Source organism: Saimiri boliviensis, chromosome X (assembly GCF_048565385.1).
Source record: "Saimiri boliviensis isolate mSaiBol1 chromosome X, mSaiBol1.pri, whole genome shotgun sequence".
Taxonomy (NCBI): Eukaryota; Metazoa; Chordata; class Mammalia; order Primates; family Cebidae; genus Saimiri; species Saimiri boliviensis.
Genome location: NC_133470.1, coordinates 5,693,877 through 5,765,965, shown reverse-complemented (window position 1 = coordinate 5,765,965; position 72,089 = coordinate 5,693,877). Strand labels below are relative to the sequence as shown.

General features: G+C 39.7%; 1 pseudogene; it reads left to right on the top strand.

The window, feature by feature from the left end:
* Window positions 1-440: 440 nt before the first annotated feature.
* LOC101046770 (gem-associated protein 8 pseudogene) lies at window positions 441-1,201 on the top strand (annotated as a pseudogene).
* Window positions 1,202-72,089: the final 70,888 nt, after the last annotated feature.

The following is a 72,089-nucleotide window of genomic DNA, read 5'->3' as shown; positions in this document are numbered from 1 at the left end:
CTCAGCAAACGGACACAAGAGCAGAAAATCAAACACTGCATGTTCTCACTCATAGGTAGGTGTTGAACAATGAGAACACATGGACACAGGGAGGGGAGCACTACACACTGGGGTCAGTTGGGGGGAAATGGGGGAGGAACAGTGGGGGGTGATAGCATGGGGAGAAATGCCAGATATAGGTGAAGGGGAAGAAGGCAGCAAATCACACTGCCACGTGTGTACCTATGCAACAATCTTGCATGTTCTTCACATGTACCCCCAAACCAAAAATGCAATAAAAAAAGAAGTAAAATAAAATAATAATAATTAACATAGACCAGAAGCACACTTCCAGTCGCCCCGGCAACAGCTGCCCCCCTCCCCTACTCCCCCTCTGTCTCCAAGAAAAATTTGGCCCCTGCTTGGCCACTGCCCAGGATCTGCAAGCTGCATGCCCACGAGTTTCGGCACCCATTTGGATTTTCACAATCAGAGATGGCAGCGATGAAGGCATCAATGTTGAAAGCTACCAGGCCTTGGTATTCTCATCTGGCATATGCAAGATACTGGTAACATTATCATCAAGCAATGGCTTGGATGCACAGCCACCAGAATGCTTACAAGAAGGCCGTGGAATCCTGTTTCAGTGTTCCATGGTACTTCCCTCCTGTGCTTCTTCCCCAAAGGTCTTACAGTATCCAAGCTGCATATCCTGTCTTTCTATGACGATCATGTGGCCTGGAAGGACTCCCCCTGCAGTTCTTCATATTTCAGAGGGTTTGGACAGAATCCACATGACAGCAGTAGGATCCAGGCATCCACAAGAGAAGACCAAGCTTTGTCCAAAGAGGAAGAGATGGAGACCAAGTCAAATGCAGAGACAGAATGTGACCTGAGCAATATGGAAATCACCGAAGAGCTCCACCAGTACTTTGCAGAGACCAAGAGGCACAGAGAAGAATGATGGAGGCAGCAGCAGCTGGATGCAGAGTGCCTGGAGAGCTATGTGAACGCTGACCATGACCTGTACTGCAACATCCCCTGGTCAGTAGAGGCCCCAACTGAGAGGCCAGGTGAGCGGCGCCAGGCCGAGATGAAGCATTTGTATGGGGACAGCGCCGCCAAGATCCAGGCCATGGAGGCTGCGGTGCAGGTGAGCTTTGACAAGCACTGTGACCAAAAGCAGCCCAAGTACTGGCCGGTCATCCCCCCGAAGTTCTGAGCTCGGGACACAAGGTCCCCAGACTCTCCCTCTTCCTTTTGGGTACACGCTCTTCATCTCTCCTTGTGTACATTTCTCAGGGAAAGAGGACTTTGTGCTGAGGTACAAGCATGTCCACTACAGTCCCAGTGGGCCTGTCACGGGGTGGATGAACTATGCCAGCCACTGGGAGGTCGGCAGGATGCCTTCTGTTGCCAACATGATAAATCATGATAAATTTTCTCCTGACAAAATAATTTTGTATATATTATACTGGTTTTTTATGTTGTTGGTAACAGGTCAATTCATTAAAGCTCTTGCCTGGAAAAAAAAAATGATAATAATTAACATAAAAGAGAGAAAAAAAAAGAAAAGGTGCTTGCTTCGGCTTTGTCTTCTGCCGTGATGGTAAGTTTCCTGAGGCCTCCCCAGCCATGTGGAACTGTGAGTCAATTCAACCTCTGATGAGAGTGAAAATCACCTGATGACCATTGAACAGACCCTGGAGACAAGAAAAAAATCCTTATCTGAGGGATTTATAAGGAAGCAAAGACCACCTGATGACTGTCAAACAGATCATCCAGAGGTGAAACTCCTCTGAGGAATTTAGAAGGGAGCAAAGACCTCCTGGCGACCATCAACCAGGCCTGGAGGCAAAACTCCTTACTGAGAATTTAGAAGTAACTAAAGTTCCCTGGTATCTAAGTTGGCATCTGGTTCCAGGCCTCGTTCAACTTTTGTAAGTAACTAAAATTTCTATACCTCTCTGGAATGCCGCACTGAAACTCATTTGACAACCCTAAGCTCCTGCCTTAAGATCTATTGATATCACTAAGAAAAAATCCACCAAGGCATGCTCAGTCCTCTTGCTGAGGCACCCAATGCAGCATTCTTCCTTCTTAATAAACTTTCCTTTTTCAAACTTATACTTTTGTTGGTAAATTCTTTTTACCAACCCATGAGTTGACCACTTTCCAGTGCCAGGGCTCTGACACCTTGCCTGGCAACCTCCTTTGTTTATAAATTATCCAGCCTCAGTATCTTTTCAGCAGTGTGAAAATGAACTAATACAGTAAATCTGTTACAGGTAGTTAGGTATGAGTGGGGCAGGAGAGGGCTCTCCCCACACCTACGAGACGTGTCAGGTGATGGTTTGGCAATTATCTCATTGCCTCTCTTAAAATGATAATTCGGCAGTGCCAGGGAGAGACTATTTCCTGATGGTCCACACCTGTTAATATCAAAATGTTAATTGGATGCAGGCCCCAAAGAGAAGTAGCTTCCTGGGCATGCGTGTTAAGAGACAAAATGGCAAAGTATGATCTTCCAGGTATACTCCACTGGAAAAGCGAAGAAATCCTCAGATGGGCTTGCATACGACTCCTTAAACACACTCAGTGTGTGCACAGTTATGAAGGGTAAAGAAGACACTGTGCATGTGGGCTGCCCTAAGGGAATAATCATGGGAAATAGGTGAGCCTATAAAGTTCTAGGATCCATGTTATTGCCCTTTTTTGCTGTATTCTTTTGCTCTCTGTACTCTCTTGGATCTTCAGGTGCCGTTTGGGTCTCTTTCAAGTGAATTTTCCTTTCTTTCCTGTTCTAAAGCTTTTAAAATAAACTTCCACTCCTGCTCTGAAACTTACCTTGGTCTCTTTTTCTGCTTTATGCCCTCCAGTTGAATTCTTTCTTCTGAGGAGGCAAGGATTGAAGTTGCTGTGGATGTGTATGGATTCACTGCAGGTAACTCAGGGTAACTCGGATCTCTTCCAGTGGTAACAAATTGGTACTGCAGAGAGTAGGGTACTACTATAAAGATACTTGAAAATGTGGAAGTGACTTTCGAACTGAGTAATGGGCAGAGGTTGGAAGAATTTGCATGGCTCAGAAGAAGACAGGAAGATGTGGGAAAGTTTGGATCTTCCTAGAGACTTGTTGAATAGTTTTGGCCAAAATGCTGATTGTGATATGGACAGTGAAGTCTAGGGTTAGGCTTGGGTGGAGATGAGGAACTTATTGGGAACTGGAGCAAAGGTCACTCTTACTATGTTTTAGCAAAGAGACTGGCAGCATTTTGTCCCTGTCCTAGAGACTGTGGAACTTTGAACTTGGGAGAGATGACCTGAAGTTGCAACTTATGTTTAGAAAAGCAGAGCATAAAGATTTGGACAATTTTTAGCCGGCCATGAGGTACAAAAGAAAAATAGATTTTCTGGGGAGAAGTTCAAGCTGGCTACAGAAATGTCATAAGTAATAAGGAGTCAAGACTATGGGAAAACGTCTCCATGGCATGTGAGAGGTCTTTATGACAGCCTATCCTAGACTTGGAGGCCTAACAGGGAATAATGGTTCCTGGGCCAGGCCCAAGATCCGCACTGTTCTGTGCAGCCTTGGGACTTGGTATCCTGTGTCCCAGCTGCTCTGTCTCCAGCTGTGGCTAAATGGGGCCAAGGTACAGCTTGAGCGATTGTTTCAGATGGTGCAAGCCCCAAGCCTTGGTGGCTTCCACATGATTTGGGCTTAAGTGTGCACAGAAGTCAATAATTAAGATTTGGGAACCTAATTTGGGAGCCTAGATTTCAGAGGATGGATGGAAATGCTTGGATGTCCAGGAAGAAATCTGCTGCAGGTGCAGAACCCTCATGAAGAACATCTGCTAGAGCAATGTGGAAGGGAAATGTGGGATCGGAGTCCCCACACAGAGTCCCCACTGGGGCACTACCTAGTGGAGCTGTGAGAAGAGAGCCACCATCCTCCAAAACCCAGAATGGTAGATCCAGTGACAGTTTGCACCATGCATCTACAAAAAGTCACAGGCACTCAACACCAGCCCATGAAGGAGCTCCCCAAGACCATGGGAGTTCACCCCTTGTGTCGGCATGCCCGGATGTGAGAAATGGAGTCAAGGGAGATAATTTTGGAGCTTTAAGATTTGATGACTGCTGGATTTTGCACTTGTATGGGGACTGTAGCTCCTTTGTTTTAATTTCTCCTATTTGAAATGGGAGCATTTATCCAATGCCTGTACCCCCATTGTATCTTGAAAGTAACTAACTTGCTTTTGATTTTAATAGCTCCTAGGAAGAAGGGACTTGCCTTATCTCAGATGAGACTTCGGACTGTGGACTTTTTAGTTAATGCTGAAATGAGTTAAGACTTTGGGGGACTGTCGTTAGGAAGGCATGATTGGTTTGAAATGTGAAAAGACGTGAGATTTGAGAGGAGCCAGAGACAGAATGATATGGTTTTGGTCTGTGTCCCCACTGAAATCTCATCTCAAATTGTAATCCCATGTGTCAAGGGAGGGAGATAATTGGATCATGGGAGGAGTTTCCCTGCATGCTGTTCTCAGGATGGTGAGTGAGTTCTCATGAGATCTGATGGTTTTATAAGGGGTTCTTTACCTTTTGCTCTCTCTTCTCTCTTCTGCCACCCTGTGAAGAAGTGCCTTCTGCCATGATTGTAAGTTTCCTGAGGCCTCCCCAGCCATGTGGAAATGTGAATCAATTAAACCGCTTTATATATTACCCAATCTCACATATTTCTTTATAGCAGTGTGAAATGAACTAATACAATTGGTAATGTTGTGCATTTTTTAATATGCTTCTTGGCCACATACATATCTTCTTTTGAAAAGTGTTCATGTCCTTTGCCCACTTTTTAATGGGATTGTTTGTATTTGCTTGTTAATTTGTTCAAATTCCTTATAGATGCTTGGTAACAACCCTTTGTTGGATGCATAGTTTGCAAAAATTTTCTCCTATTCTGTAGATTTTCCCTTTACTCTGTTGATAGTTTCTTTTGCTGTGCAGAAGCTCTTTCATTTAATTAGATCCTATTCATCATTTTTTGTTTTTGTTGCCGTTGCTTTTGGCATCTTTGTCATGAAATCTTTGCCAGGGTCTACGTCTCTAACAGTATTTCCTAAGTTATCTTACAGGTTTTTTAGTGTTTTAGATTTTACAGTTAAGTCTTTAATTCATCTTGAGTTGATTTTTGCATATGGTGTATGGAAGGGGTCAAGTTTGAATCTTCATATGGCTAGCCAGTTATTCTAGCACCATTTATTGAATAGGAAATCCTTTTACCATTGCTTGTTTATGTCAGCTTTGTCAAAGACCAATATTTGTAGGTGGGTGAAATTATTTCTGGGCTCTCTATTCTGTTCCACTGGTCTACGTATCTGTTTTTGTACTAGTACCATGCTGTTTTAGTTACTGTAGCCTTGTAGGGTAATTTGAAGTCAACTAGCATGATGCCTCCAGCTTTGTTCTTTTTTATTAGGATTGCCTTGGCTATTCAGGCTCTCTTTTGGTTCCAAATGAATTTCAAAGTAATCTTTTCTAATTCTGTGAAGAATGTCACTGATAGTTTCATAGGAATAGTGTTGAATCTGTAATTTGCTTGGGACAGTATGGCCATTTTAACTATATTGATTCTTCCTATCCATGAGCATGGAATATTTTTCCATTTGTTTGTGTTATCTCTGATTTGAGTAGTGTTTTGTAATTCTCATTATAGATATCTTTCACCTTCCTATTTAGCTATATTCCTATGTATTTTATTCCTTTTGTGGCTATTGTGAATGGGATTGCATTCTTGATTTGGCTGGCAGCTTGGATATTGTTGATGTATAGAAATGTCACTTGTTTTTGTACATTGATTTTGTGTCTTGAAGCTTTGCTGAAGTTGTTCATCAGATCTAGGAGCTTTTGGGCAGAGACTATGGAGTTTTCTAGGTATAGAATTATATCATCTAAAAACATGTATTCTTACTTCCTATCTTTCTATTTACATGCCTTTTATTTCTTTCACTTGCCCAATTGCTCTGGCCAGGAATTTCAGTACTATGTTGAATAGTATGTCTTTTTCTGGTTCTCAAAGGGAATACTTCCCACCTTTTGTCTATTCAGTATGATGTTGGCTGTCGGTTTGTATAGACCAGGCGTCCCCAAACTATGGCCCATGGATGCGGCCTCCTGAGGCCATTTATCCGGCCCCCCGCCGCACTTCAGGAAGGGGCACCTCTTTCATTGGTGGTCAGTGAGAGGAGCACAGTATGTGGCTGCCCTCCAACGGTCTGAGGGACAGTGAACTGGGTCCTTGTGTAAAAAGTTTGGGGACGCCTGGTGTAGAGGGCTTTTATTATTTTGAAATATGTTCCTTCACTGCTTGAGGGGTTTTAACATGAAGGGATGTCGAATTTTATTGAAAGCCTTTTCTGCATCTATTTAGATGGTCATGTGGTTTTTGTTTTTAGTTCTGTTTATATGATGAATCACATTTATTGATTTGCATATGTTGAACCAACCTCCTTGCATCCCAGAAATAAAGACTACTTGATTGTGGTGGATTAGTTTTATCATGTGCTGCTGGAGTTGGTGTAGTAGTATTTTGTTGAAGATTTTTACATGTATGTTCATCAAGGATACCCAATAAATAATTTTTAAAGCCCTCACCCCCTTCCTCCCTTTCTCCATTTTGGAGTTCCCAGTATCTATTGTTTCCATCTTTATGTCCATGTGTACCCATTGTTTAGCTCCTAGTTATAAATAGGAACATGAGGTATTTGACTTTCTGAGCTGTTTCATGTAGTAGGACAATAGCCTCCAACTCTATCCATGTTACTGCAAAGGACATGATTTCATTCTTTTTTGTGGCTGCGTAACATTCCATGGTGTATATGTACCACATATTCTTTATCCAGCCATCATTGATGGACACTTAGGTTGATTCTATTACTTTGATGTTGTGAATAGTGCTGTGATAAGCATGTGAGTGTGGCTGGGCTTTTTGGACATAAAATTTCTTTTCTTTTGAATGGAACCTAGAAGTGAATTTGCTGGGTCCCACTAATATCTGATCAGCTACCATCTTGAAGTCTCTCTCTGAAGCATTGGCCTTTTAAAGAACTATAAAATATATTTTTTAATCAAGAACAAAATAAAATGAGTGTACTATGGTGGGAAACAAGAGCAGCTCATTTCTGTGGTCAGCCGCCTCAAATTTCATCTCCAAGAAAGGTCAAAAGACTTACGGGGTTGAGTATTTAATATTGTTACACATTCTAACATCTTAGAGGCTCCAAATGCCAGGGTGGCATTGGCATTTTGATCATCACTTTTCACTTAGTAAAATTTCCAGCTGCAGACAGGATTTCTCATTCTTGGGGCATGAGATGACAGCAATTATTTGACTTTGAGAAATTTCAAAATGGCTTTTCTCTCCTTTGTGTGTTTTTCTTGGACTCAATTAAGAGTAGGCTTTCCTGGTTGCTTAGATACTCATCTGTCACCTCTAAAGGTCCCTTCTTATCCTTTGATTACCTACTTTTGACTTTTATTTCATTGCCACTGACTTTGTTAAACTTTACCCAAGTCCTAGTATCCTTGGAAACAGTAATAATAAAGAGATTCCTCCACTCTTGGAGTTCTGGAAATAGCTTACTGCAAACAACTACCTGTCCCTCTATGACTTACATAGTACTCATGGATGCCTCCTTGTTTACCAAGGACAAGACCAGACTTGGTCTTAGTAGATAGAATGTTGAATAATCAGGGCTACCGAGCTGGGAGTCTGTAATTGAATGTGTGTGTGTGTGTGTGTGTGTGTGTGTGTGTGTGTGTGTATACATGTGTATACACACCCACACAGATATGTACATATTTCACACTGTGCACTCCTTAAAACAGGGTTCCTTTCCAAGATCCTTGGTGATTTTGAGATTTTGCCCCATTAGCTACATCTGTTCACTTGCAACCCATTTGCATAGTAAACCACAGGCCACAAAGGGGAAGTGTTCCATGCCAAAGGGCTCAATCTGGACATTATTACCACTGAAATAAAAACAGGGCTTGGAAAAAGTTCTTTTGGCTCAAGAAAATAATCAACTGAATAAACCAAATCTACCACCAAAGGCAAAGTTCATGGGGATTTAGTATAGTCAACGAGAATTTCTTACCTTTCCATTCTAGTCTTAGCATAGCAGTTTTGAGTCCTGTAGAGAAAGATCTGCATAAATAGTTTAGGAGGCTGGAAAGCCCCAAGCCACTGTGTCCATGTGATTCTCTTATTGGCAGACTAAACCAAAATTAAATCTGAGGGTACATGGTTCACATTACTGTTTTAAGGGGGTCTTTTTTGAACTGTTAAATAAGACAGAAACAAAGGGGCTACATTATTTCACTTAGACTTTTTTTTGGTTCGTAAACGTACCTATTTATTTTTTTTTTATGCAGTCCTTCTTCTGGCTATTTCCCAAGGTTTTCAGGACTCTAATTTGAATGGAAACTTACTGCTGGAGAGAGCACATCACAATGCCTTATAAAGATCCATTTGTCCTTTCTGTAGGATACCATTCCACTCTTCAAAATGAGGCATGAATTCAAGGGGAAGTTGCAGAAAGTGGTTCAAGTCTTACTGTTCTTAAAAGACACTGTCAGGTAGAAAAGAAATCTGCGCTTAGCAAGAAGAGATTTTATTTTATAGGATAATTGTGAGGGAGGGGGGATTGCAGTTAGGGGAGGGGAACTACTTGCAGTAGGGAGATTGCTTATAGGCACATATCTCAAGAGTTAGGCAAAAAGGGTTTTGCTTTTATAAGAAGTAAACAAAAGTGAGAATCAGGTGTTGGGAAGTCAGATGCAGGATGGTATTATAGAACAGTAAGAGAATGTCTTACCCTTAGCCCAGCCTGTTCTTAGGCGATGTGGTCTGCTGGTGCAAGCTGAGGGTGGGGTCCAAGTTCAGGTACCCATGGGAAAAGGAGAAGCTTACACAAAGTTTGGTTCAAAAGCATTTTGTTCCATTGGTCAATAGGGAAGCAGTTCAACTTTATGACGCAAAAAAAAAAAAAAAAAAAAAAATTTGGGTGGCACACCTTTCAAGGTATCATCTTGGAAACAAAGACAAGACCTCACCAGACACTGACTGCCTAACCTCCAGAACTATGAGAAACAGATTTCTGTTCTTCATAAATTACTCAGGCTATGGTATGTTGTTACTGCAGCACAAACAGGCTAAGTTACAGTACATCTGTCAAAAAAATAATTTAACATTGCTACAACACTGTTAACGATATTAGAGACTGTATTTGGATTTTCCAAGTTTTTCCACTAATCACCTCTCTCTGTTCCAGGATCAAATCCAGATCCCACACTGCATTTAGTCATCATCATATCCTCTAGTCCCCTCTGATCTGTGACAATTTATTGTACTTTCCTTGTCTTTTATGACCTTGACAGTGTTAAGGACTCCTTGTCTGGTGTTTTATAGAAAGTCACTCAATTTGATTCTGTCTGATGTTTGTCACAATTAGACTGGGGTTTTGGGATTTGAGGAAGGACATGACCGAGGAGAGGTGCGCTTCTCCTTACCATATGCGAGGCTACATGATAGCCACATGGCTTTGCTCTGGTTATGCTGACCTTGATCACTTGGTTCAGGTGGTACTTGCCAGGTTTCTTCCCTGTAAACTTTTTCTTTTCTCTTTTCAGTGCAGGGTGATTCTTTCAGAATATAAGTTAGTTCATGGCCACCCTATCCTCAAAACATTCTAACAGCTTCCCACCTCATTTAGTGCACTCAGAAATGTTTTTATGATTCTTGCTAATGTGTCCATGGCTGGCTCCTGCTGCTGCTGGGCTCTTTGCTCCAGCAAGTCCCCCTTTCTACCCCATCCCCATCTCACCCACATTGGCCTCTTGCTGGTCCAAAAGCACCTGAAGCCCTCTCTGATCCCAGAGCCCATGCCAGTGCCTTGTGCTCTGCAGAAGCATTCTCCCCACAGCCTTGTATTTCTTTCAGTATCTGTGTTTCCTGCTCAACCTGCGTAAAATGTTGCTGTCACTCAGCACTCTGTCTCTCTTTCCTTGTACCATTCGCTTGCTTTTCCTTTGGATATCTGTGCTTTTAATGACAGCAGCTCTGATTCTGTTCACTGCACAATCCCCAGCAAGTACTATGGGTACAGCCCTGTGGTAGGAGCACAAACACATGCATGGCAAATGAATGAATGAATAAAGGGAAGGTGATAAATAGCAATCTCTGCATTTGGTTTTACGTGAAGATTGGGAAAATGGGATATTTTCTGCTCCAGTGGTATATGAAGAAGAAATGCTTTGATTGCAAACTAGGAAACCACAGTGGAACTTTCATCTACTAAAAGTTTATATCCTATGTGCCAAAGTTTAGGGTTACTATAAGCTCTGTGACATTGAACTGAATTTAAATATCATATTAAACCAATAAGTGAAAAATTTGAGGATTTCCTAAGAAATGAAATTAGGCAACTGTTTAATCAAATATTTATGTGCATAAACACCTCAGAGAATCACCCATTATGAGGTGAAAGAACTTTGGGGGGCACACTTAGAAGTAGCAGTTGTGATTCTGAAAGAGTTAACTTGGTTCACTTGAGTAAACCCTCTATATCCCAAGGAGTAGCATGCTTGTTATAGGATTAAGCAAGAATGAATCTCTTTCAGTATCTATTACCCAATAGAACAATAGGAACTCTCACTGGGGAACATCTGTTTAGACAAAAGAAAACTACTAAGGGCAATTTTAATTAATATAGTTTTACGTATTCATCTACCTAAGTTCCCATGGGTTTTTTTTCCCCTCTGTTCCTCTGCATCTCTGGACAGTGAGGTTAATGGCCATTCTCATCTAGATAAATATGGTCAATATGAAGGCATTTGCTCTTAATATTTTCTAAGGAACCAGTCTGTTTTCCTTTTTTCTTTCTATTTGTGAATAAATATTTGGAGGAGAATGATTCTGCATCCAGCAAGTCTATATCATCTAGTATTTATGGGCCAAAGGAATAGCCTGAAGACAGAGTAAGAGAAAGGTAGAAGCTACAAATATAAAATGCTTTGTGAGAGACTCTCCTCATCATTTATTGTAAGTGAGTATAATGATCAACAACCATCCCCAAAATGAGATCAGTAGAGGCACTCTGCAAAATTTTAGATAAACAATTATAGAACTAGTAGTGAATATTTTCATATATTATCCCAGCGGCTGTAAATAGAAATCTCTTGTTATTAGAAATGTTGCTTCTGCTAATGATATGTTTGGGAAAAATAAATAGTAACTATTGATGGTCCTTATTTCCCATTGTTGCTACAGACTCCAATTTTTATTTACCAACTTTGAAACTCAGTATTTCTATATTTACAGTTATGAGGTCATTTGAGGGAGAGGAAGAAAAAATTTTCTTACCATCTGTGAAAATAGTAGCTCACTCATCCTCACCAGCGTAAGTGTATAATATTATTTAAACACCAGCAAGCAAATTCCTATACTAATCCGGTCTGTGTTTACAGGGTTGTTTTCTAGTGATCTCCCCCCTCCTTTTTTCTTCAGAGACTGCAATATATATGCTGTAAAGAAATTTCTATATTCCTTTAAAAAATGGATAATACAGAACTACTATTGTTAGTAACAGTCTCAGGTAAAACACTAGGAAATGCTTTCTCTGGTCAGTAGAGTACTCATTATTTTTTGAAGATGAACATAAGATTACTTGAGTAGAACTTGAGGTCACAATTCTTCAGAAGAACCAAGAAAACCTTACTAATACGTGAACATTATTAATTTTGAAGAGTTATATTGCTCCTTTGGCAATCCAGTTGACATTACAATGATTTTTTTTCAATTAAAGAACATTGTATACAATGTTTGTTTTTCCTAAACTCTATTTTTAATGTAAAACTGTAACTCAAAAGCTTTCATATTGGTGACCAAATAGTTCAGAAACTAGTTTTTCAGTAAGTATAATCATTTTTTAAAATTATATTTTAAGTTCTCGGGTACATGTGCAGAACATGCAGGTTTGTTACATAGATATACATGTGCCAGGGTGGTTTGCTGCACGCATCAACCTGTCATCTATATTAGGTATTTCTTCTAATGTTATCCCTCCCCTAACCCCACCCCCATGGTGTGTAATGTTCCCCTCACTGTGTCCATGTGTTTTCATTGTTCAACTCCCACTTATGAGTGAGAACACATGATGTTTTGTTTTCTCTTCTTGTGTTCTGTTCTTTACTGAGAATGATGGTTTCCAGCTTCATCCATGTTCCTGCAAAGGACATGAACTCTTCCTTTGTTATGGCTGCATAGTATTCCATGGTGTATATGTGCCACATTTTCTTTATCCAGTCTATCATTGATGGGCCTTTGGAATGGCTCCAAGTCTTTGCTATTATGAATAGTACCACAATAAACATGTGTGCAGGTGTCTTTATAGTAGAATGATTTATAATACTTTGGGTATATGCCCAGTAACGGATTGCTGGGTCAAATGATATTTCTGGTTCTAGATCCTTGAGGAATTGCCACACTGTCTTCCAGAATGGTTAAACTTCTTTACAGTCCCACCAACAGTGTAAAAGTGCTCTTATTTCTCCACATCATCTCCAGCATCTGTTGTTTCCTGACTTTTTAATGATCACCATTCTAACTGGCCTGAGATGGTATCTCATTGTGATTTTGATTTGCATTTCTCTAATGACCAGTGATGATGAGCTTTTTCATTCACATGTTTGTTGGCTGCAGAAATATCTTCTTTTGAGAAGTGTCTATTCATATCTTTGACCCACTTTTTGATGAGGTTGTTTTTTTCTTGTAAATTTGTTTAAGTTCTTTGTAGATTCTGGACATTAGCTCTTGTCAGATGGATAGACTGCAAAACATTTCTCCCATTCTGTAGGTTGGCTGTTCACTTTGATGATAATTTCTTTTGCTGTACAGAAGCTCTTTAGTTTAATTAGATCCCAGTTGTCAATTCTGGCTTTTGTTGCCATTGCTTTTGATGTTTTAGACATGAAGTCTTTGTCTATGCTTATGTCCTGTATGGTATTGCCTAGGTTTTCTTCTAGGGTTTTTATGCTTTTAGGTCTTAAATTTCAGTCTTTAATCCATCTTGAGTTAATTTGTGCATAAGGTTTAAGGAAGGGATCCAGTTTCAGTTTTCTGTATATGGCTAGCCAGTTTGCCCAACACCATTTATTAAAAAGGTAATCCTTTCCCCATTGCTTGTTTTTGTCAGGTTTGTCAAAGATCAGATGAATGCAGATATGAGGTGTTATTTCTGAGGCCTCTGTTCCGTTCCATTGGTCTATATCTCTACTTGGGTACCAGTACCATGCTGTCTTGGTTACTGTAGTCTTGTAGTGTAGTTTGAAGCCAAGCAATGTGATGCCTCCAGCTTTGTTCTTTTTGCTTAGGATTGGCTTGGCTATATGGGTCCTTTTACGGTTCCATATTAAATTTAAAGTAGTTTTTTCTAATCTGTGAAGAAAGTCAATGGTAGCTTGATGGCAATAGCAATGAATCTATAAATTACTTTGGGCAGTATGGCCATTTTCAAGATATTCTTCCTATCCATGAACATGAAATATTTTTTCATTTGTTTATGTCCTCTCTTATTTTGTTGAGCAGTGGTTTGCAGTTCTCCTTGAAGAGGTCCTTCACATCCCTTGTTAGTTGTATCCCTAGGTATTTTATTGTATTTGTAGCAATTGTGAATGAGAGTTCACTCATGATTTGGCTCTCTGTTTGTCTATTATTGGTATATAGTAATGCTTGTGAATTTGCACATTGATTTTGTATCCTGAGACTTTGCTGAAGTTGCTTATCAGCTTAAGGAGATTTGGGGCTGAGACAATGGGGTTTTCTAAATATACTATCATCTGCAAACAGAGACAATTTGACTTCCTCTCTTCCTATTTGAATATCCTTTATTTCTTTCTGTTGCCTAATTGCCCTGGCCAGAACTTCCAATACTATGTTGAATAGGAGTGGTGAGAGAGGACATCCTTGTTTTGTGCCGGTTTTCAGAGGTAATGCTTTCAGGTTTTGCCCATTTAGTATGATATTGGCTGTGGGTTTGTCATAAATAGCTCTTATTATTTTGTGATACACTCTATCAATACCTAGTTTATTGAGAGATTTTAGCATGAAACGCTGTTGAATTTTATTGAAGGCCTTTTCTGCATCTATTGAGATAATTGTGATTTTTGTCATTGGTTCTGTTTTTGTGATTATGTTTATTAATTCGTGTATGTTGAACCAGCCTTGCATCCCGGTGATAAAGCCAATTTGATCGTGGTAGATAAGCTTTCTGATGTGCTGCTCCATTTAGTTTGCCAGTATTTTACTGAGGATTTTTACATCAATGTTCATCAGGGATATTGGCCTGAAATTTTGTTTTTTTGTTGTGCCTCTGGCAGATTTTGGTATCAGGATGATGCTGGCCTCATAGAATGTATTAGGGAGAGTCCCTTTTTTTCTGTCATTTGGAGTAGTTTGAGAAGGAATGGTACCAGCTCCTCTTTGTACCTCTGGTAGAATTCGACTGTGAATCCATCTGGTCCTGGACTTTTTTGGGTTGATATGCTATTAACTACTGCCTCAATTTCAGAACTTGTTATTGGTCCATTCAGGTATTTGACTTTTTCTGGTGTAGTCTTGGGAGGGTTTATGTGTCCAGGAATTTTTCCATTTCCTCTAGATTTTCTAGATTATTTGCATAGAGGTGAAGGAGAGTCACAGAAAACCCTTCCAAAAATCAATGAATCCAGGAGCTGGTTTTTTGAAAAAAATCAACAAAATAAATAGGCCGCTAGCCAGTCTAATAAAGAATTAAATAGATGCAATAAAAAATGATAAAGGGGATATCACCACTGATCCCACAGAAATACAATGACTTTTTAGCAAATTTTCCAAGGTCCCCTAAATCCTTCTCTCCCCCATTATTATTACTAATAATTCCTTGAATAGTACAAAATCTAATTCATGAAAAGACAGCTTAGAGGTACTCAACAAAATGTTTTAACACGATTTTACATTTTGTCATAGTTGCACTAGAACATTTTAAAAGAAACACAGTAGCCTAGAAATGGTTCTCCAGCTGCCGTTCCCTCCCTTTCTCCCATAGCCAGTCAATGCTGTTTACATGGTCTTTCTTAGGCCTTTATAACATAAGGCTTTTTCTAAATTTTTAAAAATTCACATAAATGATTTATTTTACCAAAGACTTTTCAGCTTCTTTGTTTCCACTCCACATAGTGTTTTCAAGTTGACCCATGTCAACACCAGCAACCCTAGTTTGTTTTAATTGCCATAGGGATTTCATTTTGTGAATGTATGAGCATCGATCCATTTCCTATTGCTGCATCTTAGGTTTTTGTTTGACTTGTTTTCTATACCAATCAGTGCTATAGAAAACATCTATGTGCTTTCCTCTCTGTGGGCACTTTGAGGAATATCAACTCTAGACAATCACAAGCTCCGTGAGATGGCTCAAAGTTGCCAAACTGGAGACCAAATTCAAAGCTAGGGCAAGCCCACATTCCTTAAGATTAAACATCTTTCTAATTGCACACTAGAAAACTAGGAAAGAATGCATAAGCACATAGGCTGTACTTTTGAACAAAATCAGAAAATTCCATCTTAAAGTTTTTTTTGTTTGTTTTTGGTTAGGGACGAGGTGTTTTTATATGAGCGCTCAGCAAACTTGCGTAATTTGAGATAATCAGCTATAATCAAGCTTATTGGACAACAATAAAGTAAGATGTCATTGCCAGCATTGGCTATATAAAAGAGACTAGCCAGGTGTGGTGGCTTATGCCTGTAATCCCAGCACTTAGGCAGACAAAGGTGGGAAGATTGCTTCAGGTCAAGACTAGCCTGGGCAACGTAGTCAGATCCAGGTCTCAAAAACAAGGAAAAAAAAAAAAAAAAAAACAAGTTTACAAAACAGACTGTGCCTTCTGGACTGATAGAGAAAAGTACTCACATCCTTAAAAAACAAAAGGCTGAACTAAAAGGGCTGCCTTTTGAAGCCATAAGATATAATTGCAGGGTTAAGAAGAAACCCTGTGGTTTGACCAATGGGAGGATTCTACACCAACTTGAACACCATACAGTAAATGTAAACAGGATGGAGCTCAATGGCTGTTGAAGGGAGCTGCCTGGTCTGAAACAGAGCTGGGTCTCTCAGTAAGTCTGTTGTGCCATGAAATGTGTCTTCTAGATGAGAGTTTTGCATCATTCGTTCCTGTCCTCACCACACAGTGAGAGGCCACAAAATGCCAGTCAGCCAAGGACTGTGATCTAGTTCTCATGAAATGGAGAAAAGAGGGAAGGAGAAGCCCATGGGCAGAGAATCAGGATGGCAACTGATGGATCTCAACAACATAAGAGCAACTGTGTTAATTTCTGTGCATTATCTCATCTGTGGAGCAGCTCTTGTAGTGGCATGTGTGGTCAGCTGAACCAGGCTGTCTTGCAGCTCTGCTGTTACTCTGTCTGGATGTGATTTGGAGCATGTTTCCTGAATTCTCATGAGTCTCCCATCTCCTCAGTTGTAAAGTGACAAGTGGTAGGCCCTTCAGAGAGTTAGATGAGCCTTGTATGTGACGCAGCCAACATACCTATCATTGGTTAGTTCTCTAACCATTGCATAATGTGTGCCTATTTGTATCTTGTGCAGATGCTGCTCCAAGAGAGCAGGGACTTTGGATTATTTAACATTGCATTAAAAACACCTAGACTTACTAGAACTGCATGCCTTACATCTACCCCATCATGGTCAGAACAAAGCAAATAAATAAATAAATAAATAAATAAGAAGCAGCTTTGCCTGGACTATAAGGCCAAGTGTTGCTCACACATTAGACATAAGCAAACTGCAATTAGGGAAGGGATGTCTGGAAAGTCACCTATGCTTATGGAGCTGTTGGGCATATTATCCATCCAATTCCCCAAGCGCTACATACCAAGTGATGGTCGTGAGCACAAATGGCAGATGTCCAATCAAACGCTTTTAAAAAGGAATCTGCGAAAAATACACAAAAGATGAACTAAGGGAAAATGAATGTGTGTCCTTTCTAGATGGAGAGGAGACCTCAACATCAGTGCCATGGAGTTTGCCGATGGGATTATCTACCACAAAGACAGCCTTTCTGCCTCTCCAAGCCAAGGTGGTGAGGGTGCCACAGTGTGGAGCCATAATATACCTCACCTATGCTGGCCTCTGCCACTGAGTCTTGTTGAAACAAAATATATCCAGCTGAGCCTCCATATATCTCCTACCAGGTCTTGTTTTTGGAAATGAACAGGAACAGGTGAGCATCCCCTAGCTGAAATGCAGCCTGGCTGTGGGACACCCTGCTGCAGAGACTGTTTGCACAGTTTGCACCTGGCGTGACCATGGTGCTGCCATCCACTATCCCCAGGTGCAGGAAGAAAGGATTTGCCTGCATTCATGCAGGATGTGTCCCCATGGAAACTCATAGTCACTGACATCTCAGGTCATGGTGCCCACAAGGGGAATCCTGACTGTGTTCTGTTCATCAAGGTAAGAAGCAGGCATTTTACCTTTCCCTGGTCAAAAGCAACACTGGGTGTAGTTTTCCTCTCTCCTTCCCTAGCTTTAGGAAAGGGCTTGAAAAATCCACATTGTCTAGGTGAGATGATTCACACTTGTAATCCCAGCACTTTGAGAGGCAGGAGGATTGCTTGAGGTCAGGAGTTTGAGACCAGCCTAGGCCACATAGTGAGACCCTGTCTCTACAAAAAATTAGCTGGGCATGTTGGTGCATATCTGTAGTCCCAGCTACTCAGGAGATTGAGACAGGAGGATTGCTTGAGCCCAGGAGTTCAAGACCAGCCTGGGAAACATAATGATACTCCATCTCTACAAATAAAAAATTTAAAAATTAGCCAGGTGTGGTGGGGTATGCCTGTGATCCCAGCTATTCAGGAGGCTGAGGTGGGAGGATCACTTCAGCCCAGGAGTGCGAGGCTGCAGTAAGCTTTGATCATGCCACTGCACTGTAGCCTGGGAGACAGAGGGAAACCCTTTCTCTAAAAAAATCACTAAAATAATAAAATAGAAAAATCTATATTGGGCACTTTTTTATCTGGTATTGCCCTACAACACACAATGAAATTCTATCAAAATGCCAAAGAGAATGCTGAGAGTTAAAGGAAATTGTAAAATGGCAGGCAAGACCACATTCTGCACGCCATTGCAAACTCATCTCCACTGGGTGCTTTTGAACTCTGCGTGAGGTTCTTAATTCAATTTCAGATAATTTTAGATACTGTGACAAGTGGGTCACCTTATCTTAAATTGAGTCTTTTGTGGGCTTTTATAGCAAAAACAAACAAAGAAACAAATAAAAGTTAAGAATAGAAATTATTAGCCTGGCTTTAAAATTAGCAAATTGATTCAATTTTTGTACCTTGTGATCAAGAAGTCTGGCTTGTTTGTGAATGTGTGTCATAGCTTCACAGGTAAGAAGTATACTGTTTTCTTCAAAACTATTAAGAAAAAAAATGCTCACCTTTGTTCTATATATTGATTTAGTTTCTTAAGATTTCTGAATGTCTTTTAAAGTCATTATCTTAATCATTCCCAATTCTGTTTTTTAAAGAGAAAGTATTTACATGTCTTGTTATGGGCCAAATTTTGGTCCTCTAAATTCAGACACTGGAGTCCTAACCCCCAGGACCTCAGTATGTGACTGTATTTGGAGATGGAGCCTTTAAAGAAATGATTAAGGTAAAATAAAGTCATTTGGGTGAGCTCTGATCCAACAAGACTGGTGTCCTTATAAGAAAAGGAGATTAGGACAGACACACAGAAGGACGATCACTTGAGAACGCAGGGAAAGAGGGCACCTCCAAGGCAAGGAGAGAGGTCTCAGAAGGAATCAGCCCTGCCCAGGCTTGGATCTCAGACTTCCAGCCTCCAGGATGGCAAGAGAACAATTTCTGTTAAGTCCCTCAAAGGCAGCCCAAGCAAACGGATGCACTGACCTGACATGATATTTAAAGTGTTTCAAAACTTATGAAAGGAATGGAAATTGAAGGGAGTAGTTTAGATGAGAAAGCTCTAAGTAAACCTGTAGTTTTAAAATGGTAAATATAGATCTTATCGACTTAAAGGAAAATCTGTTAATGTAATGTCAGGTTACACAGAGCAAAGCTATTGATGGATAAAAAGAATGAAGTTGGTTATTAACATGTCCTTAATTCCTCATCTTTGCTAATGGCGGAGTTTTCCAAATTGGGCACTACTGATATTCGGGTCAGCTAATTCTTTTTTACGGTGGGGGACATCCTGCTCTGTGGGCTGTTGAGTAGCAGCCCTGGCCTCTGCTTACTCTATGCCAGGAGCACCCCGCTTCCCAGCTGTGGTAATAAGCACATAATACCTCCAGACATCGCCGAATATCCCTGTGGCTACAAAATGATCCCTCTTCCCCAGTGGAGAACTACTGGTTTATGGGTATTGGGGGCGATCAGAAAAATGGAATACACACTGTCCCTTGCAGGTTTTTCTAAATCTGGCCTACAGATACCTCGTGATAGACAGAAGAATGCACAATCCTTTCTCCTGGAAAGATGCCCACAGCCCAGAACCTGTGAGTATGTTGCTTTAGACCACAAAAGGGATTTTTGCTGATGCAAGTAAGATTAGAGCCCCTGGGATGAGAGTATCCTGAATTATCTAGAGGGCCTGATATTATCTTAAAGTATGCTTAACATCAGAGAATCTGTCCAACTGAGGTTAGAAAGAAAGAGACAGATATGAGGAAGGAAGCGGGGTCCAAGAGATAAGGCTCCCTGCTTTGAAGTCAGATGAAGGGACCATCAGACAAGGAATGCAGGCAGCTCGAGAGCAGATTCTCCCCTCTAGAAGGAACACAGCTCTGCTGACATCTTGATCTTAATGCAGCAAGGCTCTTATCAGACTTCTGACCTCCCAAACTGTGAGATAATAAATTCATGATGTTGGAGGCCATTGGGTTTGTAGTAATTTGTTATAGTGACAATAGTAGACCAATTACACCACCTCCATCAGAATGCCCTGGAGTGGGCTACAAATACAGATTCTTAGGCTGTGCTCCAACCAAAAAGATTAGAATCTTCTGGAGGTGGAGCCCAGGAATCTGCATTTTAAACTGACATACAGAAGGGGATTTGGGGCTGTCTGAAATCTGAGAACCATTGTGTTGTATGTCTAAGGGCAGCTTTCCTGTGTGACTGTTACAAAGTAATCCTCCACCTCTGAAGCCAAAAGATTTCTGAAAAAATATTTCTAAAACTCTAAGCAATTTTTCCCCCTGAAATTAGGGGGAAAAAGAGGAAAAAGTTTTTGTCCAGCATTATAACCTCATTCAGTTTGTATGCAGTGGATTTGACTATTTTAGTGAAAGGAACTGACATTTCTTTATTCTCTTTGAAAGCATCTGGTTCCAAGCTGGGACCAGGGCAGCTGCGTCCTGTGGGAGTTCCAGACTTGATATTCCAGGTGTTAGCAAAGCTCTACTATCTACTGTCTAAGGCATAACCTGGTGCTCCTGAAACGTCTCAGAGCTCCAAACAAATTCAGATAGGTGTGCCAGCCTCCCCAGTACTCCTGCCATCATGCAGATCTGATGCCAAGATGAACTTAGGAGATGATGTTTATGAGAGCAATGCTGAGTTTCATGGAGCTGACATGTCAGTTTCGAGAAAAAACCAGACAGGCTGTATACTCCCAGTGCCACTCACCTCACCATTGGTATGGGTCCCCGACAGGGAGGCACGGCTGACATTGTGCTCTGGCCCCAGCTTTCAATAGGAATCAGGGCTTCTAAAATTCTGCACCTGTCTAACCAGATGATAAATAATTTCCTTCTTATTTGTGAGGCAGGAAGTACACAGTTATCCAGGGTGCTTTATTAGGCTTCATGAGGAAAAAGAAAGCAGCTTCAGGTGAGGATCTGACGGAGGTTATTTTAGTGCAGGTGTGGGCTAAAATAATGGAGGACTGATACAGAGTTTTGTCTGTCTCTCATCTCATCTTCCTGTGTGGGTGTGGCAGGGCTTTCATGCTCAAGAGGTTTTTCACACAATTATATCCTCCAAAATAGTAGTATAAAACTGACTACTTCGCCAGGAGAAGGAAGGTTGAACAAGATGTCTCAGAAACTCCAATTTCACAGGAATGAAGACACATCTATTGTTTTGCCGAATTATCAACAATGGCATAAGGAATCAGTATTGATTAGTCAGGAACTGAAAATTTGACTCTAAATCCGCCTTCCCTCAGGGGCTGGATATATCTTTAAAAGCTTTTCAGAAGGTTCTAGTGGAAATTCTTATAGGTTTGGTATCTTAAAATTACATAATAATTGAAATATAGGTCAAGGATTTCAACCTTTTATTTTGTATTATGGAACAAAAGGGTGAAGCTTATGTGGAAATGCTAAAAAAGCTAAACATAAAATCGCCATACAATCCCACAATCCTACTTGCAGGTATATACCTCAAAGAATTGAAAACTGGGACTCGGGTACTTATATGTCAATGTTCATAGCAGCATTATTCACAATAGCCAAAAGGTAGAAATAACTGAAATTTCAGTCAACAGATGAATGGATAAACAAATGTACTTGTATATGCAATGACCTCTTATTCAGCCTTAAACAGGAATGTTTTGATATATGGTACATGGATGAACCCTGAGGACATTGTGCTAAGTGAAATAAGCCAGACACAAAAGGACAATACCTGTGATTCCACTTTTATGAGGTTCTTAGGGTAGTTGAATTCATAAAAACAGAAAGTGGAATCCTGGTTGCCAGGGGCTGAGGGGAGGGGATCGGGAGTGATTATACCATGGGTGCAAAGTTTTAGCTTGGGATAATGAACAAGTTCCAGAGATGGGTGGTGGTGATGGCTGCACTGAACTGTACACTTAAAAATACTTACAGTGGCAATCTTTTAATGTTCCTGGTATTTCCCAAAAAAAAACATCTTAATAGAAAAAAGACATTGATGATTGGGGTGATGAAAATGTTGTGGAAATATATAGTGCTGATGACTGCACAATTGTGAAAATGTGAAGCTACTGAATTGTACAATTAAAATGGTTAAAATGGCATATTTTATATGTATCTTATCATAATAAGGAAAACAGTCTGTTTCTCCCTCTCTCTGTGTCTCTGTCTCTAAAAAAATAAATAAAATTAAAACTAAGCCAAAACCTCATATGGAATAAGATGGCCCATGGCTCATCATACAGAGCTATTCTTTTTTTTTTTTTTTTTTTTTGAGACGGAGTTCGCTCTTGTTACCCAGGCTAGAGTACAATGGCGTGATCTCGGCTCACCGCAACCTCCGCCTCCTGGGTTCAAGCAATTCTCCTGCCTCAGCCTCCCGAGTAGCTGGGATTATAGGAACACGCCACCATGCCCCGCTAATTTTTTGTATTTTTAGTAGAGACGGGGTTTCACCAGGTTGACCAGGATGGTCTTGATCTATTGACCTCGTGATCCACCCACCTCCGCCTCCCAAAGTGCTGGCATTATAGGCGTCAGCCACCACGCCCGGTCATCATACAGAGCTATTCTTTAGCACAGGGCCCTTGTCTGAAAACTGAGCTTAATTATACTGTCTCCTTGGAGAAATTACAAGTATAACCCAAATGCTGACAGTCTCTTAAGGCACAGAAGCCATGGCAGTATTTGCTGCCAGAGTACCAGGCACAGAAGGCAGAAGCTTCAGCCCTGGGCTGGGTGTATTGGTGGGACATCATGCATGGCCTGGCCATTTTGGGAAATCCCAGGGCTGTGTGGATGGTGCTGTCAACATCATAAGTACTCAGAGGTGCTCCTCATCTCTGGCCTGGGACTGCAGATTATGAAGGTGAGGAGTACAGCTTTGTCATGACTGCTGCTGGGGCTGCCCTGTCCCCAAACATCCTTGCTCGAGCCAAGCTGAGGTCTCCTGGTGCTCTTTCCCTCTGCCATCTGAAGAAGTAGAAGCCAAATGCACAGGAAGTTGTGGATACAACCATTGAGGTCAGATTCCTGGAGCATAAATAGGGTAAGAAAGGTAGAAAGGGGTACCAGATGTAATTAGTAAATAATTTAAATAATAAAAGTAATTTATTTTTTAAGAGACAGAGACACAGAGAGTCTCTGTTTGCCAGATGCAAACAGAAAATGTCCAACAGGGTAGCTTTCCAGTTCTCACTCCTTCCCAGTAGCCACGTGAGCAGAGACAGGAGCCACGCTTAGCATTGCTTCACAACCTCCCTGCAGCTGCCACCCTGCCCACGTGCTCTGCCTGTGCCTCACTGTGGACTCTGGATGGTCCCTTGCTTCAAAATCCCAAGCACTCGCTCACCAGCAGGTGCCAACAACTCCTATCCATTGTGCCTGGAGTTGGAAGCATTTCCCGTTATCTCTCATCCAGTGCCATCTGTTTGTTTTTCCTCATCTGGCTCTTGTCTCATGACCAATGAAGAAAGAAGACCCTAGCTTCCCATTGTTCCCTACTCTTCTCTGTGTTCCATATTCGCCAAAATAATCTGTTCCTGCTCCTCTCTGAGTAGAAAGACTCAAGTGCTGACATGTTTCATCTGCCCCTGTCTCATGAAGCTCCATACTTTTGAGCTATATCCAACTAAGTGAACCTCTAATTGGAGCTATGACTGGCTTCTGGACACTTCTTATCCTGATCTGGGGCTCCTTCATCAAATGTACCTGAGGGCTTGATGAGAGAAGCTCTCTATGGGGATAGTTTCTCCTGCTCTGCCAGGAGAGTTAGTATCTGAGGAGGGGGTTCAGTCAAGCATTGAGTATATAGTTATCATATCTCTTTGAATTTTCCATATCTTTTCATTTATATATTCCAATATCTTGCATACATTTTGCATCTGGCCAAACTAACAACTTTTTAAAAGCTAATTCATTTTTTAATCAATATATAAAAATTGCATTAATTCATGGTGCAAAAAGATGATGTTTGGAAATATGTATGCAACGTGGAACGGCTAAATTGAGCTAATTTTCATATGCATCACCTTGGATACTATTCTTTTGTGATGTGAACACAGAGTCTCTCTTAGCAATTTTTAAGTATACCATATAATGTTATGAACTACAGTCACCATGTTGTATGGTACATCCCTTGAACTCATTCCTCCTGTCTAACTGGCATTTCATATCCTGGGATCAACATCTTCCCAACCCTCCCTGCTGTCAACACTCTTGGTCAACATTCTACTACTCCACTTCTAGGAATTCAACTTTTTTAGATGTCACAACCAACAGCTTCTTAGGGTTATTTATCATTCACATTTTTTCCTGAGTACCTCTGAGTTTTAGCCCCTAAATTATTCCTGAGTTAAATTACACCATTGGCGGAATGCTGGGAAGATGGCCACCTAAGAACAGCTCAGGACTTCAGCTCCCAGTGAAAGTGCAGAGGGCGAGTGGACGCCGCATTTCCAGACGAACTCTTATTGCCCACAGACCAGGAGATACCCAGGCAGAGGGGTCGCCAGCGTCGCAGTCCCAGCCGGTGCGGCTGTTTTGACCCCCGTGGGGCTGATTCCGCCCGCGCGGCTGCTGTGACCACGCCCTGTTGCTGCGGTTCTCCGTAAAAAGCCACTGGTCTGGGAGCCCTCTTAGCTGGCGAGCAGAGCCCTGAGACGGCAGAGCTGCCGATTCAGCTGAAATAGCGAGTCAGGCCAGGAGATTCCTAGGCAAAAAATCCACCAGGAGCCGGCGCCACAGTTCGAGCCGACTCCGTGAGTCGCAGCACGGGAGATCCCGGCGCCTTTTCAACAAGCGACCGGAACGCGGGGTCCTTCAACTTAAAAGAAAAGACTCTGAGTCAGGGAGCCAGGTGATCAGGCTCGGTTGGTCCCACCCCTCCACCCCCGACAACAACGAAAACAAAAACAGTAATTGGAAACCCTCTGGGTTGAGCCCTCCAAACCAAGCACAGCTGAACCGGGACGGTCCGGCTCAGTGGGGGAGGGGCTTCTGCCATTACTGAGACTCTCCACCGCTACGGAGGCAGGCTGCCGTTGCCGAGGCAACCCGCTGTTGCCGAGGCAACCTGCCACAACAGAGAGAGTCCGCCATAACAGAGGCGGGGCCACCGTTGCCAGGACAGTTCTAACTATGCCCATATAAAAAGGACTACAGGGAAGAGCTCAGGGCAGCTGGGCGGAGCCCACAGCAGCTCAGCAAAGCCCCTGCGGGCAGGCAGTGGCTAGGCGGGCTGCTAGCTGGGCCGGTCAGACCTGAAAGAAAAATCAAAAAAGGCAGTAGTGCAACGGAAACTCATAAAGCTCCAACTCCCTGGGACAGAGACAGACAACAGGTGGATAAACCCACAAAAATGGGAAGAAACCAGCGCAAAAAGGATGAAAACTCCCGAAACCAGAACACCTCTCCTCCTAAAAGGGATCACAACTCCTCACCAGCAAGGGAACCAGACTGGATGGAAAAGGAGGGTGATGAAATGAAAGAATCAGACTTCAGAAGGTGGGTAGTAAGAAACTACAGTGAGCTAAAAGAACATGTTCTAACCGCACGCAAAGAAAATAGGAACCTTGAAAAAAGATTGGACGAACTGCTGACGAGAATGGACAGCATAGAGAGGAGTATAAGTGAATTGATGGAGCTGAAAAACGCAACACAAGAACTTCGTGAAGCATGCACAAGCTTCAACAGCCGAATTGACCAAGCAGAAGAAAGGATATCAGAGGTCGAAGATCAACTCAATGAAATAAAAAGAGAAGGCAAGAACAGAGAAAAAAGCGCAAAAAGGAATGAACAAAATCTTCAAGAAATGTGGGACTATGTGAAAAGACCTAATCTACGTCTGATAGGTGTACCTGAATGTGATGAAGAGAATGAATCCAAGCTGGAAAATACTCTTCAGGATATCATCCAGGAAAACTTCCCCAACCTAGCAAGGCAGACCAATATTCAAATACAGGAAATACAGAGAACACCACAAAGATATTCCTCAAGAAGAGCAACCCCAAGGCACATAATCGTCAGATTCGCCAGGGTTGAAATGAAAGAGAAAATGCTAAGGGCAGCCAGAGAGAAAGGTCGGGTTACCCACAAAGGGAAGCCCATTAGACTCACAGCAGATCTCTCAGCAGAAACCCTACAAGCCAGAAGAGATTGGGGGCCAATATTCAACATCCTTAAAGAAAAGAACTTTCAACCCAGAATCTCCTATCCAGCCAAACTAAGCTTCATAAGTGAAGGAAAAATAAAATCCTTTGTGAACAAGCAAGCACTCAGAGATTTCATCACCACCAAACCTGCTCTACAAGAACTCCTGAAAGAGGCTCTACACATATAAAGGAACAACCAGTACCAGCCACTCCAAAAACACACCAAATGGTAAAAGAGCATCAACACAATCAAGAATCTGCATCAACTAACCAACAAAACAGCCAGGTAGCATCAAAATGACAGCATCAAAATCACACATAACAATACTATCCCTAAATGTCAATGGACTAAATGCCCCAATCAAAAGACACAGACTGGCAAATTGGATAAAAAGCCAAAACCCATCAGTGTGCTGTATCCAGGAAACCCATCTTACATGCAAGGATACACAAAGGCTCAAAATAAAGGGATGGAGGAAGATCTACCAAGCAAATGGAGAGCAAAAAAAGGCAGGAGTTGCAATTCTCATCTCTGATAAAATAGACTTTAAAGCAACAAAGATCAAAAGAGACAAAGAAGGACATTACATAATGGTAAAAGGATCACTGCAACAAGAAGAGCTAACGATCCTAAATATATATGCACCCAATACAGGAGCACCCAGATACATAAGGCAAGTTCTTAATGACTTACAAAGAGACTTAGACTCCCACACAATAATAGTGGGAGACTTTAACACCCCATTGTCAATATTAGACAGATCATCCAGACAGAAAATCAACAAGGATATCCAGGACCTGAACTCAGACCTGGAATAAGCAAACCTAATAGACATTTACAGAACTCTCCACCCCAAATCCACAGAATATACATTCTTCTCAGCACCACATCACACCTACTCTAAAATTGACCACATAATTGGCAATAAAGCACTCCTCAGCAAATGCAAAAGAACAGAAATCATAACAAACAGTCTCTCAGACCACAGTGCAATCGAGTTAGAACTCAGAATGCAGAAACTAACTCAGAACCGCACAGCTTCATGGAAACTGAACAACTTGCTCTTGAATGTTGACTGGATAAACAATGAAATGAAGGCAGAAATAAAGATGTTCTTCGAAACCAATGAGAATGAAGACACAACATACCAGAATCTCTGGGACACATTTAAAGCAGTCTCTAAAGGAAAATATATAGCAATGAGTGCCCACATGAGAAGAAAGGAGAGATCGAAAATTGACACCCTATCATCAAAATTGAAAGAGCTAGAGGAGCAAGATCAAAAAAACTCAAAACCTAGCAGAAGACAGGAAATAACTAAGATCAGAGCAGAACTGAAGGAAATAGAGACACAAAAAACTCTTCAAAAAATCAATAAATCCAGGAGCTGGTTCTTTGAAAAGATCAACAAAATAGACAGACCACTAGCCAGATTAATAAAAAAGAAAAGAGAGAATAACCAAATTGATGCAATAAAAAACGATAAAGGGGATATCACCACAGATTCCACAGAAATCCAAACCATCATCAGAGATTATTACAAACAACTCTATGCACATAAACTAGTAAACCTGGAAGAAATGGATAAATTCCTGGACACCTGCATCCTCCCAAGCCTAAACCTGGAAGAAGCCGAAACCCTGAATAGACCAATAACATGGTCTGAAGTCGAGGCAGCAATAAAGAGCCTACCACCCAAAAAAAAGCCCAGGTCCAGATGGGTTCACAGCTGAATTCTACCAGACATACAAAGAGGAGCTGATACCATTCCTTCTGAAACTATTCCAGACAATCCAAAAAGAGGGAATCCTTCCCAAATCATTTTACGAGACAAACATCATCCTGATACCAAAACCCGGCAGAGACTCAACAAGAAAAGAAAATTTCAGGCCAATATCCATGATGAACATAGATGCAAAAATCTTCAATAAAATACTGGCAAACCGATTGCAACAGCATATCAAAAAGCTCATCCACCATGATCAAGTAGGATTCATCCCGAGGATGCAAGGCTGGTTCAACATACACAAGTCCATAAATGTAATTCACCACATAAACAGAACCAAAGACAAAAACCACATGATTATCTCAATTGATGCAGAGAAGGCTTTTGACAAAATTCAACAACCCTTTATGCTAAAAACCCTCAATAAACTAGGTATTGACGGAACGTATCTCAAAACAATAAAAGCTATTTACGACAAAGCAACAGCCAATATCATACTGAATGGGCAAAAACTGGAAGCATTCCCTTTGAAATCTGGCACTAGACAAGGATGCCCTCTCTCACCACTCCTATTCAGTATAGTACTGGAAGTTCTAGCCAGAGCAATCAGGCAAGAAAAAGAAATAAAGGGTATCCAAATTGGAAAGGAGGAAATCAAATTGTCTCTATTTGCAGATGACATGATTGTATATCTAGAAGACCCCATCATCTCAGCCCAAAATCTCCTGAAACTGATAAACAACTTCAGCAAAGTCTCAGGATACAAAATCAACGTGCAAAAATCACAAGCATTCCTATACACCAGTAATAGACTTCAAGAGAGCCAAATCAAGAACGAACTGCCATTCACAATTGCTACAAAGAGAATAAAGTACCTAGGAATACAACTGACAAGGAACGTAAAGGACCTCTTCAAGGAGAACTACAAGCCATTGCTCAACGAAATAAGAGAGGATACAAACAGATGGAGAAACATTCCATGTTCATGGTTAGGAAGAATCAACATCGTGAAAATGGCCATACTGCCCAAAGTAATTTACAGATTCAATGCTATTCCCATCAAGCTACCAATGACCTTCTTCACAGAACTGGAAAAAAAACACCTTAAACTTCATATGGAACCAAAAGAGAGCCCGCATAGCCAAGTCAATTCTAAGCAAAAAGAACAAAGCGGGAGGCATCACACTACCGGACTTCAAACTATACTACAAGGCTACAGTAATCAAAACAGCATGGTACTGGTACCAAAACAGAGATATAGACCAATGGAACAGAACAGAGGCCTCACAGGAAATACAACATACCCACAACCATCTGATCTTCGACAAACCTGACAAAAACAAGCAATGGGGAAAGGACTCCCTGTTTAATAAATGGTGTTGGGAAAACTGGCTAGCCATGTGCAGAAAGCAGAAACAGGACCCCTTCCTGACACCTTACACCAAAATTAACTCCAGATGGATTAAAGACTTAAACATCAGACCTAATACCATAAAAACCTTAGAAGAAAATCTAGGCAAAACCATTCAGGACATAGGTGTAGGCAAGGACTTCATGACCAAAACACCAAAAGCAATGGCAACAAAAGCCAAAATAGACAAATGGGACCTAATCAAACTCCACAGCTTCTGCACGGCAAAAGAAACAGTCAGTAGAGTGAATCGGCAACCAACAGAATGGGAAAAAATTTTTGCAGCCTACCCATCTGACAAGGGGCTGATATCCAGAATTTACAAAGAACTAAAGCAGATCTACAAGAAAAAAACAAACAAGCCCATTCAAAAATGGGCAAAGGATATGAACAGGTACTTTACAAAAGAAGACATACAGGAGGCCAACAAACATGAAAAAATGCTCATCATCACTGGTCATCAGAGAAATGCAAATCAAAACCACATTGAGATACCATCTCACACCAGTTAAAATGGCGATCATTAAAAAATCGGGAAACAACAGATGCTGGAGAGGATGTGGAGAAATAGGAACACTTCTACACTGTTGGTGGGAATGTAAATTAATTCAACCATTGTGGAAGACAGTGTGGCGATTCCTCAAGGACCTAAAAATAGAAATCCCATTTGACCCAGCAATCCCATTACTGGGTATATATCCAAAGGATTATAAATCATTCTACTACAAGGACACGTGCACACGAATGTTTATTGCAGCACTGTTTACAATAGCAAAGACCTGGAACCAACCCAAATGCCCAAGGATGATAGACTGGATAGGGAAAATGTGGTACATATACACCATGGAATATTACGCAGCCATCAAAAACGATGAGTTCACGTCCTTTGTAGGGACATGGATGAACCTGGAAACCATCATTCTCAGCAAACTGACACAAGAGCAGAAAATCAAACACTGTATATTCTCACTCATAGGCGGGGGTTGAACAATGAGAACACATGGACACAGGGAGGGGAGCACTACACACTGGGGTCCGTTGGGGGGAAATGGGTGAGGGGCAGGGGGGTGGGGAGGTGGGAAGAGATAGCATGGGGAGAAATGACAGATACAGGTGAGGGGATGGAAGGCAGCAAACCACACTGCCATGTGTGTACCTATGCAACAATCTTGCATGTTCATCACATGTACCCCGAAACCTAAAATGCAATAAAAAAAAATAAAAAAAATAAATTACACCATTGGCTCCATCACAGATATCCACGTTAGATAATGCTGTTTTTCATGTTCCTCCATAATCTTCATTGGTGAAATACGTTTGCATCAGGAAACTTTAGTAGCACTCTCCTGATCTTACCCCTAATATCATGAAAAAATTGACTTTGCAGCTTGCGTTTCGATTACATGCCCTGTTGAGCATAGTTCTGCTGGAAATTCTGTGAGTTCTGGTAGAGATGACTCAGTCTAAATGTTTACATTGAACACCTCGATTACATGTGGGCTTATAAGCCAGTGATTGGATCACATAATTTTCTCACGTTTCTTCTACCACCCTCCCTAGGTTTACAAAATTATTTTCTTTTATAGATAAGTCCATCGTGGAAAGGAAAAGAGAAAATGAAAATAGCATCATGACTAGGACAAGGGCGAAGCAAGTGATCAATTGTCTGAAGCACAAAATTTAAGGAGGCACCAAAAAAAAAAAAAAACCCTCAGTAATCAAGATATGTGACATTGGCATGCAATATTTTAAAAGATGAAGTTGGAAAATGATCGCCCACATGCCAGCTCCCTGTTTTTGTAAATAACATTTATCACAGGGCAAAAGTAGGGGAAGGTGAGGGAGCTGGGTTTGGCTAGTGGAAGTGGATCCTGTCTTTATTTAAAACTCTGGCACTTTCATTTTAATTTTTATGACATTGCATTGCACTGCAATATTAATTTTCTTGGTGATGGGGTATTTCAGCACCCTTTGTGCCAGAGACCAAGCATTGTTCTCACCTAGTCCTAACCTTGCAATCCATGTCACAAATCAGAAGCTAGAAAAAAAAAAGCTAGTGAATGACTTTAAAAAGGAAAAATAGACATAGAGAAGCTTTCAAAGGCTTTCTTGAATTTGCTTTGACCATTTATCCACAGGGGTAAACTTGATGGAGGGTAGAGTGGTAGCATTAGAAGGAGTAAGGAATATTTTGGTAGATTATAAAATGCTTGGAAATGGACTGTGGTGATGGCTGCACAATTCTGTGAATGCACTAAGACCCACTGAATTGTACACTTTAAATGGGTGAATTTTTTGGTATGTGAATTATATCTTAATAAAGATGTCGCAAACCCAAAACAAAGAATAAATGCAAATCAGATCAGATTAACATTCTCTCAAGAATTGCTCCATGCACTCTGAATACATTCTAAATGCATTAAAATTAAATGGCAAGCAGACTCAGTATTTATTTTTCCCTGCACACTTACCCCTCTGCCAGCCCTCCAGTTACCTGATTTACCTGAGAAACCTGGATCAGCTAGAGCTTGAGATGGATTTTTACTCCAGCTCTGGAACTTGCAAGAGAAGGGGAGGAGCAACTCAAAGCCCATCTCCAGCCTCTTCCCTAGGGCTGTTAATAAAAATGACAGGCAATGGAATTTCCCTAAAGAACATTCAACCTGGAAGGGGTCTTTGTGGTACATAGTGCCTATTTGCAGATGAGGAGACCACAGGTCTGAGAGTCCCAGAGTCGCATGGCTGGTTATGAAAATAGGGTGACCCATCTAAATGGAGTTACATGGTATTGCATTTCAGTTAGACAAGACTATTCTAGTCTGATTCAAGTCAATAGGCAATACTAGTTATTCCTTTTGTTAATTCATCTTCACCTTAGGTTAAATCTATAGCAATTCTTTAACACTGCTAAATGAAGTCTATTTCAGCTGAATTGATTTGAATGGATGACTAATATGCATTTAAATGTCTCGTTTTCAGTGCCTTTTAAATTTGCAAAGAAAAATCTTGTGGTGAAAAACATGGAAATGTTTGCTCTTTGTAATTTTGAGTATTGATGATAACTGTTTTAGGACCCTAGATATATGTGGGATTGTCAAGGGCACTTCAGAAAATCTTTAGATGTTAATGTTTTCTTGGGAAATTTGAAGTAAAAAATTATTAATGATTTATTTTAATTATGTACTTGCTTTCTTGACTTTGATATTATAAAGAATTACTCTTTTAAAGACAATTTTGTTTGAGGGGTTTACTTGTTTCTAATTCTTGACTAACTCAAGGCTGAGTGTCAATGAATATCCCTTTTAATAACGATGTTGCTGATGAGAATAGGTATTTGTGGAGTGCTTTCTATGTGTGGATTGAGGTTGGCCCCATTGACATTTGGGGCTGGATACTTCTCTGTTGTAGGGAGTTGTTGAGTACATTGTAGGATGTTTAGCATCATCGCTGGCCTCTCCCCTTGATGTGGGTGCATTGCTCTCCTCAAGTTGTGACAATGTAAAATGTCTACAGATACTGCCAAGTTCCCCTGGGAATAGAATTGGCCTGGCTGAGGACCACTCGTGCATCTATGCTGGCCTGAAAGCTTTGAGAGCATCACCTCCTTTGCTCTCATGAGACATATGAAATGAGAATCATCATTGCCTCCACATTTAAAACTAGGAAACAGTCTTAAAGCACTTAAAAAGCTTGAGCTCAACCAATACGTAGGGGAGTTTCACTGGATATGTGCTATCTCTTAATATGAGAAAAATAGTAAGTATAATGATTAGAAAATTTAAACTACATAAAACAGATTGGCGGTATTGTATAAAGTAAAATGTACACTTACCATAAGGCACAGCATTGCCATTTCTTTATATTTACTCTAGAGAACTGAAAACATACTCCAATGAAAACCTATACATGAATATTCAGAACTTTATTTGTGATAGCCAAAAGCTGCAAACAATGCAAAGTCCTCTAATGAGCAGATGGATTGCTAGTAGTAAAATGAAAGTAGTAAAAATTGCTACTTTATATAATCACCTATTATTCACCAATAAAAGGAAACAAACTATTAATCCATACAACAGGACCAGGAGCTCTGGCTCATGCCTGTAATCCTAGCACTTAGGGAGACTGAGGAGGAAAGATGGCTTGAGTCCTGGAGTTTGAGACCAGTATGGACAACACAGGGAGACCCTGTCTCTAAAAAAAAAATTTTAAAAATTAGTCAGGCATGGTGGTGCAAACCTGTAGTCCCAGCTACTCAGGAGGCTGAAGTGGGAGAATCGCTTGGGCTCAGGAATTTGGGGCTGCAGTGTGCTAGAATTGCACTACTGCACTTCAGCCTGGACAGCAAGTGAGACCCTATCTCTTTACGTGTGTGTGTGTGTGTGTGTGTTTAAAGATATATATATATATATATATATATATATATATATATATATATATCACATACATGTGTGTATATGTGTGTTTAAAGATATATATATATCACATACATGTGTGTATATATATACATACACACATATATGTATGTATGTATATATATACAGAACAGTTCTGTCACCCCTCAAAACTCTCTCATGCTATCATAATCATCCTTCAACCTTAACCCATGGCAACCACCAATCTGTTCTTCATTGCAGTGGCTTGTTTTTGAGAATGTCAAATAAACGGAACCATACACTTCTGATACTGGGTTAGAACAATGTTTTTCTTGTGGCCTTTCTCATGTCATTTCATCCCTTCTTTGTTTAAAAATAAAAAACAAAACACATTGACTCAAATTTAAAACACATTGAACACATGAGGTATAGACTTTTAGCACATACATGTATGTGTGTGTGTATATACATATGTATGTATATGTATATACACACACACAAATTGGATGAGTCTTAAAGACATGTTCCTACACGAGCAAGAAGCTAGTTTCAAAGAATTACATACCGTGTGCTTCTGTTTATTTGACATTCTCAAAAACAAACCACTGCAATGAAGAACAGATTGGTGGTTGCCATGGGTTAGGGTCAGGGAATGACCATGATAGCAGGAGAGAGTTTTGAGGGGTGACAGAACTGTCCTGTATCCTGATTATGATAGTGGTTATAAGACTTTAGGCCAGGCATGGTTACTCCCTCCTGTAAGCTCAGCAATCTAGGAAGCTGAGGCAAGAGGATCACTTGTGGCCAGGAATTCAAGATCAGTCTCACACAGTGAGACTCCATCTCTACAAAAAATAGTACATTAACCAGGCATGGTGGCATATGCCTGTAGTCCTAGCTACTTGAGAGGCTGAGGCAGGAGGATTGGTTAAGTCTGGGAGGTCAAGGCTGCAGTGAACTGGGATTGCAGCACTGTACTTCAGCCTGGGTGACAGAGCGAGACCCTGTCTCTTGGGAAAAACAAAAGACTATATGTGTTAAAATTTATGAAACTGTACACCAAAAGAATAATTATGTATATGAAAATTTTTAAAGATCTAAACAATCCATAGAGGAGATTGCCCGATGGAATTTTGGAAGCTAGAAGAGACTATTCTTCAGTCTCAAATGCTTCCTAGGGAGACATCTTGCTTCTGCTCCTGGTACCATCTTGTTTCTGGCCCGGAAAAAGTTTGCACCTTGGCCAAAAGTGATGCATTGCTTGCTCCCTGCCTAACTTTGTAAGAGGCCAAATTGCATGCATCAAAAAGTGAGTATTGGAGAGTACTGGTTTATTACAAATAGGTTATTGAAAATTCCATAACTAGTACAATTTTAAAACTTCAGTGATCAAGGTAAGTTTCCATCTTTCTTTGTTCGGATTCCTTCACTGGTAGTTGAATCACGTTTACTTTTTCTTCCACCTCATTCTTGACTTCCATCGTGAAGTGTTTTCACTTAGTCTTTTAATGTCCTTTCTTCCTCCTCCTTCAAGTTTTTCTGCCTTAATGAGGAGCCAACCTTCTTTTTGCTTTCCTACCCACTTGGATGGCAATCCCATGGTTTGAAGGAGCTGAGCAGCCATTTACCCTGCTGGTAATTCAGAATTCTGTGTTAGATCCATTCTGCTAATACCCTTGAGAGTTATGTCTTGGACTTCTGTTTTGAAACCTAGGATCCAGCCAGATTTTTAAAAGGCATGGGATAGCAGAATGCAGCAATGAACCCTGATGAAGAGAAAGTGCTGGCATATATATATAATGTGAATTTCCTCATCGCGTGGGTGGGCCTTGCTGGCAAGCAGGTGTCTACAATTTTAAGTTAGCTTTTATGACAAATGAAAATTGCTTCTGTCTTTGGTAGCTAATGAAAAATGCAGCTAAACTTAAATTTTATTTAAAGTGACTTTTTCTTAGATCCCTCATGCTGTGCACATGCATTTTAGTTTATTTTTCTCACTTCTATATCTGTATCTGTTTTGAGAAGGATAGATTTATACTATTCTGTATCAGGGGTCGGCAAACAACCACCAATGGACCAAATTTGGCCTGCTACATGTTTTTGTAAATACAGTTTTATTGGGACACAGCCACATTCATTCATGTATCTATAGTCTATGGCTGCTTTTGTGCTACAACAGCAGAGCAAAATATTTACTAACCAGGCCTTTAAACAAAAAGGGTTTTCACCCTTGGTCTATATAGTATATACAGTATACTGTACTATATAATAGTATACGGCAACCTTGACCTCCTGGACTCAACCAATCCTCACACCTTAGCTTCCCGACTAGCTAGGAGTACAGGTGCATGCCACCATGCCTGACTAATCTTTAATTTTTTTGTAGAGATAGGGTTTTCCTGTATTGCCCAGGCTGGTCTCAAACTCCAGAGCTCAAGCTATCCTCCTGCCTTGGCCTCAGAAAATGCTGAGATTACAGGTATGAGCCACTGTACCTGGCCTATATTCTTTCAATATGGTCAAAACAACACATTTGAATTGTTTACTAAAAGAAGATTTTAAAATAATAGTATGGCTTTACACCAAGTTCTGTACCTTGTATGCTCTGCATCCTCTCCAAATAATCAGTGTCCTCTCTCTCTCCTTTTCTTCATAGGTGTTATTTTTTTTTAAAATGCCTATACTCTTTGATATCATACAGGGTTTTTTTGCAACTACATAATTTGCAGCAACCACTATAAGGAGGTGATAGAATGTGTAAATCCATGTAATCTAAACGTGATCTTGAGACATGTCTCAACTCTTTTCACGCTATCCACAAATTGGGAAGAAAATCCTACATACAAAAGTGAATTACTTTAATTTCATAATTATCTTCTCATCAGGCTCATATCTGTCACAGTGTTTCATTTTGGGGGGAGATGAGTCAAATGCTTTCTAGTAGGAAGAAGAAAAATGGGATAAACTAGTGGCAGCAGTGACTGGTAACCAGATCAGTATTGTTTAGTATATGAGACTAGAGTTTATTGGCATTTGCACAGTATTTATGTTTTTGTTCTTGCATTCAAAATATCTTTTTTGTTATTCTTCTGAAAGAGCAGCAGGAGCAGCATTATTTACTTGTTTTATGTTTTGATTTCAATTTTTTGTTTGTCTCCATGGTGTGCAAACTTATTATTAAGTGTTTATGATTTCCCAGTATGCTAACGAATGCCAATTCTTTCTCTATAACCTTTATCAGTGAATATAGTATAGAAAAAGAAACAAAGACTATCCTTGTTTTTTTTTCCTGATGGCCTTAGAGTCCAGATAGAGTGTGGCCCTGCTACCTTGAAGGGCCAATTGCAGGTCACTTTCAAGCCAATGAGCAGAGTCTTAAATGGAAGCATTTTTCACTTCTGATATTGGATTAGAACAATGTTTTCCCTGCGATCTTTCTCCTGTCATTTAATCCCCTCTTTGTTTAAAAATAAAAGACAAAAAACATTGACTCAGATTTAAAGCACATTGAACACATGAGGTATAGACTTTTAGCATTAGAGATCTTGCACCTTTATAACCACAGGCATTAGAGACTAGGGAAATAACACAAACTGAGCACCAATCCCATACAAGACTTGGCACTAGGTTCCTTACACATGTAAGCTCAGTACCACAATTGTACATGTGTGGTAGATACATTTTAGAAAAGAGATAAGGGTTCGGAGAAGACAAGTGATTTGTACACTAAACTCTCAAGAATTTCATTAGGGGAAATGCTTTTGTGACAGGAAAAAGGGAAAGAGCCAGAGAAGGCCATCAGAGGGTTCTAATCCCACTAAAATCTGACCTGGAATGAAGAAGAAAGGGAAAGTTGGGTGGAAACTTTCCAGATTGCCTTGAACTCTCAGGAAGTTTCAGTCACATCATTGGGAGTCCTTGAACCAAAGTGTGCAGACAAAGACGTCCCATGTCTCCCAGAATGGGTCTGTGTCACTGCTGCCACTAAGTCTAATCATTAGTGAGAGCTGCTTACAGGAAGCATTACTTCACGGCAAACATAGGAATTCTAAAGTGGAGGTTCTTGGCCCCTTACACTCTCTGCCTTGAGACATGGGTGAGAAACACCATCAAGCTGCCATATAATGATCAAGTGCTTGGCTTCTACCGAGGGCAAAGCAGAGCCACTGTGAGATGTTAAGCAGTGACACAACCAGATGACTGCTTTACAAAGACCAGTCTGTAGCTGCGTTGAGGGTAAATTGGAAAGACAAAATCTAGAGGTCTTAGGAGTCAGCAGAATAGTTATTTACAATAATTCCATGAGGGTATAAAAAGGATCTTCCTTGTATGTGCTGAGGTGAATGATTCAAGAAATATGTTCGAGGAAAATTTGTGTGGCTTGTGATCCACTGGAGGAGAGCAGCAGACGAAGATGGTGGCAGGAGGTGCCTATTGGTGGGAGGTTGAGGAAATGACTCATGTAGTTTTAGGGAGCTGATGAGGAAAGAGGCTCCAGATGGAGACACCTAGGAAGATGCCAAAATATAGTTTGGAATCTAGAAGAGAAGGTGAGGCTGGAGGTTGAGACCTGGGAGGTAGGAACAAAGATGGGTATGATTGGGACACATGAGAGCAGATGAAGATGACTGAGGGCCAGGACCCCTGGAGAGCTGTGACCTTTCAGAGCAAGTGGAGGACAACTCACTGCAAGTTTGCATGGAGTTGTCATTTGGACTTGAATCAGAGAAAGTAAAGTAATAGTTGAATGAACAGCAGTTTTGCAGAGAAGGACTAACAAAAGCCATGAAAAAGCTAGAGAGGCAAAGATGGATAAGGACTGCAAAGATTTCATTATATTTAGCAAGTAGGAAGTCAATGGCACCCCAACAGAAATATCAACTTTGAGTTGAGCAGCTGTTACATGCGCCATAGTTTGAATGTGTGCACTTCTCCAAAATTTGTAAGTTGGAACCTAAACCCCAAGCTGATAGTATTAAGAGGTGGCATCTTTAGCAGGTGATTAGGTCATGAAGGCACTGCCATCATGAAGGGATTATGCCCTTGTAAGGGCTTCTTCCACCACTGAAGACGCAGCAAGAAGGTGCCACCTTGAAACAGGGGGCAGCCCTCACCAGACAGTGAATCTGCCAGTGCCTTGATCTTGGGCTTCATAGCTTCCAGAGCTGCAAGCAATAGACTTTTATTCATATAAATTACCCTGTCTAAGTTTTTTTTTGTTATAGCAACAGGAATGGAGTATGAAAACAAATTTTGGATAAATAAAAATGAGCATGTTTTATTTTTAGTGTTAGTTTTCAAAAATGTTTCTATTTATGTCTATTTATTTGTTAAAACCACAAATTCCCTAAAACTTATCTTATTATTTCCATATGATAAGCGAGAAAAGAAAGGCACAGGATAGTGACATGTAGTCAGAGAGTAATTACCAGTGGAACTACAAGCCTCAAAGCCAGGTACACTGGTTCTCCAGTTTTGCAGGAAGGACTGTTGCCAGTCATCTCCTACCTATCCCATACTGATGACTCAGCCTTTCTGGGACACCTTTGCTCCTTCAACATGATTGGAGTTAGGGATATCAAAAGGTTTTTAATCTGGTCTTATGTTTTGCTTCCCTGTAATATTTAATTACTTTAAAAGGAGCGAATTATATGCTGTTACACATGGGTTAGCTTCTGCTGTGCATGCAGCAAAGACTGTTTTATAGAATTATTTCTCTTTTGCGCTAATTGTCCAAAAGCGAGTGAGTCACTGATCTTTGAGAAGCTTCTATCTCTCATTACAGCTATTAAATTGATGTCTGTCTTGAATGGAAAAACACATAGTGGAAAATTTTAAGATATGCTTCTTGCATCTGCTTAGCCGGGAAAAACCCACAGTAGCATAAGGTGCTCCTTGTCTGTGCAAACCCACTGGATAATGGTGTGTTTCACTAGCCATTTACACATACCCTTACCTGAGTCATGCCTGCTCTTTCTTTTCCTTGTCACATCAGGGTGTGTGTATCTTTGATATTTTCATGTTACAAGCAAAGTCCACTGGGCTCTTTGAAAATTTAGCCTAAGGTACAGTTGGATTGTATATTTGTTTCCCATACCTAAAACATGCAGTTACATCATTTTCTAATTATTATGTTCATGTGGAGAATTAGTAATGGATGGATATTCACCCTACTTATGTTGGATCTGGAAATCTAATTTAGATGGAAAGAAGAACAAATATGTGGAGTCCTAATAAAATAAGTAAGCAACAATAAGGCCCCAGGTGGGGAAGAGCAATGAATAATTGTTCTGAGAAATAACCTGTGGGAACAACAACCTTGTTCCCCAGGCACAAGAACATTGTTCCATGGGCACAACAACCTTGTTCTGTGGGCACAATGACCTCATTCTGCAGACAGCCCCCTCCAGCATGACCTTATAAAACTTCCCTCCAGCCTCTGTCTCTTTGCAGACAGCACCTTCTCTGCTGTGCTGCCTTGCAGCATATTTTCATACTTTTTCTAATAAATCTGCCTTTCTTTACCTGTCTTGGTAAATTCCTTTACCACCTGCGCCACTGGCTGCAGATAGTCACTACCCATGACAAAATTTAGTAGTTGAAATCAAATGTGTTACTGGAGGTTTCACATTCAAATAAAAGGCACAACAATACTTGACGTTTTGCAAAGATGACCAGCCTAGTAGAGGAGTAACTTTCTCAGATAGCCATTGTCACCTACAGAGCTAGCCCCTGGAAAAGTGTGACATCAGTTATTTAACTTAGTCTTAGATTTTTCCATCTTCACTTCTGATCTATTTCTTTTTGCTCTTTCTTCAGTAAGTAGCCAGTCCTTTCTTGCTATTCCACAACTCTTTTGTCCCAGAAAAAAATCTTGTAAGCAAAATGTGCAAACCACAGTGCCTTATCTTTCTCAAAACAATCAGCATTTGGAGAACCCAGTGCTCAGTGGAAAAAAATATTTCTGTTCATGAAATTTCCAGCTTATGGTACAGCAAGAGAGGGATCAATTTCTGTATAGGGAGCCTCAAATCCTGCCATTGAACATAGAAAATATCCTATTCCTTGGAGGTGCTCCTGCTTTTACTGGGCAAGTCGATAATTGGAATGCAATCAATGCTTTGTGATTCAATGCCTGTTACAGGTCAGTGAAAAAACAAATGTAGGATTGGTGGAAGGCAAGATGGCTGAATAGGAATAGCCCCAGTCTCCAGCTCCCAGTGAGATCAATGCAGAAGGTGGGTGATTTCTGGTACCTGGCTCATCTCATTGGGACTGGTTAGACAGTGCATATAGACTATGGAAGGCGAGCCAAAGCAGGGTAGGGCATCACCTCACCAAGGAAGTACAAAAGGTCAAGGAACTCCCTGCCCTATCCTTGAGGGGCTATGCCATGAGGAACAGTGCATTCTGGCACAAATGCTATGCTTTTCCCATGGTCTTCACAACCCACAGACCAGAAGATTCCCTTGGTTGCCTATACCACCAGGGTCCATGGTCTAAAGCACACAACTGTGCAGCCATTTGGGCAGACACTGAGCTAGCTGCAGGAGTTTTCTTTTCATACCCCAGTGACCCCTGGAACACCAGCAAGACAGAACTGTTTACTCCCCTGTAAAGTGGGGGCTGAAGCCAGGAAGCCAAGTAGTCTAGCTTAGCAGATTCCTCCCCTATGGAGCCCAGCAAACTAAGATCCACTTGCTTGAAATTCTCGTTGCCAGCACAGCAGTCTGAAGTTGACCTGGGATGCTTGAGTTTGATTAGGGGGAGGAGCATCCACCATTACTGAGGCTTGAGTAGGTGGTTTTTGCCTCACAGTGTAAACAAAGCTACCAGGAAGTTTGAACTGGGCGGAGCACACCGCAGGTTGGCAAAGCTGCTGTAGCCAGACTGCCTCTCTAGATTTCTCCTCTCTGGGCAGGGCATCTCTGAAAGAAAGGCAGCAGTCCCAGTCAGGGGTTTAGAGATAAAACTCCCATTTCCCTGGGACAGAGCACCTGAGGGAAGGGGCGGCTATGAGCATAGCTTCAGCAGCCTTAATTATTCCTGACTGCTGGCTCTGAAGAGAATAGCAGATCTCCCAGCACAGTGCTCAAGCTCTGCTAAGGGACAGAATGCCTCCTCAAGTGGGTCCCTGACCCCCACGCCTCCTGATTGAGAGATATCTCCCAGCAGGGAAGCTCTAGCTCACATCTGGTGGGTGCCCTTCTGGGACAAAGCTTCCAGAGGAAGCAATGAGTAACAATTTTTGCTGTTCTTCAGCCTCCAATGGTGATACCCAGGCAAACAGGGTCTGGAGTGGACCTTCAGCAAACTCCAGCAGACCTGCAGCAGAGGGTCTGACTGTTAGAAGGAAAACTAACAAACAGATAGCAGTAGCATCAACATCAACAAAAAGGACAACCACGCAAAAGCCCCATCCGAATGTCACCAACAGCAAAGAACAGAGGTAGATAAATCCACGAAAATGATGAAAAACCAGTGCAAAAAGGCTGAAAATTCCAAAAAACAGAACGCCTCTTCTCCAAAGGATCACAACTCCTTGCCAGCAAGGAAACAAAACTTGACAGAGAATTAATTTGATGAATTAACAGAAGTAGGCTTCAAAAGGTGAGTAATAACAAACTCTTCTGAGCTAAAGGGTCATGTTCTAACACAATGCAAGGAAGCTAAGAACATTGAAAAAAGGTTAGAGAAATTGCTAACTAGAATAACCAGTTTATAGAAGAATATAAATGACCTGGTGGAGCTGAAAAACACAGCATAGGAACTTCATGAAGCATACACGAGTATCAATAGCCAAATTGATCAAGTGGAGGAAAGGACATCAGAGATTGAAAATAAACTTAATGAAATAAAGCATGAAGACAAAATTAGGGAAAAAAGAATGAAAAGGAAGGAACAAAGCCTCCAAGAAATATGGGACTATGTGAAAAGACCAAACCTACGTTTGACTGGTGCACCTGAAAGTGAGGGGAAGAATGCAACCAAGTTGGAAAACACACTTCAGAAAATTATCTAGGAGAACTTCACCAACCTAGCAAGACAGGCCAACATTCAAATTCAGGAAATACAGAGAATACCACAAAGATACTCCTCAGGAAGAGCAACCCCAAGACACATAATTGTCAGATTCACCAAGGTTGAAATGAAGGAAAAAATGTGACAGGCAGCCAGAGAGAAAGATCGAGTTACCCACAAAGGGAAACCCATCAGACTAATAGCAGATCTCTCTGCAGAAACCCTAAAAGCCAGAAGAGAGTGGAGACCAATATTCAACATTCTTAAAAGAATTTTCAACCCAAAATTTCATATCCAGCCAAACTAAGCTTCAAAGTAAAGGATAAATAAAATCCTTTACAGACAAGCAAATGCTGAGAGATTTTGTCACCACTAAGCCTGCCTTACAAGAGCTCCTGAAGGAAGTACTACATATGGAAAGGAAAAACTAGTACCAGCCATTGCAAAAACATACCAAATTGTAGAGACCATTGACACTGTGAAGAAACTGCATCAACTAACAGGCAAAATAATCAGCTAGCATCATAATGACAGGATCAAATTCACACACAACAATATTAACCTTAAATGTAAATAGGCTAAATGCCCCAATTAGAAGACGCAGACTGACAAATTGGACAACGAATCAAGACTCATCAGTGTGCAGTATTCAGGTGAGCTGTCTTATGTGCAAAGACACACATGGGCTCAAAATAAGGGGATGGAGGAATATTTACCAAGCAAATGGAAAGCAAAAAAAAAAAAGCAGGAGTTGCAATCCTGATCTCTGAAAAGAGAGACTTTAAACTAACAAAGATCACAAAAAAAAAAAAAAAAAAAAAAAAAAACCAAAAACAAAGAAGGGCATTACATAATCGCAAAGGGGTCAATGCAACAAGTAGAGCTAACTGTCCTAAATACAGCATACAGATTCAGAAAACAACTTCTTAGAGACCTACAAAGAGACTTAGACTCCCACATAATAATAGTGGGAGACTTTAACACCCCACTGTCAATATTAGATCAATGAGACAAAAAATTAACAAGGATATTCAGGACTTGAACTCAGCTCTGGACCTAGCAGGCCTAATAGACATCTACAGAACTTTCCACTCCAAATCAACAGAATATACATGCTTCTCAGCACCACATCGCACTGATTCCAAAATTGACCACATAGTTGGAAGTAAAACATTCCTTAGCAAATGCAAAAGAATGGAAATCATAACAGTCTCTCAGATCACAGTGCAATCAACTCAGAACTCAAGATTAAGAAACTCAGACAAAACCATACAACTACATGAAAACTGAACAACCTGCTCCTGAATGACTACTGGGTAAATAACAAAATTAAGGCAAAAATAAATACGTTTTTTGAAACCAATGAGAACAAAGACATGACATAACAGAATCTCTGGGACACAGCTAATTCATCGTGTAGAGGGAAATTTACAACACTAAATGCCCACAGGAGAAAGTGGGAAAGATCTAAAATCAACACCCTACATCACAATTAAAAGAACTAGAGAAGCAAGAGCAAACAAATTCAAAAACTAGCAGAAGACAAGAAATAACTAAGATCAGAGCAGAACTGAAGGAGAGAGAGACACAAGAAAACCCTCAAAAAATCAGTGAACACAGGAGCTGTTTTTTTTTTGTTTTTGAAAAGATTAACAAAATATAGACTGCTAGCCAGACTAATAAAGAAAAAAAGAGAGAAGAATTAAATAGACCCAATAAAAGATGATGAAGGGGATATCACCACTGAACCCACAGATATACAAACTACCATCAGAGAATACTATAACCACCTCTATGCAAGTAAACTAGAAAATCTAGAAGAAATGGAAAAATTCCTGGATACATACACCCTCCCAAGTCTAAACCAGAAAAAAGTCAAATCCCTGAATAGACCAATAACAAGTTCTGAAATTGAGACACTAATTAATAGCCTACCAACCAAAAAAAAAAAAAAAAAAAATGGCCCAGGACCAGACGGATTCACAGCCAAATTCTACCAAAGGTACAAAGAAGAGCTGGTACCATTCTTTCTGAAACTAATTCAAACAATAGAAAAAGAGGGACTCCTCTGTAATTCTTTTTATGCAGCAAGCATCATCCTGATACCAAAACCTGGCAGAGACACAACAAAGAAAAGAAAATTTCAGGCCAATATCCCTGATGAATATAGATGTGAAAATCCTCAATAAAATACTGGCAAACCATATCCAGAAGCACATCAAAAAGCTTATCCACCACAATCAAGTTGGCTTCATCCCTGGGATAAAAATCAATAGTGTAATCCATCATATAAACAGAACCAATGACAAAAAACACATGATTATCTCAATAGAGGCAGAAAAGGCCTTTGGTAAAATTTAACACCCCTTGATGCTAAAAACTCTCAATAAACTAGATGTTGATGGAACGTATCTCAAAATAATAAGACCTATTTATGACAAACCCAATATTTATGACAAACCCTAATTGATATCCCCAATATCATACTAAGTGGGCAAAAGATGGAAGCATTTCCTTTGAAAATTGGTACAAGACAAGGATGTCCTCTCTCACCACTCCTATTCAACATAGTATTGGAATTTCTGGCCAGGGCAATTAGGCAACAGAAAGAAATAAAGGGTATTCAAATAGGAAGAGAGGAAGTAAAATTTTCTCTGTTTGCAGATGACATGATAGTATATTTAGAAAACCCCATTGTCTCAGCCCCAAATATCCTTAAGCTGATAAGCAACTTCAGCAAAGTCTCAGGATAGAAAATCAATGTACAAATTCACAAGCATTCCTATATACCAATAATAGACAGAGAGCCAAATCATGAGTGAACTCCCATTCACAACTGCTGCGAAGTCAATAAAATACCTAGGAGTACAACTCACAAGGGATGTGAAGGACCTCTTCAAGGAGAACTACAAACCACTGCTCAACAAAATAAGAGAGGACACAAACAAATGGAAAAACATTCCATGCTCATGGATAAGAAAAATCAATATTGTGAAAATGGCCACACTGCCCAAAGTAATTTATAGAGTCGATGCTATTCCCATCAAGCTGCCATTAACTTTCTTCACAGAATTAGAAAAAAAACTACTTTAAATTTCATATGGAATCAAAAAAGAGCCTGTATAGCCAAGACAATCCTAAGCAAAAAGAAAAAAGCTGGAGGAATCATGCTACCTGACTTCAAACTATACTACAAGTCTACAGCAACCAAAACAGCATGGTAATGGTATGAAACAGATAAATAGACCAATGGAACTGAACAAAGGCCTCAGAAATGATGCCACACATCTTTGACAAATCTGACAAAAATAAGCAATGGGAGAAGGATTACCTATTTAATAAATGGTGTTGGGAAAACTGGCTAGCCATATGCAGAAAACTGAAACTGGGTCCCTTCCTTACACCTTATACAAAAATTAACTCAAGGTGGATTAAAGACTGAAATGTAAGACCCAAAACCATAGAAACCCTAGAAGAAAACCTAGGTAATGCCATTCAGGACATAGGCATGGGCAAAGACTTCATGACTAAAACATCGAAAGCAATGGCAACAAAAGCCAGAATTGACAACTGGGATCTAATTAAACTAAAAAGCTCTGCAGAGCAAAACAAAAACAAAAACAAAAACAAACAAACAAAAAAACAAAAAACTATCATCAGAGTGAACAGGCAGCCTATAGAATGGGAAAAAAGTTTTGCAATCTATCCATCTGACAAGGGGCTAATATCCAGAATCTACAAAGAACTTAAACAAATTTACCAAAAATAATTTAAAAAAAAAACAACCTCATCAAAAAGTGGGTGAATGATGTGAACAGACACTTCCTAAGAAGAGGCATTTATCCGGCCAAAAACATATGAAAAAACGCTCATCGTCACTGGTCATTAGAGAAATGCAAATCAAAATCACAATGAGATATCATCTCTTGCCAGTTAGAATGGCAATCATTAAAAAGTCAGGAAACAACAGATGCTGGATAGGATGTGGAGAAATAGATACACTTTTACACTGTGGGAGTGAAAATTAGTTCAATCATTGTGGAAGACAATGTGGCAATTCCTCAAGGATCTAGAACCAGAAATAACATTTGACCCAGCAATCTCATTATTGGGTATATACCCAAAGAATTATAAATCATTCTACTATAAAGACACATGCACATGTATATTTATTATAGCACTGTTCACAAAAGCAAATACTTAGAACCAACCAGAATGCCCATCAATGATAGGCTGAATTCAAAAAAATGTGGCACGTATACACCATGGAATACTATGCAGCCATAAAAAGGAAGAGTTCATTTCCTTTGCAGGAACATGGATGAAGCTAGAAACAATCATTCTCAGCAGACTAACACAAGAACAGAAAACCAAACACCACATGTTTTCACTTAAAAGTGGGAGTTGAGCAATGAGAACACATAGGCACAGGGAGGGGAACATCACACACTGGGACCTGTGGCGGAGTGGGAGGTCATGGGAGGGATAGCATTAGGAGAAATACCTAATGTAAATGATGGGTTGATGAGTGCAGCAAACCATCATGACATGTATATACCTATGTAACAAACCTGCACATTCTGCATATGTATCCCAGAACTTAAAGTATAATAATAATAATTTTAAAATTCAATCCCCCACCAAAAAAATACAGCATTAAGAACTGCCATTACTTCGAACTAGTTATCATTTGGACTTTAAACAGAAAAGCTTCTAAATAGTATATCCATTTTCTAAACATAATAATTCAAAAGGCTTCCTTGCAGGATTCAACAGCCCAAATCTTTTAAAAATTGCATTGTAATTAAAAATCATATGAATCAGAATGGAGAAAAAAAGAAAAATGAATTTAGAATCACAAAGAAGATTCATTCTCTGCTCTTAAATGGAATTGGAGAAATGAGATTCGAATATTAAAAATATATATATAGCAAAAGAGAAGGTTGTAAATATCATTAAAAGGCCATGTAAAGAATCCTGGGATTTGGCGTATCAGAGACACTTGCATGGAAATTGTGGCTTTAGAGATGGAGTTAGGGGAGAAGTAAACACTCAACATGTGGAAAGTATATCTTCCAGGAACAGGGAGTAGCACATAGATCTCTGCACAAAGACTCAAAGTGCAAATTTGGTAGTAGAGACAAAATTTAGGGGAGATATTAAAGAGGATGGAAGAAGCCAGGAGTAGGGAGACCCCACCTTTACAACACGATATCATGGACAAAACTGTTGAGCAGGAGAGAAAGCATTCATACCTGACTGTCCTACAACTTTCCCAGCCTTGTAACTGTGGCTAGACTGAAAACTCAGCTGCAAACTGCTCAATTTTCTAACAAGGCAGTAAACTCATTATGTCAAGGGATTACACAAGGGTCATACTGTCAACATGGGCACACAGAATAGCACATTGACTATGAATTAGCTAACATCAGTGGCATTGGAAGAGAAAAAAGCAATTGACCATGTTCAATACTCATTGCTGTAAAACACACTCATTGCAAATTTTTAATGCAATCTCTGGCTGGCCTGGGACTTACCTTTCCCCTGCTGATGAGGATGTATATACTCAGCAAATTAATTGTTGTTGGCACAGCTCATCCTTCTCAAGCGCTTTAAGCCAGGGTGGCGAGCTAATATTTGCAGACAAACATTAAGTGGCTTCCAAAGGATTTTGTCTATTAATGAAAATAGGTGCCATTTTGTAATGAAATCTCAGCCATTTTTGCTATTATTTTTGTTGAGAGTGACCAGATACCCGCCCCCGCCAAAAAAAAAAAAAAAAAAAAAAATGGAAAACTGAACAGATGAGGCTGTAAATTCCCTGGAATGATGCCATTCACCTGTGCACAGAGGATGCTTACGGAATATCCTTCTGAGCAGACAATGACATGCTAGGCTTCAGGGAGAAATCATAGATGTCAGTCATGTTTCTGAATGCTTCACATACCCCAGGCAGCAGAAACCTTTGGGCTGCTGTTGCTTCCACACGGGGTTGCTGCCAAGACCTGGCACCAGTGCACCTGATGCACTTTTTCTCATTCACACATGTGGCCTGTCCTCTGTATTTCTGCAGGAAGATGGTTCACTGTCTGGGCTCAGGAAAGAGGTTCCAATCCACACTTTTATATCTGCAACCTACAGCCTTTTGCCTCATCCTCACTTGCCCAATCATTGTCCCCAAGTTGGCCGATCAGGGTCCCTCCTGTGCTTGGCTCCTAGCTTTGTCAGATCCAGCTCTTTCCTATCACCCTTTATGTCCTATATATAATAAGCACAGAACACCAGCACCTCAAAGGGGCTCTTGGTGCTGTCATCTGCCAACAAGCCGTCCTCATTCGATGTGAGGGTCCAAATGCATTTCACTTAGGAAAGACTTTTTGATGTTACCTTTCTGATATTGGGACTATTAATGTAAATTGGCCAATGGCTCTGATACCAGGGGTAAGTGGAAGGTCTGGAGTTTGTCAAAGGCATGAGTAGGGGAAGAGAGAAGTTCCATATTTCCTTCTCCAGGGGCCTGGGTTCAGTTTGCTAAGTTAGAAGGGGTAACTCCAGTTGCACATGGTAGAACTCAGGTTTGCAATTTCTGTGTAGAAGAAATTGCAATCAGAGAAAATCTTAATTAACATGGCATTAAAGCTTTTAGCATTTTCTTATCAGCCAATCCCTTAATCATCCTTCTCTGTTGATATTATCATTGTTTCAGTTAATCTTTTCTCTGTTACATTAAAAACATGTAATAAGATATTTGACCTGGTTCCATACTTTTGTAATTGCAAATTGTGCTGCTATAAATATGTGTGTGCAAGTATCTTTTTTGTATAATGACTTCTTTTCCTCTGAATAGATACCTAGTAATGGGATTGCTGGGCTCAAATGCTCATCAATCAACACATGGATAAAGAAAATGTGGTGTACATATATACCATGGAATACTATTCAGCCATAAAAAGGAATGACATAATGGTATTTGCAGCAAACTGGATGGAATTGGAGGCTATTATTCTAAACGAAGTTACCCAGAAATGGCAAAACAAACATTGTATGTTCTCACTCATAAGTGGGAGCTAAGTTATGAGAATACAAAGACATAAGAATGAAACATTGGACTTTGGGGACTCTGGGGGAAAGGGTGGGAGGTGGCGAGGGATAAAAGACTACACATTGGGTGCAGTGTACACTGTTTGGGTGATGGGTACACCAAAATCTCAGAAATCACCACTAAATAACTTATTCATGTAACCAAACACCACCTGCTCCCTAAAAACCTATTGAAATAGAAAACAAAATAAAATTTAAAAAGATATTTGAAAGCAACCTCTTTTACCTCTACTGCTTAGGGCTTAGAATGTTTATACTCACTTTAACACAAATTCACACTCCTGTGAATTTTTTGATACATTGTTTCACATTTAAGAGAGAAAAGTATCTCTTACAATTTATTTTGAGAACTTGTTTTCCTTGAGATTTACAGATGTGTATATCACTGTGACTTTATACTGCACCCATCCAAAAAACTAAACATCAACACGTTTGAATCCGAAGAAGAAGAAATGTTTGCCTGGAATCAGTTTCCCATTTCTTCATTTCTTATTCCAAATATTGAATCAGGTGCTGGTTATGTAAGATCTGTCCTGCATTGCATCTCTCCTCCTTAATGCTTTTTAAAGTGATGGTATGAGTTTTGAAGAGTTTTTCAATGGTTAATTTGTGAAGACTCAAGGGAGTGGGGCAACTTTCTTCCAGGATGCCTCTCAGTTATTGTGTAATGGCCTCATCGTGTGACTGACCTCAGAGCAGTGACCCTGCCCCATCAAGGTCCTGCTTCCTACAATGGCCGTTGGAGGATGCTGGTGCCTGAATGCTGTCATCAGGTCAAAACTTACTTCAGTTGCAGCAAACTACTCATTCCCCCCAGATCTACCAACTTTCTGATTTGAGCAAGTAGGAGATAAGTTTTCAAATAGTGCTTATATTTTAAATTTACTTTCCTATAATCATGTGTTCAAATTTCTAGTGAGATGACCTGATGTTTTTCTTAAATGCTGGTAACATTTATGATTGGTTTCAGAGCCAAGTAAAATTCAAAAAGGCTGAGACTTTTCTTTTTTTAAGGCTGGAATTCTTCCTGGGTTTGTGCCACCCTCTGAAGAAAGTAAAGGAGAAAAGAAATCACTAACATTAGACCTTTGACGGCTGGCACAGAACAGCACAGAAGGCTTCGTGCAGTCTCCCCCACCAGGGAGAGTGTTGCACAGTCTGCAGGGGGAGACAACAGTTGTTGCTCTATATAGACTTTACATGCAGCCAAAAATATATAAATAAATAAATAAAAGAAAGAGAGAAACAGAGAGAGAGAGAGAGAGAAAGGAAGACAGCAGTGGCAGGGGGAAAGAGAGAAAGAAAGGAAGAAAGGAAAGAAGGAGGAATGTTTCAGCCAATCAAATGTTTATCATGGAACATACTATGGAGCTACAAAGTCTCATGGGTATAGTTTTGTATGTAGGTGATAAATGCCCAGGGAGTAGCAAGGCTATTCCAAATGAAGAGAAGCCAGTAAGCCATTCAACAAATGTTTAGTGGGGTTTAATGATGTGCTAAGCACAGTCTAGGCATGGCCAACACTCATATATCCATAAGAGAGACAAAGTTACAGCCCTTAAAAGATTTGCTTTTCATTATGGGAGACCCTGATCATAAACAAGAAATTATAACACAATACCCTAATGGAGTGTGCCAATAGGGAAAGCCCTGGGGGTTATAGGAGCAAGTAGAAGAGAAATTAACCCAGTGGAGGGTGATGGAGGGAGGAAGGAGTCTGAGAAAGACAAAAGAGAAGGAATGTCTAATCTGAGATCTGAAAGGGGGGTCCAACTGAGACAGAGAGAGGGGCGTTTAGTAGAGAGGAAACAGTAAATGGGAAGACATCAAGTCTAAAGGAAACATGGCACATTCTGAGAGGCTGATAGTGCTTTGACATGGCTGTAGCCTTGCTTAGAATCAATTTTCCATCTAAAACCTCTCTGTTCTCACTTTTACAACAATGAAAAGCCATTCAGCAGTATCAGCTGGGCATAGGTAACACCAAGCTTGCATTTTCAAAGATGCTCCTGATCAAAATGTGGAGTTAGGAGTGTGGATGATGTCCAAGATACTTGCAGTTTTCCAAGTACCACAAGATGCAAGCTTGTTGGAGAAAAGGTGAATATGGTTGTTATAGCAATCCTAGCGAACTAATATAGATAGACTTAGGAAATTTCTGATGTAGTTGTCATTTGCTGAGAAGGGATGGTCACTGATGTCTTGGGGACACTGTTTTTTCCCTATTTATCAATTTATTTCTGGTTCTACATCCTTCCCTATTGGGCTTAGATTATATGTTCCATCTCTTCAAATATTTTATTAATATTTTTAACATTCATTCTTCTATCCAACCTGTTTGTCAATAGTGCTTCAGTCCTGGATGCCCCCATTTAATACAAGCATGTGTCTTGGGGAAAGGAGCCTTCTATAGAATGTTATGCAAATATACATTTGGATTCCATTATAGTTTATTGATTTCTACTCTCTGGAGGGCATGCAGAGTTCCATGTACTCCGTCCCTATTTTCACGATCATCTTTCTCCTAATCTCTATGGGCTTCTGCCTTCTTCCTGTTTCTCATATCTCTCCCCAGTCCCTACCCTGCCCACCATCCAATTTCTACGAGTTTGAAGCAAGTCATCCCACAAACTTCAAAATGGAAGGAGATGCATCAGCTTTCTGCTGCAAAACTATAGATATAAGGATGAACACCTGTTGTTTCCTTCTTATCATACCTTCTAACAGAATAAATTCTTCCACCAACAAGCTCCCTTTCACTTGCAAGACTAACCCTGACCTCAACACACTGGATTCCATTTCCCCTTCCTTGCCTTCTGTGGATTCATGCTTAAGTGATTTCTCCAACTTCTCCAATACTTTCGTCTTTTTCCAATCTACTTGCTCCTTTGAAAGGAGACCAAGTTAAAAATAATAATAATAATAAAATTTTAAAAAACAAAAAATAATAATAAAATAAATAAACAAATAAGGAGACTAAGTTTTCCCTGACTTTAAAAACAAGCCTAGCTGGGCATGGTGGCTCATGCCTGTGGTTCCAGCTACTTGGGAAGCTGAGGTGGGAGGACTGCTTGAGCTCAGGGGTTCAAGGCTGCAGTGATTTATGATCATACAACTGTACTCCAACCTGGCTTACAGAAGCCTTGTCTCTAAAAAATAAAAAGCAAAAACAAAAATACCCACCATCACCACCACCAAAAACCAAACCAGCAAAATCCATTTGTTGATGCCATGATGCCTTCCGTCTCCTACGTAATCTCTCTTCTTGCTTATGCAGCCAAATCCTTGAAAATTTTTGAATGTGTTTGAGCACATGGGACTTCACCTTACACATGGGGCTGATGGAAAGTGAAAAATTGAAGATGACATGTGGAATAGGGTCTGAGGCAATTGGGTGAATAGTAGTGCTGTTACTTCATTTTGAGGGGAACAGGGAGGGGAGCAGGTTTTGAGGCTCTTAGAATCAATGGTCTGTTTGTTCATTCCAAGTTTGTGCTTTGTAGGCATCCAGAGAAAATAAGAGATATCTGATGATTAGATGAGAACTTGAGGCTGAGGACATACCATCATATTATACAGTTAACTCTTGAACAAGAATTTGAACTGTGTGGGTCCACTTATATGTGGAGTTTCTTCTGCCACTGTGACCCCTGAGACAGCAAGACCAACCCTCTTCCTCTTCGTCTTCAGCCTACCCAACGTGAAGACAAGGAGGATGAAAATCTTTTTGATGATACATTTCCACTTAATGAATAGTAAGTATATATTTTCTTCCTTATGATTTTCTATATCACATTTTCTTTTCTCTAGCTTACTTGTTGTAAGAACATTATATATATATATATATATATATATATATATATATATATATATATATACATACATACATACATACATATAAAACGTAAAACATACAAAATGTTTAAAGACTGAGGAAGGGGGAGCCCATTTCAGCATCTCCAGCCTGGCTGAAGGCAGTGTCACCTCTGTTGGAAGTGTGAATCCTACTGAAAACTTCCATGTTCTAGTGAAACAGAAGAATGCCAGTTTTGAGAAAGCAAGTGACCAGGTCATAAATCACATCGAACAGTTTTTGGATACTAATGAAACAACGTATTTTATGAAGAGCATGGACTGCATCAGAGCCTTCCAGGTAGAAGCCATTAAGTTTTCAGAAGTGTAGCGCTTTAACAACTTCCTGTAAGCCCTTCGAGAGAAAGTGGAAATTAAACAATTAAATCATTTCTGGGAAATTGTTGTTCAGGATGAAATTGCTCTGATCACCAAAGAGGAAACCTCTGGAAGTTCTGTCACAGCTGAGGAAGCCAAAGTTTTCTGGCCTCCAAAGAAAAAACAAGTGAAGATACAGCAGACATATTTGAAGAAGGTGGTGATGTGGATGATTTATTGGAAATGATACGGGTCATGGATGTGTGGAGAATATAGACAGCTGCCGTTGCTGTGATGCTGAGTTCTAACAAAACAAGTTGGAGGTGGCCATTCAAGGGGAGCCAGAAGCTTTGGAGAAATTCCCAGCAGGTTGCCAGGAGGCAGATCACCTAATTCTCTGTGGAATGAATACACACATATATATTACAAGGGATAATTTAGACCCCATACAAGTTTATAAAGAGTCATTGTTAAAAAAATACAAAATTTGTGTTAATTAGCTGTTTGTGTTATCACTAAGGCTTCCAGTCAACAATAGGCTATCAGTAGCCAAGTTTTGGGGGAGTCAAGTTATATTTGGATTTTCGACTACCTGGGGAGTCAGTGTCTCTAACCGTTGTGTTGTTCCAGGGTTAACTGTTTATGTTATATAAAGTTGTGGATAATGGAAGCGGTCACTTAAGAAGTATATATATATATATATATATATATATATATATATATATATATGAAAAATATAATCTCCAAGGACTCTAAGGTGCCTTGCTGTTATATTTCTGTGACAATTAACATCTGGATTGCCAACTTTGCCTCCATGTGTAAAGACATTTTACTATTATTTTTTCCTCATATTTTTCCTTATATTGCTTGCAAAACATTAAAAACAAATCTAGTGTGTGATTTCTTGGTTATTATGTGACTAAGTTAGACAAGGACTCATACATCACTAAGTGCTTTAATTTTGATTCTCTCTTCCATCGGCTGGAGTCCATTTTCAAGAAATTTTTGCAAAGAGCTTCTTCTGGTTGGTGTTTGAATGCACATGTACATGAAAAAAAGTTTATTTTGTCATTACATTTGAATGAAACCTTAATTATAAAATTTAATTTAATAATATTAACATTTTTTCCCTCCAAAATTTGAATAATTTACTCTTTATCTTTGAGAATTTACTTTTTGGTGGAAATGTCTGTAATTAGCTTGGTATTTATTTCTTAGTAAACAGACACATGTATTTGCTTGTTTGCCAGTAGACACTTTTTATTCCTATAATTCAGAAATGTTGGCAGCACTGCCTCCTTTCCTTAATTTTATCTAGACAGTGACAGGTTTTTTGATCTCTGAATTCAAATAGTACATTCTAGTTTGCCATTCATCAGTCAGTCTCCAGTTAATGACTACATCTGCTCCAATTATTCTTGCCATTGACTTGACTCTGGTGAAGGGAGCATCTGTAATTTTCATGTTGGGACTCTGTCCTCTTACTCATATTCACCCATTGGGGTTTACCCCCTGTTCTTTGCTCCACATCATGGGAGAGAACCATTTTTCTTCATGTCACCAACTTGAGCTTCCACAGTATCAATTTCTCAGGAAAATTGAACTATCTTACTTCCTCCATTTAGGGCTGGAAACCCTACTCTTGAAATTCTATCATGCCAGAGATTTTCCTTATTTTTCTCCAGTTCTGTCTTTATATCCATGATAGCTCTGTGTAGTTCATCACATCATCTTTTAATTTCAACTCACATGGCAGATTGCTTTTGTAGAAGCTATGATTTTATTATTATAAAAGTTCTTCTATAGCAAATTTTTAAAGAATGTTCCTTGAGTACATTGATACAACCTTAGAACAAACAGAATAGTAAGAAAAGTTATTTAAAAAGAAATATAAAAATATAAAAGAGGAGCTGTGAGATTTGGAGGCCAGAATGAGACACTATAATATATTTTAATAGGAGTTTCATAAAAGATAAGTGGCTAGAGAATGGATGGAGTTGTAAATAAACGACATTTGAAGAGATCATGGCTAATGTACTTTTTCAGAAAAATAGTATTCAATATGATTCAGAATTGAAGTCTTTATATCAAAAGTGCACTCTATGATCTGAAAAGATAAATATAAATCCACTCCATGGCATATAATAGGTGGTTGCAAACCGTTGAGAATGAAGAGAAATTCTTAAGATACCACAGAGAAACACTGGATTACCTACCAGGGGATGACAATTCAACTAACGGTGAGCTTCTCATTTATAGCAATCCAGGTTAGAAGGAAAGCAATTGCTAACCTAACATGCAATAGCTAACATAAAATAAAGGCATTTTTTCAGGCACAGAGTTCATATAAACAGACTGTAAAACTACTACTTAAATCAATATTCAAAGATGTTCTTCATCAAGAAGATAAGAGACAAGGAAAGAGAGAAGGGTTGGTTGAGATTCAAGAAACATTAGTGTACACAGAAGTGAATGAAATAATACCCAGTAGTTTATCTAAATACTGAATCTAAAGGTAGCATTTTTGTATTAAAGTTTTTAAATAAAAAAATACAGACAACAATAACAAGACAGGAATGCAGTGTTTTGATCAAGAATACAATTTCCAGATAACTTCAGATTTTATTAGGCAAATTCATATTTAGCATATATAACAATTAAAATAACCATTACAAATACAGAAGCATAATACATAGCCAAAATCCAAAGGAAATAAAAAAAAATTAAAAATTGAAAATAAATAGAAAGAGAAAAATAAAAGCAACGATAATATAGATCATACAAAATAAAATGATGAAGTAAGTCCCAATATATCAGTAACTACCATCAGTGTGAATGGATTTAGCTACTAAAAATCCAAATAAAATGACACAGCTATAAAAAGTCAAGCAGAATACTAATAAGAGAGGTAATACAATATCCAACAATATAGAATTTAATGCACAAATTATTTTTAGTAAAATAAAATGGTATCTAATATACACAAAAGGGCAAGTTTACCAAGAAAATAAAACAATATGAAATTGTACACACCTTGAACTCCAGAGAGGAAAATGAACAGAATTACCAAGAGAAATGGGCATGTTCATCAGAAATTTCAAGATTTTAACATGCTTTTATCAGAAATCAGTAGATCAAGATAACAGAGTATTACAAAGTAGATAGAAGACTTAAGCAATGATATTATGAAGCCTGATACATTATGCATACATAAATTTATACCCTAAATATAGAGAATGATCACAAGGCAATATACTGGAATAATAAAAATATACTTAATAAAACCTCATGTGTCTGGGAATTTTTAAATGTACTCCTCAGTAGCTTATAGGATATAGAAGAAATAACAATGGCAATTAAAAAATGCTTAGAACCATAACAACACTAATGGTACTCTAAATCAATTGCAAGCTACCAGTATCTGGGGGAAAAAAACCTGAAAAAAAATCAATGTTTTTTTATTATGCATCCATCCATTCCCTAATAAATCAAGACCATATCCATTTACACAACCCTACTACAAAAGGTTTGTTGGAAGCATTTTTACTTGATGGCAGCTATTTGATATTATTGATTCTAATCCAAGTTCTCATTTTGTCAACGAAAGTATGAATCACCATTTGTCCAAACTTGAAACAAAGGGAATATTTATGCAGAGCATTTTACAAAAAGTGAGTAATGAAAGTATAATATCATTTGGAAGCTGTTGCAACCAGTTCCAATGATAGGGAAAATTGTGCCTTCCAGACCCCAGCAAGAGAAAAACCATAGCTTTATGACAAGATTCATCCTTTAAGGGATATAGGGAAAATCCCCAAAGCAGCCCAGCTAAGATAGGGAGAATAGTCCAACTAACACTCGATAATGTAGCAATGGTGAAAATGACAGTAGCTTTACTATATGTTTGTATATTCATGGGCTATGACAGAGGTACAAAAAGCTTTTTTGTAAAGAGCCAGGTAGCAGGTGTTTTAGGTGTTATGAGTCATGGTCTCAATTCATGAACTAATGGGCATGGTTGTGTTCTAATAAAACTTTATTTACAAAACAAGTGATGGGGCAGATTTAACTCAAGGTTAGGAGTCCTGTGCTGACCCCTTGATCTAAAACAAAAGGCAAGAATGGAACACCTAAATTGGGAACCAACTGTTTTATCTTGACTCGTTATTGTGTTATCTAGAGATTGCAAAATTTTGCATTCTTGCATATTTATTTTCATTGTAAAATATAATTTTTGAAAATATGGTCCAGTATCCATGCAGGATTGGTTCCAAGACCTCTCATGGATACCAAAGTCTGTAGATGCTCAAGTTCCTGAAATAAAATGATGTAGTTTTTGCATATAATTTATGCACATCCTCCTGTATACTTTAAATCATCTCTAGACTACTTAGAATATATAATACAATGTAAGTGCCACATACATAGTTGTTATACTACATTCTTTAGGGAATAAGGATGGAGAAAAAAGAGGCTGTACATGTTCAGTACAGAAGTAATTTTTTTCTGAGTATTTTTGATCCATGGTTGATTGACTCCATGGATGTAGAATCTGCTCATATGGAGGGCTAACTGTACATTACATTTATTTGCATAAAATCTTAAGTTATTCAAGTTACTCTTGTGTTTATTATGAGATTATTTTTGTGCTGTATCATATTTCTATTTTTCCTGCTCAGCAGTACTTGTGATACAGTAGAATTCTTGAAAAAAATTTGCATTTAGTTACTATTTTCAGATTTTGATAATGAATTGGCCGTTTGATCTCAATAAGATAAAAAATGATTATGTATCAAACCACCAAAATATATGATAAACAGACATGGGATAATTAAAAAACAGTCATTTTTTTCTATTAGACATTTGAACATACACAAACCTAGTGTATTAATCAGGGTTCTCTAGAGGGACAGAACTAATAGTATATATATATGTGTGTGTGTGTGTATGTATGTGTATATATATACATATGTATGTATATATATACACGTATATATTATACTTAATGCATTCTCCTTTATATATATATACATGTAAATACATATATATGTATATATATAAAGGGGAATGTACATACATATATACATATGTATGTGTATATATATACACATATATATTATACATAATACATTCCCCTTTATATATACATATATGCGTGTGCTTGTGTGTGTGTGTATACATATATAAAGGGGTATGTATTAAGTACTAACTCACATTATCACAAGGTCCCACAATAGGCCTTCTGCAAGCTGAGGAGCAAGGAGAGTCAGCCCGAGTCCCAAAACTGAAGAGCTTGGAGTCTGATGTTCGAGGGCAGGAAGATCCATCATGGGAGAAAGATGTAGGCTGGGGAGCCTAGGCCCATCCAATCTTTCCACATTTTTCTTCCTGTTTTATATTCTAGCCAAGCTGGCAGCTGATTAGATGGTGCCCACTCAGATTAAAGGTAGGTCTGCCTTCCCCAGCCCACTGACTCAAATGTTAATCTCCTTTGGCAACACTCTCACAGACACACCCAGGATTAATACTTTGCATCTTTCAATCCTTTTTCAACTTGACACTTAGTATTAACCATCATACCTAATTTTAAGAAAGTAAATTTAATACTATTTTTAATTTTTTTCTGTAATGTGTTACTTGAATTGTGTATCATACATGCATGTAAAAAATCACTTTCTCATATGAAAATGTTATTAATGTTAAATTTGAACTCCAAGTATGAGTATAAGCTGTAAGTAAACTCGCAAAATAAAGTAGGAAGTGGCCCATGAAAGCAATCTTTGAATTTTATAAGCTTTTCTCTTTGTATTCTCCCATCAAGATAATTGGACAACCTGAGCAGTTTGCTTCACTGAATCAATGACCACATAATGGCAGTGCAATAACAGAAATATCCTGTGGTAAATATCCAGTGGCTAAAGATCATGTATATTGTCCTTGCATCTGTGAAGAAAAATGTATTTATTTACATGTCACTAGAGACATTTAAATAAATGATAAACAAATTGATTAATATTATTACTAGCTAAGAATAAGATTCTGTTCAGCGAGATTTTTTTTTTTTTTTAAAAAGTGGAAGCCATGATGTTAAACAGTATCCAGTAGAAATTGGGAAGGAAAAAGAATATTTAGTTTTTCTTTTCATTTAGATATTTATATATGGTAAGTGCCAGAGTCAAGAGGAACGTAATTTTCTGTCCAAAGAGGGGGAAATAACAACTCATAAATATATTCCATAGCATTGATTGAAACTTATTTTCAAGAATTGATTATCTCATCCATTTATGAAGATTAGAAGTTATAGAAACATTCAGAATACCTTAGTTTTTATAAGTCACCCATATATATTTTTTAAGTTGATGGGATTTACTGTGAAACTCGCCAAGCAACCCAGGCTGCTGCTTCCTGCCTTCAACAACAGCCATGGACTACAAATGATGGAAGAGGGGAAGATGCTTCACAAAGCTAGGACCAGGAAGTCGAAGATGTAGTGAGAGAATGAGTGGAAAGAATGAATTTCTCCTCTCACCTCTCCCCTGGTTGACTCTGGGGAAGTCATTGTCTGCCCCTCTGATGTAAGGAATTGATTGCAATAGCCCAGGACACTGTTCTTTTTGATGGGCTTGTCAAATCAGGACAGCACAAGATCCTCACTGGAGTGATGAACTTATGAAAAGGGTGTTCCCACTGGCTGATCTGCCCTCCTTAGACATTTCCTCCTGCCCGCACCCCTTCCAGAACTGAGCCCTGGTGAGCCTCAGCCTCAGGGAGATAAAATGTAGACAGGAGCATTAGGGGAAACTCTGACAAGAGGACTGCCCTGTATTGCAGAGGGAAAGGAAGGGTTCTTGTGGCTCTGTGCTGCTAGGGGCTTTCTCTCTCGGTACTCAGCCTCTTGTCACAGAGAGCAGCTGAGGCTGCTAGCTCAGGGTGTCTCAGCCTGAGCAGTAGTGATATATGGGGCCAGATAATTCTTTGGGGTGTGTGTGTATGTGTGTGTGTGTGTGTGTGTGTGTGTGTGTGTGTGTAGTGGGGCTGTCCTTTGTGTCACTGGGTGTTAAGCAGCATCCCTGGCCTCCACTTACTAGATGCCAGTAGGATCTCCCTTCACCCAATTGTGATAACCAAAAATAACTCCAGCATTGCCAAATGTCCCCTGCAGGGAAGCATTACACCCAGGTGAGAACCCTGTCCTTACATAATATACACTCACTGACTAAAATAACTAGACACCCAATATGCAGAAGCACTAAGAAAGCAAACTGTAAAACATACACCCATAGAAGCAGAATGACAGAAAGAGATGGCTCAAAAATATAAACATAATGAATAAGCTCAGTGAGTGTGGCAATATAAAGCACAAAATCGTAAGTCACACAAATGAGCCAAGTAGAAATATGTAGTAATGAATACATAATAGTTCAAATAAAGCACACAGGTGTTGGGCTGAATTGCAGAATGAATCCTGCTGAAGAACAAATGGGTGGGCTGCGAGGTAGGTTTCAAGACTCTCCCATAAAATGTCATGAAAAACTAAAAAGAAAAGAATTATAATAGAAATGTGGAGAATACAAATGTAACTAACAACAAATAGAGGAGACCCAGAAAGTCTGAGAAAAATTGGAAAGGAGACATTGTTTGAAAAAAAAAAAAAATGAAGAAAGTCTTCATTATTTTAAATAAAGAAAGGGATCTTAAGTCTTAGATGGAAATGATTCAGAGCTCCCAACATGATAAACAAGAAAAAACTTCACACCTTGGCATATTATAGCTGTCTTAGTCCATTTTCTGTTGCTTATAACAGAATATCAAACTGGGAAATTGGCAAAGAAAAGAGATTTATCTCTTATAGTTATGGAGGCTGAGAAGTCCAAGGTGAAGAGGCCACATCTGGTGAGACCCTTCTTCCTGGTGGAGACTCAAGGCAAAGTCCTGAGCTGGCACAGGGCATTGCATGGTAACGAGGCTGAGTACCTGTGCTTGCTAGCTTAGGTCTCTCTATCTATTCTTATGGAGCCACCAGTTCCCATGATAACCCATTAATCCATCAATCTATTAATCTGCTAATCCATGAATAGATTAATCCACTCATGAAGGCAGAGCCCTCATGACCCAATCACCTCATAAAGGCCCCACCTCTCAATAGTGGGATTAAGTTTCAACATGAGTGTTGCAGAGGATATTCAAATCATAGCAAGAGTGAAAATCAAAAATGCCAAAACAAAGAGAATTTCAGAAGGTCCAGGGAGAAAGCAGCAGACTTCCAATGAACAAAAATCAAACTGGTAACATAATTTTCAACATGAATCCTAAGCCAGAGTAATATTTTGAAATTACTTTGAACCTAAAGACTGTGTATCCAGCCAAATCGTCACTTAAATAGGAGAGTGTAATACAAATATTTCAGGCACGACAGTTTTCAAAAGGTTTTCCAGACAAAAATCCACTTTCAAAATAGGCTGGGAGGAAGAGCTCAACTTCAGGAGAAAGTTGTAGCAAATATAGAAGAAAGGTGGTAATCTATGCTGGTATATTAATTATTGTCTACCAAAAACCAGGATAAGAAAAGAAAGAAACAGGCACAGTGTATCTCAACAACCAGTACTAAAATTCTAGGCTATACCAAACAGTGGGCAACATAGTGGGGAGATCAAAAAGATAAGATAACTTGCTCAAATGTGTGTCTTACTGGAAGAAAGATCTAGATACTAAAGAATTTAAGAAATCAAAGTAAATATAGATTTTAATAAAGGATGGCCATGAACAGAAGAAAAATATAATGTATTATACTTAAATCAGCAAGAGGAGGGAGAAAAACCCTTCATCTGTCTAATAGAAAGCAGGAAAGAAAAATAAAAACCAACATGAAGTATAGCAAATGATAAACATGAAATAAGATGGAAGAAACAAATCCGTATAAAAATTTAAATATGCTATAGTCATCTCTTAAAAGATGAAGATTAAGTGACTGAATTGAAAAATAAGATTCAATAATGTGTGCTGTTCTTATCAGAAGCATGTTTATCAAAAGATATAGAAAGCATGAAAATAAGAGGGTGTCAGTTATGAACCAATAAGTGCAGGAGTCACAAACTTAAACTCTGACACAATAGAATTCAAGACATAAATATTAAAAGGCACAAAAAATATGGTATTCTGGAATGCTGGGAAGATGGCCACCTAAGAACAGCTCAGGACTTCAGCACCCAGTGAAAGTGCAGAGGGTGAGTGGACGCCGCATTTCCAGACGAATTTTTATTGCCCACAGACCAGGAGATACCCAGGCGGAGGGGTCGCCAGCACCACAGTCCCGGTGTGGCTGTTTTGGTCCCCGAGGGGCTGATTCGGCCCACACGGCTTCTTTGACCACGCCCTGTTGCTGCAGTTCTCCGTACAAAAGCCACTGGTCTGGGAGCCCTCTTAGCTGGCGATCAGAGCCCTGAGATGGCAGAGTTGCCCATTCATCTGAAATAGCGAGCCAGGCCAGGAGATTCCTAGGCAAAAAATCCGCCAGGAGCCGGCTCCGCTGTTTGAGCCGACTCAGTGAGTCGCAGCACCGGAGATCCCGGCACCTTTTCAACAAGCGACTGGAACGCGGGGTCCTTCAAATTAAAAGAAAAGACTCTGAGTCAGGGAGCCAGGTGATCAGGCTCGGTTGGTCCCAGCCCCACACCCCCAACAACAAAGAAAACAAAAACAGTAATTGGAAACCCTCTGGGTTGAGCCCTTCAAACCAAGCACAGCTGAACCCAGGATGGTCTGGCTTGGTGGGGGAAGGGCGTCCGCCATTACTGAGACTCTCCACCACTATGGAGGCAGGCCGCTGTCGCCGAGGCAACCTGCCGTTGCCGAGGCAACCTGCCACAACAGAGAGAGTCCGCCATAACAGAGGCGGGGCCACCGTTGCCAAGACAGTTCTAACTATGCCCATATAAACAGGACTGCAGGGAAGAGCACAGGGCAGCTGGGCAGAGCCAACAGTAGCTCAGCAAAGCCTCTGCGGGCAGACAGTGGCTAGGCGTGCTGCTAGCTGGGCGGGTCAGACCTGAAAGAAAAATCAAAAAAGGCAGTAGTGCAATGGAAACTCATAAAGCTCCAACTCCCTGGGACAGAGCACCTGGGAACAAAAAGTGCTTTATGAGTTCAGCTGCAGCAGACCTAAACGTACCTGCCCAGCAGCTCTGAACGAAAAACGGAGCTCACAACTCAGGACTTAAGCCCCAATAAAAGATAGACTGTCTCCTCAAGTAGCTCCCTGACCCCCATAGATCCAAAGACTCACCTCATAAAGGAGAGAATGGACTGACAGTAGGCGAGCATCCTTCTGGGACAAAGATAGCAGAAGAGGAAAATGGTAGCAACCCTTACTGATCTGCAGCTGCTGCAGGTGATCCCCAGACAAGCAGGGCCCGGAGAGGACCTCAACAGTCCTACAGCAGAGGGGCCAGACTGTTAGAAGGAAAGCTTAAAAAAAGAAGAAGAAGAAGAAGAAGAAGAAGAAGAAGAAGAAGAAGAAGAAGAAGAAGAAGAAGAAGAAGAAGAAGAAGTGACTTCAGCATCCATGAACTAGAAGCTCACTCAGAGACCCAATCTGAAAGACAGTAACTACAAAGACAACAGGTGGATAAACCCACAAAAATGGGAAGAAACCAGCACGAAAAGGATGAAAAATCCTGAAACCAGAACACTTCTCCTCCTAAAAGGGATCACAACTCCTCATCAGCGAGGGAACCAGACTGGATGGAGAAGGAGGGTGATGAAATGACAGAATCAGACTTCAGAAGGTGGGTAGTCAGAAACTACAGTGAGCTAAAAGAACATGTTCTAACCCAACACAAAGAAACTAGGAACCTTGAAAAAAGATTGGATGAAATGCTAACGAGAATGGACAGCATAGAGAGGAATATAAGTGAATCGATGGAGCTGAAAAACACAAGAGAACTTCGTGAAGCATGCACAAGCTTCAACAGCCGAATTGACCAAGCAGAAGAAAGGATATCAGAGGTCAAAGATCAACTCAATGAAATAAAAAGAGAAGGCAAGAACAGAGAAAAAAGCGCAAAAAGGAATGAACAAAATCTTCAAGAAATGTGGGACTATGTGAAAAGACCTAATCTACGTCTGATAGGTGTACCTGAATGTGATGAAGAGAATGAATCCAAGCTGGAAAATACTCTTCAGGATATTATCCAGGAAAACTTCCCCAACCTAGCAAGGCAGACCAATATTCAAATACAGGAAATACAGAGAACACCACAAAGATATTCCTCAAGAAGAGCAACCCCAAGGCACATAATCATCAGATTCACCAGGGTTGAAATGAAAGAGAAAATGCTAAGGGCAGCCAGAGAGAAAGGTCGGGTTACCCACAAAGGGAAGCCCATTAGACTCACAGCAGATCTCTCAGCAGAAACCCTACAAGCCAGAAGAGATTGGGGGCCAATATTCAACATCCTTAAAGAAAAGAACTTTCAACCCAGAATCTCCTATCCAGCCAAACTAAGCTTCATAAGTGAAGGAAAAATAAAATCCTTTGTGAACAAGCAAGCACTCAGAGATTTCATCACCACCAAACCTGCTCTACAAGAACTCCTGAAAGAGGCTCTACACATATAAAGGAACAACCAGTACCAGCCACTCCAAAAACATACCAAATGGTAAAAGAGCATCAACACAATCAAGAATCTGCATCAACTAACCAACAAAACAGCCAGGTAGCATCAAAATGACAGTATCAAATTCACACATAACAATACTATCCCTAAATGTCAATGGACTACATGTCCCAATCAAAAGACAAAGACTGGCAAATTGGATAAAAAGCCAAAACCCATCAGTGTGCTGTATCCAGGAAACCCATCTTACATTCAAGGATACACAAAGGCTCAAAATAAAGGGATGGAGGAAGATCTACCAAGCAAATGGAGAGCAAAAAAAAGCAGGAGTTGCAATTCTCATCTCTGATAAAATAGACTTTAAAGCAACAAAGATCAAAAGAGACAAAGAAGGACATTACGTAATGGTAAAAGGATCACTGCAACAAGAAGAGCTAATGATCCTAAATATATACGCACCCAATACAGGAGCACCCAGATACATAAGGCAAGTTCTTAATGACTTACAAAGAGACTTAGACTCCCACACAATAATAGTGGGAGACTTTAATACCCCATTGTCAATATTAGACAGATTAACGAGACAGAAAATCAACAAGGATATCCAGGACCTGAACTCAGACCTGGAATAAGCAAACCTAATAGACATTTACAGAACTCTCCACCCCAAATCCACAGAATATACATTCTTCTCAGCACCACATCACACCTACTCTAAAATTGACCACATAATTGGCAATAAATCACTTCTCAGCAAATGCAAAAGAACGGAAATCATAACAAACAGTCTCTCAGACCACAGTGCAATCGAGTTAGAACTCAGAATGCAGAAACTAACTCAGAACCGCACAGCTTCATGGAAACTGAACAACGTGCTCTTGAATGCTGACTGGATAAACAATGAAATGAAGGCAGAAATAAAGATGTTCTTAGAAACCAATGAGAACGAAGACACAACATACCAGAATCTCTGGGACACATTTAAAGCAGTCTCTAAAGGAAAATATATAGCAATGAGTGCCCACATGAGAAGAAAGGAGAGATCTAAAATTGACACCCTATCATCAAAATTGAAAGAGCTAGAGGAGCAAGATCAAAAAAACTCAAAACCTAGCAGAAGACAGGAAATAACTAAGATCAGAGCAGAACTGAAGGAAATAGAGAAACAAAAAACTCTTCAAAAAATCAATAAATCCAGGAGCTGGTTTTTTGAAAAGATCAACAAAATAGACAGACCACTAGCCAGATTAATAAAAAAGAAAAGAGAGAATAACCAAATTGATGCAATAAAAAATGATAAAGGGGAAATCACCACAGATTCCACAGAAATCCAAACCAACATCAGAGATTGTTACAAACAACTCTATGCACATAAACTAGTAAACCTGGAAGAAATGGATAAATTCCTGGACACCTGCATCCTCCCAAATCTAAACCCGGAAGAAGCCGAAACCCTGAATAGACCAATAACAAGGTCTGAAGTCGAGGCAGCAATTAAGAGCCTACCACCCAAAAAAAGCCCAGGTCCAGATGGGTTCACAGCCGAATTCTACCAGACATACAAAGAGGAGCTGATACCATTCCTTCTGAAACTATTCCAGACAATCCAAAAAGAGTGAATCCTTCTCAAATCATTTTACAAGACAAACATCATCCTGATACCAAAACCCGGCAGAGACTCAACAAGAAAAGAAAATTTCAGGCCAATATCCATGATGAACATAGATGCAAAAATCTTCAATAAAATACTGGCAAACCGATTGCAACAGCATATCAAAAAGCTCATCCACCATGATCAAGTAGGATTCATCCCGGGGATGCAAGGCTGGTTCAACATACGCAAGTCCATAAACGTAATTCACCACATAAACAGAACCAAAGACAAAAACCACATGATTATCTCAATTGATGCAGAGAAGGCTTTTGACAAAATTCAACAACCCTTTATGCTAAAAACCCTCAATAAACTAGGTATTGACGGAACGTATCTCAAAACAATAAAAGCTATTTACGACAAAGCAACAGCCAATATCATACTGAATGGGCAAAAACTGGAAGCACTCCCTTTGAAATCTGGCACTAGACAAGGGTGCCCTCTCTCACCACTCCTATTCAATATAGTACTGGAAGTTCTAGCCAGAGCAATCAGGCAAGAAAAAGAAATAAAGGGTATCCAAATTGGAAAGGAGGAAATCAAATTGTCTCTATTTGCAGATGACATGATTGTATATCTGGAAGACCCCATCATCTCAGCCCCAAATCTCCTGAAACTGATAAACAACTTCAGCAAAGTCTCAGGATACAAAATCAACGTGCAAAAATCACAAGCATTCCTATACACCAGTAACAGACTTAAAGAGAGCCAAATCAAGAATGAACTGCCATTCTCAATTGCTACAAAAAGAATAAAATACCTAGGAATACAACTAACAAGGAACGTAAAGGACCTCTTCAAGGAGAACTACAAGCCATTGCTCAACGAAATAAGAGAACACACAAACAGATGGAGAAACATTCCATGTTCATGGTTAGGAAGAATCAACATCGTGAAAATGGCCATACTGCCCAAAGTAATTTACAGATTCAACACTATTCCCATCAAGCTACCAATGACCTTCTTCACAGAACTGGAAAAAAACACCTTAAACTTCATGTGGAACCAAAAGAGAGCCCGCATAGCCAAGTCAATTCTAAGCAAAAAGAACAAAGCAGGAGGCATCACACTACCAGACTTCAAACTATACTACAAGGCTACAGTAATCAAAACAGCATGGTACTGGTACCAAAACAGAGATATAGACCAATGGAACAGAACAGAGGTCTCAGAGGAAATACAACATACCCACAACCATCTGATCTTCGACAAACCTGACAAAAACAAGCAATGGGGAAAGGACTCCCTGTTTAATAAATGGTGTTGGGAAAACTGGCTAGCCATGTGCAGAAAGCAGAAACAGGACCCCTTCCTGACACCTCACACCAAAATTAACTCCAGATGGATTAAAGACTTAAATATCAGACCTAACACCATAAAAACCCTAGAAGAAAATCTAAGCAAAACCATTCGGGACATAGGCGTAGGCAAGGACTTCATGACTAAAACGCCAAAAGCAATGGCAACAAAAGCCAAAATAGACAAATGGGACCTAATCAAACTCCACAGCTTCTGCATGGCAAAAGAAACAGTCAGTAGAGTGAATTGGCAACCAACAGAATGGGAAAAAATTTTTGCAGTCTACCCATCTGACAAGGGGCTGATATCCAGAATTTACAAAGAACTAAAACAGATCTACAAGAAAAAAAAAAAAAAAAAAAAAAAAAACAAGCCCATTCAAAAATGGGTGAAGGATATGAACAGATACTTTACAAAAGAAGACATACAGGAGGCCAACAGACATTTAAAAAAATGCTCATCATCACTGGTCATTAGAGAAATGCAAATCAAAACCACATTGAGATACCATCTCACACCAGTTAGAATGGCAATCATTAAAAAATCTGGAAACAACAGATGCTGGAGAGGATGTGGAGAAATAGGAACACTTCTACACTGTTGGTGGGAATGTAAATTAATTCAACCATTGTGGAAGACAGTGTGGCTGTTCCTCAAGGACCTAAAAATAGAAATCCCATTTGACCCAGCAATCCCATTACTGGGTATATATCCAAAGGATTATAAATCATTCTACTACAAGGACACGTGCACACGAATGTTCATTGCAGCACTGTTTACAATAGCAAAGACCTGGAACCAACAAAATGCTCAACGATGATAGACTGGATAGGGAAAATGTGGTACATATATGCCATGGAATATTATGCAACCATCAAAAACGATGAGTTCACATCCTTTGTAGGGACATGGATGAACCTGGAAACCATCATACTCAGCAAACTGACACAAGAGCAGAAAATCAAACACCACATATTCTCACTCATAGGTGGGTGTTGAACAATGAGAACACATGGACACAAGGAGGGGAGCACTACACACTGGGGTCCGTTGGGGAGAAATGGGGGAGGGACGCGGGGTGGGGAGGTGGGAAGAGATAGCATGGGGAGAAATGACAGATACATGTGAGGGGACGGAAGGCAGCAAAGCACACTGCCATGTGTGTACCTATGCAACAATCTTGCATGTTCTTCACATGTACCCCAAAACCTAAAATGCAATAAAAAAAAGAAAGAAAGAAAAATATGGTATTCTACAAGGAATACTACAAGTAAACTCAATCATTGTAAGCATATATTCAATGAGATATAGATTTATAAACAATAGTTGTTTGAGAAGGTAACATATTCTTCTAAGAAATGGTTAGATCAAACTGATAAAAAAGGCAACACTGTAAAAGTTCTGAATGATATAATTATTAAGCTTGAGACACTGTAGTTAGAACTCTACAGCAAGCTAATAATATACATTGCTATATACATTATAAATTACACATATACATTATATAATATATATACAATATACATTATACTGTGGGTATAAACCCACAGTATATACCAAAGTAGCTTGATCATCACACTTCTTATTTCTTTTACTTTCTTTATAGTACTGTATAGGACTTCTTGTACAACCTAATATCAGATGAAACAATAATTTACCCATGAAACCCAACTAAATCAATGGGCAAAATATTATAATGAGAAAAAGTTCAATAAGGTTACTAGAAGCAAGGTAAACTAACAAAAAACGGAAACAATTCTGTACGCTAGGAATTTGGCTATATAGCCAAACATGGTACCATTCACAGAAGCAGCAAAATCTTTCAAGTATCTTCATGTACAATGTCTATGGAAAAACACATAAAGATCTTATTAAGGACATAGAAGGTAATTTGAATATATGTAGAGATTTTTTTTCCTGAGGTGGGGCAATTTTAATATTCAAATCTGTAAATTCAATATTTCAGTTGGATTTCTTTTAGAAACTTGATAGACCTAATCTAAAATTTGTATTTAAGAATAAATTTCTATGAAAATGACAAAAATATCAAAATAGCAAAGAGAAGACTTGCTCCAATAGATAGTAAGACATACTAAAAACCCATAGTAATCAAGACAGCATCATTTGGATATAAGGACAGATATTGATGTATTTGTATTTGCATGGGAAACCACAGAAAGACCAATCTGAGAGAAATGCAAAAATGCATAGTGTTCAATCAAATTAAGTATAAAAATAGCCAATTACCCACATTTTTACTCTGGGCATATAACCAAATAAATTCTTACAACAGGTACACTAGGAGACACACATATGAGAGGATTGACCATGGCGTTGTGTGCTCTGGCTGGGAACTGGAGACATCATTGGGAGTGGGAATGTGCAGAATGCTTGGAAGCATGATCATGCAGTCAGAAGCCACTTGCTATGTGTGTGCACTGTGTGTACATCATGGATAGATCCAGAAAACATAGAGTTGACTGAAAAAGGAATAAACAGAATGTAATCTATTACACAAAACAACTTTACCCACTATTCAAGAACACATACAACAAAAATATATCAGAACACATACAACAAAAATATATCATGTAGACATGCCTCTAGAGCTGAAAACCATGATATACATTTTAAATGAACATGTTCAACAAGTATATGTTAGGACGTCTGCTTTGAGGGTAACAGGAAGCAGAATGTAGACAAAAGAGAACACACATACATGCATGGTTGGAAGCATTATCTTGCAGTCAGAAGCCACACACTATGTGTGTGCACTATGTGTGCATCATGGATAGATCCAGAAAGCACAGTGTTGAGTGGAAAAATATTAAGAAGCCCAACACACACAACTGTGAGTTGCCTTATGCTGACAAGTGCCAGTATCTGTGGATTCCAAAATGAAAGAAATTCCAAAAAGGGAGTTATCTCAATTGACTAACATCTAGTTCATTGAAAAATCTTGTGACAATAAAAACTGGGAAAAACCTCCAAGAGACCTATTTTGACAAAGCCAGAAAGCTACAGCAAAGGTAACATTCCACCAGTGTTTCCCAGGGAAATCCTCCCTGCAAGAGCATCCCTATATTTACATACTATGAGAAGAATGGCTGGGAAGAGACTTCTAATTTCCCAGAGGACTGCAATTCCAGAGGATTTGAAAAGATTGGCAATTTCATTTATTTTTACTATCTATGCCCTTCCTGGGTGAACAGAACGATTTGCACAAATCTCCAGAGCTGGTAAATGCATCGTACTTGAACAGGAGAGTAGCTTACCTTTCCGTCCTGGGAAATGAGTTTACAACTTGAACAGCTGGCTGCACTGTGCAAGCCAAAGTACCTCCTAACTTATGCAGTGGACAGCTGCAACAGAACCACAGAAACCGACAGCTGGGCAGCAAAAGCAATTCTCTCTGCACTGTAGGAACAAAAGGTGGAAAGATTAAAAAAGGCCACAGTGTGAGGCAACAGGGAAGACTTGGAGAGAGTTCAAGCTCTCTGTGGCTTCCCAGAACTCCTTCCTAATCCCAGGGTGAAAC